We start from the raw sequence: 69,539 nt of genomic DNA, 5'->3' as shown, positions 1-69,539 counted from the left end.
GACGCCCGCCATCCTTGCGCGGGGCCGGGGGCGCCTTCCTAACTGGGCGCAGCAGGTTTCGGGGCCAAGGCGGTGTGGGGACCTGAAGATGGCGTCGGGTCCGGGCTTCCAGGACCGGGAAGGGCTCCTGATAGTGAAACTGGAGGAGGACTGCGCCTGGAGCCAGGAGCTGCCCCCGACAGACCCAGGACCCAGCCCGGAGGCCTCCCATCAGCGCTTCAGACGGTTCCGCTTCCAAGAGGCCGCTGGGCCCCGGGAAGCCCTCAGTCGGCTCCAGGAGCTTTGCCATGGGTGGCTGCGGCCTGAGATGCGTACCAAGGAGCAGATCCTGGAGGTGTTGGTGCTGGAGCAGTTTCTGACCATCCTGCCCCAGGAGATCCAGAGCAGGGTGCAGGAGCTGCATCCGGAGAGCGGCGAGGAAGCGGTGACTCTGGTGGAGGATATGCAGAAAGAGCTTGGGAGACTGAGGCAACAGGTGAGAGAAAGAGCTGTTTTATTTGCGGTTTGTCTGGCCCTGAGGACTGGGACATCGCGTTGGCCCAGTTACCCCTACGAATTTACTTGGTTGCCCTGAGTAGACCTTAGGTGGGCAAGAAGCCTTTTTGTAGTTTAGCGAGGAACTTTCATTCTCCAGATTTTCCCCAGGTGGACAGAGCGAGCAGTGAAGAGTGCCCTGTTTCCACATGGAGGCAGTGTCTCTGCATTAGTGTGAGCCCAGGAGTTAGCTCGCTAGGTTCAAATGCTCACTCTGCTTCGTACTAGCTTTGGGACTTTGGGCAAGTTACTAAATTTCTTTGGGCCTCAGATTTGGTAAAATGAGAATGGTAAAATACCTCTCTCTAGCGTTGCTTTGAGCATTAGAGCAGGATGTAGTTTTGATCACACTACTGGTTTACAGTTCGTGCTTAATAGCTGTTAGCTATTGTTATTTTACAGTCAGCAGTCTAATCTCTACAAAGCTGGGTGGCCGTTAATAGTGGACTTAAAAAACTGGCGCTGAATCTCTGAGGCCACTTGCCCTAGGGCCACCCAAGTTTAATTTACCCAGTAGTCAGGAACGGACGCATCTTGAAAAGGTGGGGGAAAGTGAGAGGGAGTGAGGTGTGTCAGAAGAGCTGTGTGGGGAAGGTGTGCATTGGAAGTGAACTTCCCCCACCCCTCACACACATTTTCTCAGGTGTACACGGGGTCAGAAAAGTTTGGTTTTAGTGTAAACCATTCTTCTCTCTTGGTGGGTCCAAAGGGATTGCCAGTGGTTCTCCGTTGAAGGCTTGCCCTCAGAATTCTGTACTAATTTCCCTTCCTTTTGGGCCCTGTTGTGATGGTGAGTGATGTGGGTTGGTTCTCAGGTGACAAACCATGGGCGGGGAACAGAAGTGCTTTTGGAGGAGCCTTTGCCTCTGGAAACAGCACGAGAGTCACCGAGCTTCAAGCTGGAGCCAATGGAGACTGAGCGAAGCCCTGGCCGCAGGCTGCAGGAGCTGCTAGGCCCCAGCCCCAAAAGGGATCCCCAGACTGTAAAGGAGAGGGGTGAGGAACAGTTCTCTGGGCAAGTGGGAGGGAGGAGGGGCTTTGGGGTTGCCCCTGACACCAGCAGAATGCAGCATGGCTGCCAAGGAGGGGGCATTTCTGACCTGAGTGTTTCCAGATGTGGCGTGCAAGACCTAGAAGTGGTTTGGATTCCTCTTGGGGTGGGTGGAGGGAGGGGGATCTCTTAGTAAGCCCTTTTGTATGCAGAACGGAGACATTTAGAGCTCAGTGAATGGTCGAGGGCTTTAATGCTTGGGCCAGCAGGGAAGACTGCTGGTACTCTGTTGTTTTGAATATTGCTTTTATTATTCCTCGGTTGCCTTCTTTTGTTCAGTGTTGGATCCTCAAAGCAGAGACTGGGTGTTGGGGAATGGATACTGTGTGGTGATAATCCTTGGGTTTCCAAGAATTAGGAATGCCGTTCTCATCATAATTTCTGTCACCTTCAGCATTATCTGCTCCCTGGCTTTCTCTCTTTCCTCCCGAAGGAAACATGGAAGACAAGGAGCTGACTGGGCCCCAGGTGATGTGGAAGTTCCCATTGTCTCCCCGCAGTTGCTCTTGTGGGGGTGGGGTCCTTTTGCCACTTGGAGAGGATCCTTTTTACCTCACCACATGCATCTTCCCCACCTTCTTTATTTGTCCTCCACACCTCACTTGTAGGCCTACCCCTTCTTCCCCATGAAATGTGTCCTCAGCACACCTGGGTTTTGCCCCTTTAACCCATGACTCTGCTTGAATTGTTCTTGGTGCCTCAGGGCCTAAAGGCGATCTTGTGCTGTTTCAGTTGCCTGAGAGCTTAGAGGACGTGGCTATGTACATCTCCCAGGAGGAGTGGGGGCATCAGCATCCTAGTAAGAGGGCCCTCTCCCAGGACACGGTGCAGGAGAGTTATGAGAATGTGGACTCACTGGGTAAGGACTTCTTTTCCAGGGATGAAGGCTGAGCCATTTCTGACCAGGGTCCTGTCCCTTAGGTGCTCACCTCCCGGGTATAAGTTCTGAGTTCAGCCAGACGACCTGCCTTTGTCTAAAGTCCCTTGGACTAAGATCACTTAAATATTTGCCAGGTGCCACAGTTGGCACACTTAAGGGCCCCAGCTGCCAGGGCTGAGGGTGGCGAGTCTGAGCCATAATGAACTTCCTAAGGCAGAACAAGTCAAATCCAATGGTGCCCACCCCCTCCCGCCACCCCAGCCCCACTTCCCACCCCTCACACACAGATCACAGGATGCTTTAGGGCTCTAAGTTCTTGATGCCTTGCAAGTTCAAAATGCTTATTCTTCTGACCTCACTTATGTTTTCTATGCTCCATTAGTATTTCTGGGCTCTTCCCCAGAGGCACAAATTTCAGGGGCACTGGCATCAACATTCCAGCTCAGTGGCTGTCCCAGTCCTTAAGAATTCAGGAAGGGGGAAGGCTTTGTGGAAAGCTGGAAATGATATATATCTAAAACAGAGTCTGAGTAAGTTAGATATAAATTAAGATGCATCTATGTGTTGAACTATTATGCAGAGATTAAAAATGAGGTCTGTGAAATATGACCAAAAACTGATAGTTGGATTTAGGTGGAGAGTGTGTGGTTGTTGTATAATTCCTTCATTTTTCTGCATGTATGAAAATTCTCATAATAAAAAGTTGGGGGGAGTCTTAAAAAACAACATAAAACAGGATTGTGTATGTTACCATTATAGCTATATTGATGCACACCTGGTAGAGTCACACTGCACTTTGTTTTCAAACATGAGGTTTTCGTAAAGAGAAGCACAGCTATCATGTCACTTGCACTAATTTTGCAAGGGGATCACTGCTGGGTTCGGTTGCCTTCACGGGGGCCTTCTCCAGGTTTTCTGTCACTGTGCTGTGGCTTGGTGCCCTAAGTTGAGCACAGCTGTTTCAGTGAGTGCTAAATAGGAAGAGTTCGGATCACAAGTTCTTGAAACTAAACTTTTTAAAGTCCGTGTTTGCTGGAGTTGGAGTGAGCGTAGCACAGGGTGGCACTTTTGGGTTTTAATCTCAGGGTCCTCTCAGAGTCCCAGGTCCTTTTCTGATTGTCCATCATATTACATTTTCTCCTTCTGGAGTTGCCCAGTCAAACTTAGTTCTATTTTATATGTATCCATAAGAGTCAAGGCTCTTTCACAGTATTAAACTGATTCCTCAAGGAACTGACCACCCTGACCATGTTTGTTTGTTTGATTGTTGTTTTAATTACAGAAGTTTTACATTCTCATTGCAAAAAATCCCAAGTACTACAAAAGTGTAAAAAGAAAAAGCCACAGTCTCCTTCCTCCAATTTCTTTCTCTAGGGGTAACCAGTGGGAAGAGTTTAGTGTATGTTCCAAGTAATTGCTGTCAGATTTCTGTATCCATTCACTGAAGGCAGGGAACAAGACTATCTTTGTTTGCCCTGCCTGGTAGAGGAAAATGGTGACATAGAAATCCTTTTCTTTCATTGTGAACAGAGTCTCAGGTTCCCAGTCAGGAGGCCCTGAGCACCCAGGTGGAACAAGAAGGAAAGCCCTGGGATCCCAGTGTCCAGACTTGCAAGGAGGGCCTGAGCCCCAGAAGCCCAGCTCCAGGTAAGAAACGCAGTTGAGCAGCCTGCGCAGCTAGCCTCCTGCTGTTGGGAATGGGGCATTTGAGGGTCTTGGTGTAAGGCTAGCCCATCACCACCGCCAGGGAGGTACATTCTTCCAGTGTCCCCACTGCCCACTTCCATCCCAGTGATGGCATGCGAGGTACCCAGGGTGCAAAGTGTAAGGAGGCATTCACTCCTGGGCTCATTTGCCCACCCTAGTCCCAGTCCTGCTCCGTCTCACCCATTCCCCAAGGGCAGAAGCCAGAGGCTCATTTGGAGAGGGAGGTCGGGGCCCCTACAAGGGAATTCAAGACTGGTTTGAGCTCTGATTCCTGAGTGATGGCCCCACCTCTTATGTGGATGCCTGTCTATGGTGCTTTACCTATATGGGGAAGATGGGAAACTGAGGTAGAGCCAGCCCTTCTGGACTTCTGACCTACAGGCAGTAGCACACATGGGATTTCCTTTTCTCTGGTGTAGAAATAACACGGGTTTGGTTTCTCTCAATCTTCCAGGGGAAGAGAAATTTGACAATCTGGAAGAAAGTGCTCAGTCCGTTTGCCCTGAGAGCATCCACCCTCGGGCGCTGCTGCCTGGCCAGGCCGGAGGGGAGGTACCCTGGAGTCCTGAGCAGGGAAGGCCTCGTGACAGGGCAGAAGAGCATTGGGAGCCTCCCCCAGAGGTTCGGATGGAGCAGTCCTTAGTGGGGGCCACAAGTTGCAGAGAACTGGGGCGGCCAAAGGAACTGCAGCCGAAGAAGCTCCATTTATGTCCCTTGTGTGGCAAAAATTTCTCTAACAATTCGAACCTGATTAGGCACCAGAGAATACATGCAGCAGAAAGACTGTGTATGGGTGTGGAGTGCGCTGAAATCTTTGGCGGGCATCCACACTTTTTGTCACTACACAGAGCACACTTGGGAGAGGAGCCCCATAAGTGCCTCGAGTGTGGAAAAAGCTTCAGTCAGAATACCCACCTGACTCGGCATCAGCGTACCCACACCGGTGAAAAGCCCTATCAATGTAATGAGTGTGGAAAGAGCTTCTCTTGCAACTCCAACCTCCACAGGCACCAGAGAACGCACACAGGTGAAAAGCCCTACAAGTGCCCTGAGTGCGGGGAGATCTTTGCTCACAGTTCCAACCTCCTTAGGCACCAGAGAATTCACACAGGAGAGAGACCTTATAAGTGTTCTGAGTGTGGGAAAAGTTTCTCTCGCAGCTCTCACCTTGCCATTCACGAAAGAACTCACGAGAAAGAGAGGCTGTACCCCTTCTCTGAGTGTGGGGAAGCAGTGAGTGACAGCACCCTCTTTCTTGCCAATCATGGGACCCACAAGGCAGAGAAGAAACTCTTTCAGTGTTTAACTTGTGGGAAGAGCTTCCGGCAGGGCATGCACCTCACCAGACACCAGAGAACACACACAGGAGAGAAACCATATAAATGTACCCTCTGTGGTGAAAACTTCTCTCATAGATCCAACTTAATCAGACACCAGAGAATTCACACGGGAGAGAAACCCTATACCTGTCATGAGTGTGGAGACAGTTTCTCTCACAGCTCCAATCGGATTCGTCATCTGAGAACCCATACAGGAGAGAGACCCTATAAATGTTCTGAATGTGGAGAAAGCTTTTCTCGGAGTTCACGCCTTATGAGTCATCAGAGAACTCACACTGGATAGAAACAATGGGATTTCTTTTGGGCCCAGATAAGGTGGCATATTCAGAGGGGCCTCTTGTTAAGAGCTGGTATTCCTTACCCAGCATGATCTGCATCTTTAAGGTAATTACTCCAAAGAGGAACCAGGGGAGGGTCGTTGTGAGGGAGGTGCAGAGGCAGCAAAGGATTAGCATAAAACTGAAAAGGAATTCTGTTGGAACTAGTGAGGATGGCAAGTCTTTGAAGTGACCCTCTCAGGGTGGAATCCCCTCTGAAGTTCTTCCAGTCTCAGGGCACACCTACCCCCTCAGCATATTTAGCCAACTTGAGACTTGGGTCCCTTACTGTGTCCAGTGTGTATCCCAACAACTTTGGGAATCCACAGACTTCCTGGTATTGCTTCCTCACTTGGGACATTCATCAGGAGCTTTTGGGCTCCTGAGGCCCTGGAGACCAAAGAAGAGGGGCCAGGTCTCCTGGGAGACCAGCTGGAGGCACCGAAAGACTGGTGGTGAGTTGCAGCTCTTCTGAAGGCCTGGCTGAGAAGCCACAAGCAATCCCGGGCAGCCACCACAGTGCCCTCAGTGGCCTGACGGTAGAGCTCATTGGCAGGTCATGCATGTAATTGTCACCTCAAACAAAAAGGAACCAGAGACCTAAGGGAAATAGTAAGATGGAATTTGCAGGTCAGCCCAGGAATTGGCAGAGGAAACTGGGGTCTTAATTAGCTTACCCTTTGCAGAGATCAAGTCCTCAGAGGGTTCCATGAAAGATGGGTTCCCTGGGAGACTTTGAAAACGTGGATCCTGGGGAAATTAGGAATCATGCCTTTCCCCGTTGAAAATATGTTTGGATGGTAATAAATATCTTCAGGAAACATGAGTGTGTGACTCATCATTGAGGGCCTTTGACTTGGCCTCCAGTGTTGATCGGTCTTCCACCTGCTTTGGGTTGAGGACCTGGCTTTCTCTTTGTGGTCTTACTTGGTTGTTAAGGAGGGTTCTGACAAAGGCGACAACAGACAGGCTGAGGGAGGGAGCGTGGCCCTGGCCGGCTCCAGGCTGGGACTGCTATGTGGTAACAAAGGGTCAAGTCCAGTGGCTGCTTGGGGTGATGTCATAAGGGTGTTCTAGAAGGTTTTTTTTTTCCTTCTATGGTGTACAGCTGTGAACATTGTCTTTTTTTTTTAATTTAAAAAATTATTTTTTTTGGCTGCGTTGGGTTTTCATGGCTGCGCACGGGCTTTCTCTAGTTGAGGCAAGCGGGGGCTACCCTTCATTGCAGTGCACTGGCTTCTCACTGCGGTGGCTTCTCTTGTGGAGCATGGGCTCTAGGCGTGCGGGCTTCAGTAGCTGTGGCACGCAGGCTCAGCAGTTGTGGCTTGCAAGCTCTAGAGCGCAGTCTCTGGTTGTGGCACATGGGCTTAGTTGCTCCGCGGCATGTGGGATCTTCCTGGACCAGGGCTGGAACCCGTGTCCCCTGCGTTGGCAGGCGAATTCTTAACCACTGCGCCACCAGGGAAGCCCTGAACATTGTCTTTTGATTGTTTAGAATGTTTACTTTCTTGCAAAGTAGGTAAAGGAAGATCTGGCTCGTCAAAGACAAGTTATTTTGGTCGAGCAAATGATTCCCAGGAAAAGATGGTTCTGATATAACTGTGTTATTGCCCATTAGTGGAGGGAGCTATAGGAGAGGGCAAAATTATTAGGGGACAGCATTACATTTCAGAATGGGGAATCAGGAATAGGAATTCTAGGAGTGTGTTTCTATGGAAAAGAGGTAGAATACCAGGGAGAATTCTAGGAGTGGAAATTCTGATGCTAGGAAAACATCTCAGGATTTGGCCCTGGAGGAAAATATCTAACTAGCTGTTCTTTGGGACAAAAAGATGAAACATTCCATTGGCAACAGGCTATTAAATATAGCACTTTTAAGTAAAGGAAATAACCCTGCGTGCCCCCCACCCTTGCTTATATCTGTTTCTCATTTCTGTACCATTCTCTTACCCTCAAGAGGGCAGTGGTGGTGCGGGGCTTGGGGGTCAGGGAAGGGAGGTGAGGATTTGAAAGAGATTAATGTGGAATGGACAGTGGTAGGAGCAGGACAGGGCCGCTGTGGCTGCCGATGCCATGAAGTGGGTGGGTGGTGTAAAGTTGACGTTAGTAAGCACTCTGGTTAAGATGGCAACTTATGTGGATTGTAAACCTCATGAGAATAGAAAGCACCCCTCTCCTTCAGATCCTTATCCCTCATCCCCCATAATACCATCCATACAGATCTTAGGATGTGGTCTAACTGGCATTGCTCCTACTTGGAGTACTACAGTTTGAGCCAGAGCAAGAGGACCCCCACGTGTTCACTCCTGGCACTAAGAAGGCTTTCCAATAGTAGACTTCACCCAATCCCCAGTCTAACTCCCCTTCTAACAAACTTAACATGCAGAGCTCTTCTTGGCCTTGTTTTCATGAGGTGATGTCACAAAATATTGCATGTAAAACACTTAGCACAGAGCCTGGCACATAGAAAATACCTATTTGTGCCACCTGTGGGTAGATAAAACTGGCAAATTGCCTTTTTTTTTTTTAGTTTTTTGTTTGTTTGATTGTTTATACTGCAGGTTCTTACTAGTCATCAATTTTATACACATCAGTGTATACACGTCAGTCCCAATCGCCCAATTCAGCACACCACCATGCCTTCTTAAGTACCTGGTAGTAAGAGCAATGTAAGACCATGCTGGGGAATTCCCTGGTGGTCCAGTGGTTAGGACTCGGTGCTTTCACTGGCAAGTTGGCCTGGGTTCAGTCCTTGGTTGGGGAACTAAGATCCCACAAGCCATGTGACACAGCCAAAAAGTAAATAAATAAATAAAACCACGCTGGCAGGAATTCTGGGGAGCAGTCTGCTATTGACAGTCAGGATTGATGACTTCATCGTTATAGTCATATTTCAGAAAGTGGGTCAGAGGCCCTTACTAAAGGGTTCCATGAAGGCACTGCAAGGGAGGGCCAAGTATATATACTTTTACACTACACACATACGTTTTACATTATTATTTTTACCCCACTAGTCCTCTTTTTTTAAATTTTTTTTTTTTTTTTTTGCTGTACGCGGGCCTCTCACTGCTGCGGCCTCTCCCGTTGCGGAGCACAGGCTCCGGACACACAGGCTCCGCGGCCATGGCTCGCGGGCCCAGCCGCTCCGCGGCATGTGGGACCTTCCGGGATCGGGGCACGAACCCGTGTCCCCTGCATCGGCAGGCGGACTCTCAACCACTGCGCCACCAGGGAAGCCCAGCCCACTAGTCCTCTTGAAAAAGAAACCAGAACAGATTCCAACAGGCTTTTTCGTCAAAGGGAGACTAATGCTGGGGGCAATAAAGACCCCTGCCCCTTCAGTCCAAATAGGTACAAAGGAGAACTGGGAGATGTGGACTGACCCTGAGCAATAGCCACATACCCTTGTAGCAAAGGTAGCACATGAGACCAGCAGAAAGGCTCCTGGGTGGAGAATCAGTACCACATGTAAGCAGAAGCCTGGCAGAGGCAGACTAAAAGCAGCAGGCCCGACATCAATGGGGACAAAGCCCCCTAACACCAGAGACCAGAGGAAGTGTTAAAACAGTACCAAGTTGTTTAGTTTTTTTCCAGGGAAAGTTATCAGAAAACACTTTAAGAATTTTTACTGCAGTAATGAAAGAACTTACAGGTCTCAATAACGCAGTTAGGAGGCAGAGGTAATGGTCTAGGTGAATTCAACAATGACAAAATGGTTAATGAAAAATGGCACAGCCCCCGCCCCAATTCTGACAAACGTTCCAGTTAATGTCCTCAATTCATCACTGAGACACCTTGAATGTCCCAGAAGCTTCTGTTAAGAAATCAAAACTGGTGACTCACCAGGATCCAAAGCTGCTTCAGGGAGATAGTGAGATTTCTTCAGGCAGAAAGGATGGGAAAAGAAAATACTAAGAAGTTTCTGAAATCCTAGGGTGTGTTTTGGACATAACGAGGAATTGTGTTTGCCTCTCCATCCCCACTTTCCCTCTAGGCAGGAAAACGTTCTAAATCCTGGGTGTGGTTCCCCACTCAGAGGGTGAAGCTGCTCTTGAGGGGATTTCTCGTTCTCTTGGCAGGAGGTCCAGGTTAAGTTTGGGAATCCTGCCCCAGCCACTGGTACAAGAGCGAGGTGCCTGCGTTTCTCCGAGCAGCTCTCATCTTCAGGAATGATTTCCAGAACCCAAAACTTGAGTCCTTTCTCAGGCTTGGGCAAAGCCAACGAGTCTGCGCGTCCCGCAGCTTAGCTTCCGGCGTCATCTAGGACAGGGCGCCGCGCCCCTAGAACCGCCCGCGTGCCCCACCGGCTGGTCCCATGGAGGACGGCTCCCAAGCCGGCCCGGGAGGAGCAACGGCTAGGGGGTGGTGGCGCTCGGCAGCCGCCTCGCCCCGGCCGCACGCACCTGCCGCGTCTCCCTTCAAGGCCGCCCTCCGCCCGCAGTCCCGGGAATCCTCCGCTCGCACCACACCGGGGGGTCCGCGGGCACGCGCTCCCCGGCTGCGCCGGGGCGCGCCCCCTCCTCAGGCCCACCCTCCAAGCAGGCCCCGCCCCTCCCCGGCTAGACCTGGCCTCGCGCCGCCTGCGGGCTACGACTCTGGCGGTTGGGCCGGGCGGCGCGGCGAAGGGTTTCCCTCTCCTTCCGCCCAGGAGGTTACGAGCGGTTACCAGCGGCGCGACAATACTCCCCGAAACTTCCCTGTCCGCAGGTGCGCGCGCTAACCCGGGGCCGACAGCGGGGCCGGGCGTCTAGGCCCGCCCTAGTGTTCCCTCATGCGGCGAGCACAGAGCTGGGCGGGGGTGGGCAAGTGGGAAGGGGCGTCTCACGGTCGGGGAAGGGCGGGCCTAGAAGCCCACGAAAGCTCTTAAGCACGCGAGGCACCTCTTCAATTTTGTGTTAGTTCTGTCTGTCTACAGGGCGGGGAACGGATGGGAGAGGACGAGAAAGCAGAGCGGGAGACTAAGGAGACAGGTGCAGAGAGTGATGCCGCCTGGACCAGGAAACGAGCAGTGAGGAGGGAGAAGTGGACACGAGGTGAGACTTTCAGGACGTAGAGCCGACAGGACTTTACGGGGGTCCAGCCCGAAGTCTAAAATCTTAGGATGACCTCCAGGGGCACTGAAAATCTGGCCCTTATTTGTCTTTGCTCCTCTTCTCTGCTAGCGGCCCGTACAGCAACCATCCAGGGATCTTGCCGCTTCCGAGGGGAGATGCACTCTCACACCGAACAGCCTGTGCAGACGCTCCCCTTTGCCCGGACTGCCCTTCTCCCTCTTTCCCCCACACGGTAAAGGCCAGCTCAGAAGTCACACTTGCCCGGCTCAGATATGTCCCCTACCACCCAAGCACTCGCAAAGCCCTCTCTGTACTCATCTTAGCTCTTACACATCCAACGCTGGTTTGTTACTATTCCTTTTCTTTGTAATTCTAAACGCCCAACACCACACTCTGTGCCTAGCAACATGAAATGTGCAAAATCAATGAATACTTCTTTTTTTTTTTTTTTTGCTGTGCCACGAAGCTTGCGGAATATCAGTTCCCCAACCAGGGATTGAACCCCGGACCGGAAGTGAAAACCTGGAATCCTAACCACTGGGCCACCAGGGAACTCCCTCAATGAATACTTTTGAAAAGGGTATGACTGCCAGTCATTTATTCTGGGACTTTATGACGATTGCGGGGAAAACAGGTGTTTAATGCATTGAAGTAGAGTGCTGTCCAGTATGATCATCTGACATTCCCCCTCAACTTCTTCCATAATCCATTCTACGCTAGGCTTGAAAGGTGTCTCCACAAATGCTATTTTTTTTAAACATCTTTATTGGAGTGTAATTGCTTCACAATGGTGTGTTAATTTCTGCTTTATAACAAAGTGAATCAGCTGTACATATATATCCCCATATCTCCTCCCTTTTATGTCTCCCTCACACCCTCCCTATCCCACCCCTCTAGGTGGTCACAAAGCACGAGCTGATCTCCCTGTGCTATGCAGCTGCTTCCCACTAGCTATCTATTTTACATTTGGTAGTGTATGTATGTCAGTTACTCTCTCACTTCATCCCAGCTTACCCTTCCCCATCCCCGTGTCCTCAAGTCCATCCTCTACGTCTGTGTCTTTATTCCTGTCCTGCCCCTAGGTTCTTCAGAACCTTTTTTTTTTGTTTTTTAGATTCCATATATATGTGTTAGCATGCAGTATTTGTTTTTCTCTTTCTGACTTACTTCACTCTGTATGACAGACTCTAGGTCCATCCACCTCACTACAAATAACTCAATTTGTATGGCTAAGTAATATTCCATAGTACATATGTGCCACATCTTCTTTATCCATTCATCTGTTGATGGACACTTAGGTTGCTTCCATGTCCTGGCTATTGTAAATAGAGCTGCAATGAACATTGTGGTACATGACTCTTTTTGAATTATGGTTTTCTCAGGGTATATGCCCAGTAGTGGGATTGCTGGGTCGTATGGTAGTTCTATTTTTAGTTTTTTAAGGAAACTCCATACTGTTCTCCATAGTGGCTGTATCGATTTACATTCCCACCAACAGTGCAAGAGGGTTCCCTTTTCTCCACACCCTCTCCAGCATTTATTGTTTGTAGATTTTTTGATATTGGCCATTCTGACCAGTGTGAGGTGATACCTCATTGTAGTTCACAAATGCTAATTTTATAAGTAACAAAAATGTTAAGACAATAAGATATAAAATTGTATTTACAATGTAACTTACCTATTTTTAAAAATACATGAAATATACCAAAGTGTTAAGGGAGCCTATCATCAGTTGACAGAATTCGGGTGCTTTTTATCTTTCTTATGTATCTTTTTTATAATCAGCATATGTCACTTCCACAATAAGAAGAAAACAAACACTAAACAGGTGGTAACTCATTTACAAGAGCAGAGTATGTCATACCATTAAATTGAAAACCAAGTCTGCCCTTATCTTCTTAAATAACTAGTCAGCATATATATAGCTTCTTTGTTATATGCTGTGAATACATTTAGACTTTAATGCTTTCCCCACATCCATTTCACCTTAGATAATCTGGGACAATAGTTCCTCATTATTCAAGTCCTTGTCTAAAATAGAAAAAAATATAGATTAATGAACATATTTATACATCAAAAAGCCCCAAATTTATTACTTTCAAATCGTGTGTTTTATAAATAATATAAACGGGCATTGCTGTGCAAAGTGAGGTCAGTTGATAAAAACAATGACAGTTCACAACAAGTCTAATTCATGTATCATTACGTAACTGCAGAAATCTTTAAACACAATATCTAATTACTACAACCAGAAGTTGAAGGCATATTGAAGGAATCCTTAATATTATGAGGCCTACGTTTCGAAAAGCTACCAATTCTAGAATGGATTCTACTCTGGAACTGCTTCTTGATTATGTCTTGTTGCATCTCTTTCAGTGTAAAATGGAACCTTTGAAACTCAGGTGTTGCATCAACAAAGTCAAGAAGGTAGTCCAAACTCTTTCTTACAGCAGATAACTTAAATTCAGCAGTCTGCTCCTCAGCTCCCACTTTTTGAACAACTTCCTTTGTAATTCCACCTTTTGTTTGCGGGGGGCTGCCCTTTTCTTCATCCCCATTTAACCACACCCTGTCGTCATCCAGGTTGGTTTCCAACTCCCCACATTTCTCAAGAATTTCTCTATAATCCCCATCTTCTAAGCCTTGAAGATCATATTCAGGTTCCTTTTTGTGAAGAAGATTTTCCCACGCATTTGCTATGGTTATTTGTTTTACTTCATCCCAACTCTTTGCCCAGTTAAAAATTGCACTTTTTATGTTGTAGATTTTAATCTTGGAAACTCCTTTTTCTCCTTTATCTTGCTCATCATCACTTTCTTCAAAAATTACAAGACTCTCCTCAAGTTGCTTCCACCTGTAAAGTCGTTTGCAGCTCAAGATCACACCCTGATTCATTGGCTGAATCAAGGTTGAAGTGTCATGGGGAAAGAACATGCATTTTATTCGACCATCCTCACTGGTTAGTGATTCAGTGGAAGGGTGAACTGGAGAATTGTCCAGAAGTAACAAGGCCCTGACATCCTCCTCATGGAATCTTAGAACATTAACTTGAAAGTGCTTGACCTCAGGAACAAAGTTTTGAAAAAACCATTCTGAAAACGATTCTCTGGTGAACCAAACATCTTTACTAGGTTTGTATATCACAGGTAATGTACATGTGTCCTCTTTTACACTTCTGGGCAGCTTTGATTTTCCAATAATGATTGACTTTAACTTATGAGTACCATCTGCATTTGCACATAAAAGAGCAGACAATTGTTCTTTGTTTATTTTCCTCCCTGGCAGGCAGATATCTTTTCTGCTTGCCTGAGTATTTTCTGGCATTGACTTCCAAAAGAGGTCAGTCTCATCCCCACTGTACAGCTGAGCAAGACACAGTTTCTCCTCTTTGATAAGCATGGACAGTTTTTGTCGAAACGGCTCAACATTTTCTGAAGCTGAACGTAGGACTTGTTCCCCACATACTTTTCGGTTCCCAATTGCATGCCTATTTCGAAATCTAAAAAGCCAACCCGTGCTAGCTTTGAAGTCTGTTCGCCCAAAACACTGTGCAAATCTCTCGGCAGCAGCCTGAAGCTCCACGCCTCTCACAGGGACACCAGCTGAGCGCTTCTGTTGGTACCACATGTAGACTGCATCATCCACGTCACCATATTTGGCTCCTGTTGTTCTCTTTCTCTTCTCGGCCCCTACTAATGGCATGTCCTGCTTCAGTACAAAGTCCAAAATCAATTTCTTGTTCTTTTTAATGTCATAAAATGTTGATTTACTGATTCCAAATTCATCCATTACACTTTTAAGAGATCGTCCCGCTTCAATCCTACTTAGAACCTTCATTTTCTCCTCCAAATTCAGTGTTGTATATTTCCCTCTCTTATTCATACTGAATTTGGTTTCAGGCAATCAACAGGGGTAAAAAGGAAAAAGCATTACTGAATTGGAAAAAAAAATTAAAAATGAAACAACTCCCCATCCCCCCAATTAGCACAACGCCCCCCAGAAGGCATAGGAATTTATACTGAAGGGTAATGGGCTAAAAAGGATAAGGGCTCATGATTGAAGTGCTAGTCTAGAGGTAAAGGTCTGAAATCAGAAAATTGCCACTGCAAGGTCCGGTCTAGTTGTTGCTCCTGCAAGACACGGATGGTCAGTCTTCAAAAACCCCCTTCTGAACGCTTTTTCTTCTCTCCCTTGACAGATGCAGCAGCACCAGTCAGGAATAACAGGAATACCTGCATACTCTCCCTAACTGAATACAGGAAAAGACACAAAAGGAAGAGAGGAGGTGAGATATGCTCACAAGAGGGACAGACTCAGGTAAGATAAATCTCAATAAAAAGTGGTGCTTCACAAGGGAGTGTGAAAGCCTTAAAGGCAAAGACAGAATAATATTGTGTAACAGAGATGCAGCGTGGCTTCTCCTCTTCCAAAGCAAGCTGATTTTACCTCACTGCCAGAAAGGAAAATGGTGCTCATATTGCTCTGCATGTAGTGTTCACTGGGCAGCAGTCCATCCACTTGGATAAATACTCCAAGCTACCCTGACAGTGGGATGTCTAGAGAGTTGGAATTTGGGAATAGTTGTATCTTTCGGTGAAGAAGAAAGTAGGTTCTGTTGTCCATACGAATGAAATCCAACTTTTACTGCATTCAATACAGCATTCTCAAAGACTAAGCTTTAACTTGAGTGTTTCTTATGTTTACCAAGGTAATCTGTAAGTATATAAATAATGTATTTGTTACTGGTACTTTTCTACTCTCAGGTCTTCTTCCTTGTGTACATCTGGTGTATTCTCAAGTGTTAGTTTCCACTGAACTGTTCCATATTTGGGATATTATCAAGTTTCAGAATCATGGCAATTCTTAGAGATGAGTCCAAAAGTTTTATAAAAATTTTACAGTAGTTAAAAAAGTATTTAAAAGATCTGTCCTTGTGATTGTTTTCCTAAATTTACACTTAGTGTTAAGTAACATACTTTTTATATTTGAGACTTTATCTGATTTCTCTTCATTATAGATTTTACTTAATTTGACCTAAGACTCAATTTTTCCATTGCTTGAAGAAATTTTAAAGGTTTCTCTGTTGGTGATTCTGATCACTTGTTTCCCATAAGTCCTTCTGTTGGCAAACTCTTCTATAGCTCTGCGCCCTCAAATATTCCTTTCAAGTCCTCCTGGTGCCACCCAGTGCCATTCCATGTCTGTAGAAATGTCCTACTCTAGATTAATTTCATGATTCTTATTCCAGATACACAACCTCATGGGAAGTAATAAAAACTGCCACTTTTATCCATTCCAGGTGCTATGAAGAAAGAAAGTATGTCAGAGAAATGAGAAAAATGGTATTTCTGTTATTTTTCCTCTCCTTTAGGGCAGAGCCCAACTGACTTTCATTCATTTCTCAACTACACAGAATTCTCAAAACCCTCTCACCTAGAAACCCAGAAGGGTCCAGACCATTAGTTTTCCTCTAACATTTGTTGTAAGAAATGTCAGCTGCTTTACAGAGTACTAAGAGGATCATGAAAGTACGATAGTTAATAAGGTATGGAGCCAATGACAGCCTAGGATCAAGCAACCTTCTAAAAGAGGCAGCTCTAACTAAGGCAATTACTATTATAAATGGAAAAAGGAAAAAGAAAGTGTTTGTTAGCCAGTAGCAGCACCATTAAAGCAGCCAGTCACCCAGCAAAACCATTCAGCCCACTATGGCAGTTGTGTGGTATCTCAAAATAAACTGCATGTGTTTACTTTCATTGCTTTCCAGCTGGACATTCATTATTTCTCAAACTGTGCCCAGTCAGGGAAAGGTGAAATCAAAAGGAAAGACTCAGGGGACTTTTGTGGGCTCCACAGCAAGGGTAAGGAACTATGGCACCAAACTTTAAATGATGACAATCATCAGTGACCCTCATTCACAATTCACCATTTTGTGCCTTGCTTCCTCTTCTTCCTTTCATAGGGTCTCTTTTCCCACTTTCTTCTCCCCTTGTTCACTAACCAGCTCCCTACCTATGTTATGAATCAGGCCTGCCAATTCAGGGGCACCGCTGGCAGAACTCCATTTATTCAGTTCAAGTTCCAATTATATGCTCAGCCTTGGTCCAGATGATGAGGATCTCAATGCTAAGAGCTTTACTGCCCACTGGTTCTGACTGGAAGCAGTAGTTACTTTTTTTTTTTTTAAATCATATATAATTCTTTATTCCTGCATAGTCTAATTTTATTTTATTTTTATTTATTTTTAACATCTTTATTGGAGTGTAATTGCTTTACAATGGTGTTAGTTTCTGCTTTATAACAAAGTGAATCAGCTATACCTATACATATATCCCCATATCTTGTGTCTCCCTCCCACCCTCCCTATCCCACCCCTCTAGGTGATCACAAAGCACCAAGCTGATCTCCCTTCTCCCTGAGCTATGCGCTGCTTCCCAGTAGCTATCTATTTTACATTTTGCAGTTTATATAAGTCCATGCCACTCTCTCACTTCATCCTGGCTTACCCTTCCCCCTCCTTGTGTCTTCAAGTCCATTCTCTTTGTCTGTGTCTTTATTCCTGTCCTGCAACTAGGTTCTTCATAACTTTTTTTTTTTAGATTCCATATATGTGTTAGCATACGGTATTTATTTTTCTCTTTCTGACTTACTTCACTCTGTATGACAGTCTCTAGGTCCATCCACCTCACTACAAATAAATCAATTTTGTTTCTTTTTATGGCTGAGTGATATTCCATTGTATATATGTGCCACATCTTCTTTATCCATTCATCTGTCGATGGACACTTAGGTTGTGGAAGCAGTTACTTTTGAAGAAACTAAGTCCCAACCTGAGATTCTAAGAAAATGAATCTGCTTTGAAATATATTCAAGCGTCTTAGGCAGATGCTTTTTTTTTTTTTTTTTTTTTTTTGGCTGCGCAGCTTGTGGGATCTTAGTTCCCCAGCCAGGGACAGAACCGGTGCCCCCTGAAGTGGAAGCACAGAGCCCTAATCACTGGACCGCCAGGGAATTCCCGTCAGATGCTTATTATTATCACCTCTGCTTAATCCTTTTCTCCCCCTCAAAAAGGATCAAGATCTATGCCTCAGAGGAGTGTAACACCAGTCTACCTAAAAGCAAAAATAGCATAATGACCTTGTAATGGTCTTCCATTTTTGTTCCCACCTTAAACTCAGCTCCAGATGAACTGCCCTGGAAAGAAGCTCCCTCAAAAACCCTCAAATGATGCTCTTTATTTACTTTATTAAATGCAATCTCTTCACTTCTATTCCAAGCGCTCCATAGTAGATCCACAAGAACTTATTTTCTAACTCTAACTCTTTCTCTAAATGTACCCGAATTACATTTAGTAAAAAAAAAAGTACTACAGATTTTCTCACATGCTCATCTCTGAAGCTTTCAAGGCTTTGCTCTTACCTTACCCTCAGCCTGGAATGTGACCCCACTCCCTGCTGTGGGCAAATCCCTCAAGGATTTTTATAATTTTCCCCAACCCCCAAATCGACTTTCATTTCCTTGTAATTCCCACGGTGTTCAGCTTATGTCTTACCCTTTCCTACCTTGTGTTGCTGGTATTTATGAAATTGCCTCAGTCCTTTTGCCAGATCCCTTGAATCAAAGGCTCTGTCCTATCGACTCTATAACACTGGCTACACATAGTAGACTTAATAAATTATCCCTTGACTAGTATAGGCTGACACTATGAAAACACTGACAACTAGAAATACTGGAAGCCAACAACCAAAATACTCAGATTCTTATAAATATGATTCAGTAAATATTTATGGAATGCCTACCTTACCCAGGCAACTCTACCAGACACTATAGGACAAGATGAAAAGAAGGTTCCCATGCTCCAGGGAGCACGCTGTGGTGGAAAAAGCAGAAGACAGGACAAAGGGGCCCTAAATTCCACTGGAGGACCTGCCACTGGTGAATTATGTGACCTCGATCAAGTCACTCCTTATCTCTCATTTCTCTGTCAAGGAGATCTATAAAAGGAACCTATTTCACAAGTAAAAACCTACCTCACAAGAAAAAACAGAATCGTGTGTGCACGCACTGCCCAGAAATGAGTACACACCCCTCAGGGGCCGTCGATCCTGACCGGGACAAAATGGCCTCGTACTGTAGGAGGCTGCGACAAGGCCCTGGCCGGCAGCTCGGGCACGGCCGGCTGAGCCGCGGTAAGGCAGGGGGCCCAGCGCACGGAAGGGAACGGTGACCCTCAGGGCGGAGCCCGGGTCACCAGGCTCCGCCGGCAGCCCGAACACGACACAGGAACGACCTGGACGCACGCGCCCCACAGAGCTGGGACGCGAGACGGCGACACAAGGGCGCCAAGCCGCGCGCAGGGCCCTCTAGGCTGGGCGGGCCTGGAGACTCGGTGGCCTTAACTCTTTCTTGCCGCCAGGGTTGAACCCGGGGAGGAGGCCGGTCACCCAGCGCGGCCTGGAGCAGCGGCGCTCACGGACCCAGCCGGGGCTGAGCGGGTCCTCCCCGGAAGTGCGTCACTTCTGCCTCCGGTTGGAGAGCGGGTCGCTGCGCAAGGAGGTTTTCAGGTGGGGTAGGGGGGCCAGGTGGGTCTAAATAGTGCCCGGCCTGCTCTCCCAAACCCCGGGGCCTCGGGGGCTCGCCCTTGAGTGGCGCGTGGCGGAGAGCTGTCCTCCTTAGAGCGGTGGCCGGGCTGGCGGCGACTTGTGGTAGAGCCCCGGGAAGAGGGAGCGACCTTCAGGAAGCCAAGTCGTCCGAGGTAACCTAGAAGCGGCTTCCGCTTCGGCGCCGGCCCCGGAGCCCCCGAGAGACGCCGGCCGCTGCTCGGGGCCGCTGCACAGCGGCCGGTGGTGTTTCCGAGCCGGGCGACAGGACTGTCTGGGGCGAGGCCCGCCGTCAGGCTCGTGAGGCCGCTTTCTCTAACGTTTGTGCGGGTGGCGCCCAGGGCCGCGCGGCGGGAGCCGGCTCGGACACTGCCCACAGGTACAGTGCTCGCGGGCGCGCCCGGGCGGTCGTGTTCACTTTCCCGCCTCCGCCGGCGTTTCTTTTACTGGCTGATGTTATTGAGGGAGAAACGGGCGGTCCAGCCTCAGTCAGATCAGCTTCCTCTGATGCAAAAGCCTGGGAAGTGTCCCCAGCACCTCAGAGCCGTCGGGAGCCGGCCGTTTGTGAACACCATGGCTTCCTGGGCAGAATTTCGGTGCCCTTTCTGCTGGATCACCTCAGGGAAAGTGAGCCTCATGAGGCTCTCTTCAGCCTCGCTTAGAGGTCTAAATGAGCCCTGGAGAAATGTAGCAGCTGAATGTAATCGTGACCAACTAACGTGCTGTCCTTTTTTTCCCAACTGACATTTGGATAAACATTGTGAACAAGGATCAGCTGTAATTTTTCCTAGGTCAAGTAACGAGAAATTAAAAATACAGGTATAGGACTTACCTCGTGGCGCAGTGGTTGGGAATCAGCCTGCCAATGCAGGGGACACAGTTCTAGCCCTCGTCCAGGAGGATCCCACGTGCGGTGGAGCAGCTAAGCCCATGGGCCACAACTGCTGAGCCTGCGCTCTGGGGCCCGCGAGCCACAATTACTGAACCCGCGAGCCACAACTACTGAAGCCGGAGCGCCTAGAGCCTGTGCTCCTCAATGGGGCGTGGCCCCAGTCGTTGCAACTAGAGAAAGCCCATGCGCAGTAGCGAAGACCCAACACAGCCATACATACATACATACATACATACATACATAAGTGAATTTGGAAAGGAAAGGAAAAATACACAGGTATACATCTTCTGCATGGTGCTCTTTATATGTCTTGCAAAGAAATGCCAAGATAAATGTAGAGCAACTAGTTACTTAGTTGGGGGATGCTTTTGAGAAGAATAAGGCTCCATTTTTCTGAATTACTTTTCTTCTACTCTGGTCTCATTGTTTCAGCTCTCTTGCCAGTTTTCATACAGTGGAAAGGAGCACCTCAAATGGTCCAGGAAGTGAATGCTTCCATCTTCCCAAAAGGATAAAGGTCATAGAAGTTGTACTCTTTTACTGAAGACAGACTAGGACGATATGTTGAAATTTAAGAGAAACTCAGAATATTCTCCTGATCTTTCCTTTACACGGAGAGGATGGCATAGGAAGTGCATCAATTAAATCTTTGGATAATCCCCAAACTCCTTGGAGCCAGTGGGTCCTAGTTTTTTCACCCACCAACCTTTCCTGATTTTTTTTTTTAAGGCAAAGTGATTTATTGGCATTTGTCTTTAATAAGTTGTGCTGTATTCAGCTGAATAATAGAAAGAAAAGGAGAGAAACAAGGGCCTGGCAGTTGATTTTTAAAGTTCACGTTTCTCTCATAATAGATAACAAGTAGTAAAGTTCATCTGACTTTCTTACTGACATGCACTTTTTTCTGCCCTCAATGCCTTAGGAAGAAGATCCTTTTATTGATTTTGTTCCAGACCAGACTGGGCCTCAGTTGTCAGAGGTAGTGCTGGAGGTGTGTCCAATACAGGAGCAGAATTGTTCCTCGAGAAGAATGATGACCATAGATCTGAAGGTGGCTGAGTACTTGAACCCTCAGATCAGGACTCTGTGGGAGACCAAGGGACCTGTGACAGGGAGCTCCAGTCAGCATAAGAAATATGCCCCCCAAATGGACAGTCTCAGTCCTGAGAGGTCTCACCAGCACTTCCGGAGCTTCCTCTATCATGAAGCAGCTGGACCCCGGGAGGCTGTTGACCAGCTTCTGGAATTATGCCGTCGGTGGCTGAGGCCAGAGATTCATTCAAAAGAGCAGATCTTGGAACTTGTGGTGCTAGAGCAGTTCCTGTCCATTCTGCCCAGGGACACCCAGACCCACATAAAGAAGCACCATCTACAGAGCATTGAGGAGGCTGTGGTCCTGGTAGAACACTTGCAGAGGGAATCTGGTCAAACGAGGAATGGGGTGAGAAGAAAGATTCCTGTTGTGTACAGTGAAATAGGCTGATGGTGGATGTATTGGGACAATTAATTGAGAAATAAAGTGAAATAGGTTACTTCTGTTGTCCCTCTAGGACATGTAAAGCAGGATACGAAAGCACAGATCCACAGCCATAGTCGGTGCATACGATTAAGAAATCCTGAGAGAGGCTTCCCTGGCCTTAGGGAGAGAGTTGGTTTTTGCCCTCTTTGGAGCCAGGGTGTGTTGAGGGTAATGAGCCTAGTCTGGCTTGGCGAAGGAGATGGGCCTCAAGTTCTTCTAAACAAACAAAAGGCAATAAGGAGTTGGAGAGGAAGGAACAGATCCAGGAAAGGAGGAATTCCTAGAGACCAAAGAAGAGTGAAGTTACGAAAGAGAAGGAGAAACCAAACAACTAGAGGAAGACTGCCCAGGAAGAGAAAAAGTAGAAAGGAAACAGGGAAAGAAAGATTTGGAAATCCCAACAGAGTAGCTGAGAGAAGAAAGAGCGTGAGGGATAGTGTCCTCTGTACCATAGACAAGGGCCTCCACTGCCCTCCCTCAGTTGTTGTTCTTTGGCTCTGCTTTGAGCAGGGAACCAGGGCATGCCCTTGGGCAGGTGGCGGCATACCAGCTGGCTTCATAGGCCTACTGAGAATACTGGGAGGGCACACGTTTTGTGTCAAAATCATTTGGGGATAGGTTGGAGCCCTAACCCTCTTTTTTTTTTAATTACTTTTGGCAGCATCGGGTCTTCATTGATGTGTGTGGGCTTTCTCTACTTGTAGCGAGCGGGAGCTACTTTTTGTTGTGGTGCACGGGCTTCTCATTGCGGTGGCTCCTCTTATTGTGGAACACGGGCTTTAGGTGCGTGGGCTTCAGTAGTTGTGGCTCTTGGGCTCTAGAGCCCAGGCTCAGTAGTTGTGGCGCACGGGCTTCGTTGCTCTCTGGCATGTGGGATCTTCCTGGACCAGGGCTCAAATCCATGTCCCCTGCATTGGCAGGCAGATTCTTTTTTTTTTTTTTTTTTTTTTTTTTTTTTGCGGTACGCGGGCCTCTCACTGTTGTGGCCTCTCCCGTTGCGGAACACAGGCTCCGGACGCGCAGGCTCAGCGGCCATGGCTCACGGGCCCAGCTGCTCCACGGCATGTGGGATCCTCCCAGACCGGGGCACGAACCCTCGTCCCCTGCATCAACAGGCGGACTCTCAACCACTGCGCCACCAGGGAAGCCCTGGCAGGCAGATTCTTAACCACTGCGCCATTGGAAGCTCAGAGCCCTGGCTCTTTCCTCCCACATTTTTCTCCATTTCACCCCAATCCCCTGTGAGACTTCCCTGGCCATGTGGAAAATCTGGTTGACAGGACAACTTTTAAATTCAGTTCATTAATCTTTTGAGAGAGAAGACAGAAAACCACCAAGGCAAGAATCTAAGTTGGGAGAGAAAGTCTATCAAGGAAGCATGAGAGCAGATGACGGGTGCAACCCTGTTAGTGGTCTGAGCTGGGCTGGATGCAGAGGGTGGGGGCTGCTGTCTTGGAGCGCTGGCAGTAACCACACCTTTTTTCCTCTTCTGCCAATATTCTTATATTTTGTGTATAGTTCTTGTGGAAAATTGGTGGTCCCATATCTCTTTTAAGTCTTTATGACATTTCCTTTAGTGTCTCCTTCTTCCCACAGTTTGCACTCTGCTTTTTCCTCCCTCTCCCACCAACTCCCAAACCAAAAGTAAGTTCCATGGTAACAAGGATGGGCATTATTTCTAGGTTGCAGACCATGAGCTGGGAAAGGAGGCAGTGCTCTTGGGAGAAACAGCAGAGGCCCCAGGCTTCAAGCGGAAGCCAGCAGAGGCCCAGCAAGTGGGCATGTCCCAGGATGAAGAATTTTGGAATACACACCAGAGTCTACAAGAGCTGCTGATCAGGAATACCCACAAAGAAACTGAGCCCATATGTGAGAGGGGTAAGGAGCTTCATGTTACTTTCCTTCTCTTGGGAGCTGCGATAGTAATTTAAGCCAGAACGCGTGAGCACTTTCTGGTTGCCCTGCCCTGTGGATCTACTAATGCAGCCACGTTAGCAATTAGGATGCCCCCCAGGTTATGGTAGAGCAGACCAGGTGTGGCTGAAGGTGGGGGTTGGCCTAAGATAGAGAAATCTCCAAACCACAGAACCCTGTTAATGACACTGGGAACTCAGTTTTTTAGAAAAGTGGAGAGGGTCGGGCCCACCTTGTCCTCATAAAATACAGAAGGAATTGGGATCAGAAATGGGTTGTCAGTGGTGGAATGTGAAGAAAATTGTGTACCAGGAAAGAAGTAATAAATGATTAAAATCTCCTACTGTATACTGGAGTCCCTGAGTATGTCATTTTCAAATATGTTTAAGCTTTGTCTAACTCTGAACAACTTGTGTCATGAGAGGGAAATAAAAAGGGTTTTTCCTTGTGTTAATTTTGCTCATGAAAAATGGGGAATCTGTTTAGAGGCTGGTAGATACTTGGTTCTCATTAACAAGGAGAAGGCCATTTCTGGGCACCATACACTTGTAAAGGTGTCTCATCAATACTGAAAAACTCAAGGTCTTCTGTATTTTAGAAATGAGCCTAGGATATTCAGAAACAGAAGCGAGAGAGATTTCCTGTGGCTCTCCTTCACCCACAGCGGTGTCTGCTCACCGGATCCTAGCCTTTCCTGAACAGACAAACACCAAAGACTGGCCAGTGACACCTGAGCTCATCTTGCCTGAGTCCCAGGTGAGCTGTGCTTTCCAGCTTCTTAGGGCTGCCTTTCCCTGCTGCCCTTGACCCACGCTCCCCAGCAGGTGTTCAGAGCTGTTAGTCCAGATGTTCCCCACGATTTTGGGCACTTCTTTGTTGATCCCTTGCCTCCTTCCTTTCTGCCTTCTCACTTTTTAAAAATCAAATGCTGTTAGTTCCTTTTGTGACTGGCTTACCATGCAGTTGATGGCTCAGAAGGTTGGACTGCTTTTGAAGTGGCAAGTACTGAGCTAAAGCCCATTTTCTTCTCTAGAGCTTGTTGACATTTGAAGAAGTGGCCATGTATTTTTCCCAAGAAGAATGGGAGTTATTGGATCCTACTCAGAAGGCCCTCTACAATGATGTAATGCAAGAAAACTATGAGACTGTCATCTCTCTAGGTAAAGATTGTCCCTTTCTCTTTGCATAGGAGTGGAGTAATCTGTCCTGTTGTTGGCCTACTGAAATGCACCCCTGTGAGAGAGTTTCTGTTCTAGTAGCTGACTGGTTCTCAACTAAATGGTGTGGGCAGGGAAAAGGTATATCCAGATCACCAGGAAGCTTTTTCCCAGTGCACATGATCATTCCTTATCCTAAATCTTGATCCTTCCTGCTTTCTTTCCCTCCAAATTGCTCTTAACTTTCCCATCTCCACAAAGGACACCACAATTCACCCAATATTTTAGCCCAGAAAACTTGGTCATCCTTTACACCGATCTTATCAAACCGCAGTAGTACAACTGCATCACTAGTCCTCTTGGCTCCACCTTCACCGTGTAGCCTGAGTCCAACCAAGTCTCAGCCTGCTGTGCTTTAGCATCGTGGTGTAAGCCAATGACATCTCTAACAAGGTCCACTTCAGTACTTTCTATCTGGCACCCCCTGCCACCATTCCTCCCCTCCTGCAGGCTGTTTTCCATACAGCACAGCCAGAATCTTTTAAAAACTGGATCATATCAGAACATTTCTCTGCATCAAAACCTTACTGTGACTTTTCACACATTCAGAATGAATCCAAACTCCTTGTAGAGGCACCCAGGACCCCCCAAGTTCTGGCCCCTCCTCACCTTCCTGCCCTCATCTCCCGCCATTCCTGCCCTGCTCAGTCCTCTTTAGCGGCACTGGTCTTGCTGTTTCTTTTTTTTAAATATATAAATTTATTTATTTGTTTGTTTTTGGCTGCGTTGGGTCTTCATTGCTGCATGCGGGCTTTCTCTATTTGCTGCGAGCGGGGGCTACTCTTCGCTGCAGCGCGCGGGCTTCTCATTGCTGTGGCTTCTTGTTGCAGAGCACAGGCTCTAGGCCTGTGGGCTTCAGTAGTTGTGGCACATGGGCTCAGTAGTTGTGGCTCGCAGGCTCTAGAGCACAGGCTCAGTAGTTGTGACGCGTGGGCTTAGTTGCTCCATGGCATGTCAGATCTTCCTGTACCAGGGCTCAAACCCGTCTCCCCTGCATTGGCAGGCGGATTCTTAACCACTGCACTACCAGGGAAACCCTTCTTGCTGTTTCTTGAACTCACCAAGCTCATTTCTACCTTTGCATTTCCTTTACTTGGCACACTGGACTCAGTACTACATTTTCCAACACCTCTAATTTTTGTCCATCTCAGGAGAATTCATGTCATGTAAGGAAAAAAACAAGACTTCCTTTTATTGACTTCACTCATGAAAACTGAAGAGAGTCAACTGGGAAACCCATCTTAGGGGCTAGTAGATGCTTGATTCTTGTTTAAAATGAGATAGCCACTTCTAGGTACCACATAACACTTGTAAGGTGTTCCATTTCTGCTGAAAGATCAGGATCTTCTATATTTCAGAACTGAGCCTAGTATGTTCAAAGACAGAAGGGAGAGAAATTTCCTCTCACTCTTCCACAGCGGTGCCTGCTCACCAGATCCTAGCCTTTCCTGAGCAGACAAATGCCAAAGACTGGACAGTGGCACCTGAGCTCGTGTTGCCTGAATCCCAGGTGAGCTGTGCTTTCCAGCTTCTTAGGGCTACTTCTCCCTGCTGCCCTTGACCCACGCTGCCCAGCAGGTGCACAGAGGTGTTAACCCAGATGATCCCCCTCAGGAACTGGGCACCTCCCAGGCTATTTGCTGATCCCTTGCCTACTTCCTTTCTGCCTTCCCACTTAAAAAAAATTCATGTGCTGTTAGTTCCTTTAGTGACTGGCTTACCATGCAGTTGATGGCTCAGAAGGTTGGGCTACTTCTGTAGTGGCAAGTACTGAGCTAAAGCCCATTCTCTTCTTTAGAGCTTGTTGACATTTGAAGAAGTGGCCATGTATTTTTCCAAGGAAGAATGGGAGTTACTGGATCCCACTCAGAAGGCCCTCTACAATGATGTAATGCAAGAAAACTATGAGACTGTCATCTCTCTAGGTAAAGATTCTCCCCTTCCGTTAGCATAGGAGTGGACTAATCTATCCTGTTGTTGGTGTACTGAGAATGCACCCCTGTGAGGGAGTCTCTGTTGTAGTAGCTGACTGGTTCTCAACTAGATGGTGTAGGCAGGGAAAAGATCACCAGGGAGCTTTTTCCAAGTACACCTTCCTTACACTATTTGGAATTCTTGATCTCTTCTTCCCTCCCAACTTGCCCTTATATCTTGCCCTTATCATCTCCGTAAAAGGAATACCCACTCATCCGCTTGCTCAGAGTAAGAAACATCCAGTCATCCTTTACCTTGATCTTGCCATAATACCCCCCTAAGTCTAATACATCACTCTTGGATCTGCCTTCACAGTGTAGCCTGAGTCTGATCCTGTCTCAGCTTCTTGTGTTAGCATCCTGGTCTTAGCCAGCCACATCTCTATCAAAGTCCACCTCAGTACTTTCTAACTGGCACCAACTGCCACCACTCCTGCCCTCTCAGTCTGTTTTCTACATGGCAGCCAGAGTCTTTTAAAAACCTGATCAGATCATGACATTTTCTGCTTCAAAACCTTGCAATAGGGCTTCCCTGGTGGCGCAGTGGTTGAGAGTCTGCCTGCCGATGCAGGGGACGCGGGTTCGTGGGAAGATCCCACATGCTGCGGAGCGGCTGGGCCCATGAGCCGTGGCTGCTGAGCCTGCACGTCCAGAGCCTGTGCTTCGCAACGGGAAGAGGCCACAACAGTGAGAGGCCCGCATACCGCAAAACAAAACAAAAACAAAAAAAAAACCTTGCAGTAACTTCTCATAAGGTTCAGAATAAATCCAAATTCCTTACCAAGGCTCTCAGGACCCTCCAAAATCTGGCCCCTCTTCAGCAGCCTGCTCTCATCTCCTGCCACTCGTGCCCTTGCTCTGGCCTCTTTGTTCACACTGCTCATCTTGCTGTTTCATGAACTTGATGTGCTCATTTCTTTCCCCTTCCCTTTGCCTGGCCCACGTTTCTGCCGCATGGTAAAATTCTCATTTTAGGGTTCTGCTCAGATATCACTTTCTAAAAGAGGCTTTTCATACAGCCTTATCTAAAATACCTTCACAGAAGCAGAATCTTAAACGTTCTCTTACCCTGCTTTAGTTTTCTTCAAAACATTTATCACTCCCTGACATTTTATTTGCTTGTTTATTAATGTTAGATTGTCTCACTCTGCACTAGAAGATAAGCTCTGTGAGATCAGGGGGCTTGGCTTATTCACCACTGTATCCTTAGCACATAGAGGGTGTCTGGTGCACCATAGCCACTCAGCACATATGTATTGAATGACTGAGTGATGAATACTTTCCATACTTGGCAATATGATTTAGAGAAAGCCCACTAAGTAATTCTCGTCTGTTTCCTCCACCTGGATGTGAACCAGTGAGCTATGGGAATGGTAGAAATCTTTCCTGGTCCAGTGTCTGGTACCTGAGAGCTAAATTGAAAGTTGCTGTAGTATAACAGGAATCACTTGTGTTTATGATACCCAGCCCACTGACCTTCACATTGACTCCCCTAGACCTGGCCTTACCCAGTATGAGTCTTCCTAAAGACTTAATAGGACCAGGTATACTTCCTACAGCCTTTGCAGTTTGGTCCTACCTTAGTAGAATATGGGGTATTCTTGGTAGCAGAAGATGGGGATCATGCACTGGATTCCCATGCCCTATATCCTTTTCATTGGTCCAGCTTAGGTTTATTTCTCAGTCTCTACTTTGCATATCCACCCACAAATGAAGTATGTTATGAACATGATACCAGATATGAGTCTATCCATTTAACCATTTGGCGTTGCAAACTGTTAAAGTATCCTTTGCTCTTCCTGAAATAGTATGGAATTAGTGGACTACTGTTGTTACCAATCCTTGACCTCAGTTTTTCCATTTCACAGCCTTATTTGTGCTCCCCAAACCCAAAGTGATCTCCTGTCTAGAGCAGGGGGAAGAGCCGTGGGTTCAAAGATCCCTGGAGTTCAAGGACAATTCTGGAGAGCTGCCTACAGGTAAGTACACCATGGGAAGAAAGGAAATGTGCCTTAATAGGAACTTTTATAAGGGCTTAACATTTTACACTTCTGCTTATCTGTTTTTTTAAAAAATTAGTGGTCATCCAGTTTTTCTCTTCATTACTGTGGCTTTCTTGCTCTGTCATATGGTTAGCTGTTTCTTATGTTTATTCCAGCAGGGCTAAAGCTCAAAAATGACACTGAAAATCTTCAGCCTCTATGTCTTTGTGACTTAGAAATACAAGCACCAGTAGATATAGCATCAAAAAAGGCCAGATTGAAAGTCCCCCAGAAAACAATGGGCAAAGAAAATCATGGTGATATGCATAGGGTCGGGAAATGGCACCGAGATTTTCCAGTGAAGAAAAAAAAGAAACTTTCAACCTGGAAACAAGAGCTGCTGAAACTTATGGATCTTCACAAAAAAGAACGTGCAGGAGAGAAGCCTTTTAAATGCCAGGAATGTGGGAAAAGCTTCAGAGTGAGCTCTGACCTTATCAAGCACCAAAGAATTCACACTGAAGAGAAACCGTATAAATGTCAGCAGTGTGATAAGAGGTTTAGGTGGAGTTCAGATCTTAATAAGCATTTAACAACACACCAAGGAATAAAACCATATAAATGCTCATGGTGTGGGAAAAGCTTCAGTCAAAATACAAATCTCCACACACACCAAAGAACTCACACTGGAGAGAAGCCCTTTACATGTCATGAATGTGGAAAAAAATTCAGTCAAAATTCCCACCTTATTAAACACCGGAGAACTCACACAGGTGAGCAGCCTTATACCTGTAGCACATGCAGGAGAAACTTCAGCAGACGCTCAAGCCTTCTTAGACACCAGAAACTCCACCAGTAAAGGGAAGCTTGTTCAGTGTCCTAGTCTGAAGAAATTCACCAAGTGGAGCTTGACCTTAAAGTTATGAAAAGTACAAAATTATGAAGCATGAAGAATTTTTCATCAGTGGAATTTTTCATCAGGAAACTTTGGGAAATAAACATGTTTCACAGAAGGAATCAAGGTTGAGTCTGCAGGGAATGTGTTAGTAGTTGTACTACTTGCTGTTTTTACTAAAACTTTCAGGGAATTCCTTAGCAGGAGAGGTGTTCTAAGAACATTCAGAGTAAAGGGAAAAGCTGTTTTGGGACTGTATTTGGCAAAATAGCAAATTCAGCTTCAAATAGTGGATGCAGCCATGAATTCTGTGGTCACAGAGGTGAATATTGTTGGTTTGCATTGATTTCCCCAGCCACTCTTAAACATACATGTTAGAAACATTTGTAGCATGGTCTTCCAAAACAGAAAGCAATAATATGTTTAATTGCATACCATTGTCTTCCAGGTTTACCAATTTCAATAATCTCATGGGCAGAAATGAATTCTAATGTAAAATTTTTGAAGAACCAAATTGGATTTTCTTAACTGTCCCATCATCGGGTACTGTTCACAAATTTGGACATTGTTTGAGTTCGTTTTTTAACTTTTTAGCAAATTCAGCTCTGGAATAAGTACAGTTTTTACTGTGATGAAATCATATTTACTTCACTGATAGGGAGTCTGCCCAGGTGAACTAATCACTATTGTATGCCTCTCTGGTGGTGGATGGAAAAGGGAGAATACCTCTAAGAAGGAGATAATATGGAAACGGGTTGGAATCTTTAGCCATGTAAAGAAGAATTTTCTTGAGTAAAAGAAACTAGACTGTTACTTACGTCACAATATCAATAGGATAAAACAGCCATGAAAATGAGCACTTTTCCAAGGTCTAAATGGAAATTAATGGCAATTCAGGATCACCTTCTCAGGTTTTTATCTGTTTGCATTTTAACTTGGCTTTTGTATGTCATTAAGAACAAGGAGAGGGTTATATTTGTCTGGGAACTGGAGTGTTTACTGCACCAGGATCCTGTGGGTCACAGGGCATGTTACTGTGGGAATCCAGTGAGCAGGATACCAGTTCCCAAAAGCAAAGATTTGGGAGAGGATGCTGAGTGGTAGGCAAGGACGGAAAATACACATCTATGTTGGTTGACTTACACTGTAACTCTTAAACAGGAAGGGTCATCCTTCTGTTTTCTCCATTGTATCATGTAACAGCCTTAGTGTACACATTTGATAGATGGCTGAAAATCTCTGTAGGCTGTGGATTTTCTTGTAGCTCCACCTTTTAGCTACAACAGTGATGCAGGTGTGTTCCTGATAGAGCATCTAGGTGTAATCAGGAAAGGAGTTAAACAAGGAAATAAGAGATCCAGAGGCTTGTTAAGACCCCATAGCTAGTGGGTCTGTTGGCTGTCACTTAGCTGCATCAGTCAGGCCTGAGGGCAAGATTAGCAGGACTCATCTGTATGTTGTCCCTGCCCAGCCAGCCTAGATGACATTGTACTGTATCTATTTCTAGCTTGTAAAACATTCCTGTTTCTTGATTGATTACTGAAACACTCTTAAATCTCCAGTTTCCATATGAAACAGATAACACTCAACTCAAGGTTTTTCTGGGGATTAGAGGGGTTGATGAAGGAAAAGCACCTAACGGCCTGGGAAATAGCAGGGTCTCAGTGTGTGTGTGTGTCCTTCCCTTTCCCCTGGTCCCCAGTGGTATGTTGGGTGGACTGACTACATTAAAGGAGCAGATGCATTTGTGGCTGTTGCAGCTCCTTCCAGGAGCTGAGCACTCGTGTTGGTGGTTTGCTCGGTTGATTTGTTCCTTGGCTTCAGTGCTTTATGGTGTAAGTCACCTGAGGTTTTGGTCTGCTGCTGTCAGCAGGATTTCATTTTCTTCTCTAAGATAACTGTACCAGTATACCAGTGTGCTTCTTTTTTAAGCTCAGCCAGCTCTGCAGCTCTGGTCTGCATAGATCTTACCCAACAGTCTCAGCCTTACACCCCTGGGGCTCTGTTTCTTCTCCCAAGATATACATGTGGATTTCTTGCTGACACTACATTCATTCACTCAATTTAATGAGGGCCTTTTATGTGCCCAGGTAGTCTTCTAAACTAAGGATATAGTAGTGGACAAGGAGACAAAATGCATGTCCTCATGGAGCTTGTGTCCTAGTGAACAGTAAGAAGGGAGTGGCTAGACTTTTTTCTCCTTGCAGTTAGACAGGATCCTGAGATAGTTTTGAGCAGTAGGTTGTGCGCAGAACTCTCACTTCTCAGCTTAAGCATTTATTTTTTGGTGCAGGACTCCCTAGTGTTGTCTTTTCCTGCCTCAGTCATACAAGCACATACAGAGAGAGGGGTCACAATTCAGAACAGTCTGGAATGCCAAGCACCCCACATTGGGGAGGGGTATCTGTTCCAGAGAGTCTCCCAGACCTATAATGGACTTTCTAGGAATAAGAAATAAACTTTTGTTGCGTTAAATCACTGGGATGTTGGTGCTGTGTGTTTCTGCAGCATAACGTGGCCTGTCTTGTTGGAAATGCTAGAACAGATCCAGCACTTGCTGGATGACATATGTAACGCAGTAGATGTTGACAGTCTTCTTGAAATAGGAGAGATGTGAACCTTAGGATGAAACTAACACCATAGAAGGCAGAGCAGAGTGTTAAATACTCAGGTTTTAGAGACACCACTGAGCGGTAGAATCGAGAATCACCTGACACCTAGAACTGCCCAGGACTTTTTAGCGACATAAATCTATACGTTTCCTCTTATTGTTTAAACCAGAGTGATTGGGGTTTCTGTTCATTGTAACAAATCATTCTAATACATAGAACAATACCTGATTTAAGATAATATACGTAGGAGAGGAACAATGTTCTTATATATACCTATTTAAAAGCTTTCATTATGGGGCTTCCCTGGTTGCGCAGTGGTTAAGAATCCAGCTGCCAACACAGGGGACACGGGTTCAAGCCCTGGTTGGGGAAGATCCCACATGCCGCAGATCAGCTAAGCCTGAGCACCACAACTACTGAAGCCAGCTTCCCTACAGCCCATGCTCCACAACAAGAGAAGCTACCGCAATGATAAGCTTGCGCACCAAAACAAAGAGTAGCCCCCGCTCGCCACAGCTAGAGAAAGCCTGCGAGCAGCAATGCAGCCAAAAATTAATGAATTAGTTAATTTAAAAAACTAATTACAGAAATTATCAACATATTTAAAATAGAGAAAGTAATATGACAAGCCCCTATATAGGCTTTAACAATTTTGCCAACTTTTGTCATTTATCCCCTCCAGTTTTTTATTGGTTTTTTTTTGCATCTATTGAGATGATCATATGGTTTTTATTCATCAGTTTGATAATATGGTGTATCACATTGATTTGCGTATATTGAACAATCCTTGCATCCCTGGGATAAATCCCACTTGATCATGTTGTATGACCCTTTCAATGTGTTGTTGGATTCTGTTTGCTAGTATTTTGTTGAGGATTGTTGCATCTATATGCATCAGTGATATGGGTCTGTAATTTTCTTTTTTTGTAGTATTTTTGTCTGGTTTTGGTATCAGGGTGATGGTGGCCTCATAGAATGAGTTTGGGAGTGTTCCTTCCTCTGCAGTTTTTTGGAGGAGTTTGAGAAGGATGGGTGTTAGCTCTTCTCTGAATGTTTGATAGAATTCACCTGTGAAGCCGTCTGGTCCTGGACTTTGGTTTGTTGGAAGATTTTTAATCACAGTTTCAATTTCATTACTTGTGATTGGTCTGTTCATATTTTCTATTTCTTCCTGGTTCAGTCTTGGAAGGTTATACCTTTCTAAGAATTTGTCCATTATTTTCAGGTTGTCCATTTTATTGGCATAGAGTTGCTTGTAGTAGTCTCTTAGGATGCTTTGTATTTCTGCAGTGTCTGTTGTAACTTCTCCTTTTTCATTTCTAATTTTAATTTGAGTCCTCTCCCTCTTTTTCTTGATGAGTCTGGCTAATGGTTTATCAACTTTTTTTATCTTCTCAAAGAACCAGCTTTTAGTTTTATTGATCTTTGCTATTGTTTTCTTTGTTTCTATTTCATTTATTTCTGCTCTGATCTTTATGATTTCTTTCCTTTTGCTAACCTTGGGTTTTGTTTGTTCTTCTTTCTCTAGTTCCTTTAGGTGTAAGGTTAGATTGTTTATTTGAGATTTTTCTTGTTTCTTGAGGTAGGCTTGTATAGCTATAAACTTCCCTCTTAGAACTGCTTATGCTGCATCCCGTAGATTTTGGATCGTCGTGTTTTCATTGTCATTTGTCTCTAGGTATTTTTTGATTTCCTCTTTGATTTCTTCAGTGATCTCTTGGTTATTTAGTAACGTATTGTTTAACCTCCATGTGTTTGTGTTTTTTACGTTTTTTTCCCTGTAATTGATTTCTAATCTCATAGCATTGTGGTCAGAAAAGATGCTTAATATTATTTCAATTTTCTTAAATTTACTGAGGCTTGATTTGTGACCCAAGATGTGATCTATCCTGGAGAATGTTCCGTGTGCACTTGAGAAGAAAGTGTAATCTGCTGTTTTTGGATAGAATGTCCTATAAATATCAAATCTATCTGGTCTATTGTGTCATTTAAAGCTTCTTTTCCGTATTTATTTTCATTTTGGATGATCTGTCCATTGGTGTAAGTGAGGTGTTAAAGTCCCCCACTATTATTATGTTACTGTCGATTTTCTCTTTTATAGCTGTTAGTAGTTGCCTTATGTATTGAGGTGCTCCTATGTTGGGTGCATATATATTTATAATTGTTATATCTTCTTCTTGGGTTGATGTCTTGATCATTATGTAGTGTCCTTCCTTGTCTCTTATAACATTCTTTATTTTAAAGTCTATTTTATCTGATATGAGTAATGCTACTCCAGCTTTCTTTTGATTTCCATTTGCATGGAATATCTTTTTCCATCCCCTCACTTTCAGTCTGTATGTGTCCCTAGGTCTGAAGTGGGTCTCTTGTAGACAGCATATATATGGGTCTTGTTTTTGTATCCATTCAGCAAGCCTGTGTCTTTTGGTTGGAGCATTTAATCCATACATGGTTAAGGTAATTATCGATATGTGTGTTCCTATGACCATTTTCTGAATTGTTTTGGGTTTGTTTTTGTAGGTCCTTTTCTTCTCTTGTGTTTCCCACTTAGAGAATTTCCTTTAGCATTTGTTATACAGCTGGTTTGGTAGTGCTGAATTCTCTTAGCTTTTGGTTGTCTCTAAAGGTTTTGATTTCTCCATTGAGTCTGAATGAGATCCTTGCCGGGTAGAATAATCTTGGTTGTAGGTTTTTCCCTTTCATCACTTTAAGTATATCATGCCACTGCCTTCTGGCTTGTAGAGTTTCTGCTGAGAAATCAGCTGTTAACCTTATGGGAGTCCCCTTGTATGTTATTTGTCATTTTTCCCTTGCTGCTTTCAATAATTTTTCTGTCTTTAATTTTTGCCAATTTGATTACTATGTGTCTCAGCTTTTTTCCCCTTGGATTTATCATTTATGGGACTCGCTGCACTTCCTGGACTTGGGTGGCTATTTCCTTTCCCGTGTTAGGGAAGTTTTCGACTATAATCTCTTCAAATATTTTCTCGGGTCCTTTCTCTCTCTCTTCTCCTTCTGGGATTCCTATAATGTGAATGTTTCTGTGTTTAATGTTGTCCCAGAGGTCTCTTAGGCTGTTTTCATTTCTTTTCATTCTTTTTTCTTTATTCTGTTCGCAGCAGTGAATTCCACCATTCTGTCTTCCAGGTCACTTATCCGTTCTTCTGCCTCAGTTATTCTGCTATTGATTCCTTCTAGTGTAGTTTTCATTTCAGTTATTGTATTGTATTGTTCATCTCTGTTTGTTTGTTCTTTAATTCTTCTAGGTCTTTGTTAAACATTTCTTGCATCTTCTCGACCTTTGCTTCCATTCTTTTTTGAGGTCCTGGATCATCTTCACTATCATTATTCTGAATTCTTTTTCTGGAAGGTTGCCTATCTCCACTTCATTTAGTTGTTTTTCTGGGGTTTTATCTTGTTCCTTCATCTGGTACATAGCCGTCTGCCTTTTCATCTTGTCTTTCTTTCTGTGAATGCGGTTTTTGTTCCACAGGCTGCAGGATTGTAGTTCTTCTTGCTTCTGCTGTCTGCTCTCTGGTGGATGAGACTAACTAAGAGCCTTGCGTAAGTTTCCTGATGGGATGGACTCCAGTTTTTTGGTTTTTATTTTGCTTGGGGAGACTGGGTTGGTTGTTTTGGAATATTTAAAGCCAATCCCAGACATTATGACATTTCATGCATAAATAGTTTCATTTATAAGAGAGAAACAGTTCTTGACAGTCTTTGCCCTAAACCATGTTTGAGAACGAATTTTCAAAGAAGAATTCTCCTTCTTGTGGAAGCCTTCTCTCCACAAGAGGCAATCTTAATTGAGAACGTGGGAACTTCCTTTCCCTCCCTCAGAGGGCAACCAGAACTTGACCAACAACTTCTCAAGGTGACTTTGTAAGAGGACGCTCTTGGTCTCCCCGCTGGGGTATTCATTTATGAGAACAACAGGCAACCCAAATACGTCATAATGAGGGTGGTCCAGAAGGAATACTAGATGCCTGTAATGATCAGACCAACTTAGTAAGCTGAAACTACATGATCAACTGCTAACTTTTAACAAGCATCAGAGTGATTCATGCATTAAGAGTTCAGTGGCAGTAGTTAATTGTTGGTTTTCTGGAAGCCACTGAAGAACAAAATAATAATAGTAAGTACTCTCTAACATGTTCATATAGGACATTTCCCTAGGAGCTCAAAGTGCCCTCATTTACCTACTTTCATTGGTTTTCATCTTTATTTTTCTTGAAATAATGTGTAAATGAATAGTAAAAAATTAGAATTTATTGTAATTCACTTACCTCTAAGCATTCCTGCTTGGTCATATTTCTTTTTGTTAGTATTACCCATCACATTTAACTAACTGCTAAGATGAAAAATGAAGTGGAAATTTAATACACCTTTTCTGTTTCCTTCCTCATTTGGTGCCATACTTCCTCTTCATGAGGAATTTTCTCTTCTTTTTTTTGGTTGGTGTCCACCCCTTACCTTGATCCTCTTCTGGTGTTATTCTAAGGTAATTATTCTGTGCTTCAACATCCAGTGCTCTAATAGTCTAGAAGTGTGGTATAACCTGCTTTGAAAGATCCCTTTATGGCCAATATAACTTACCATACTTTATCATTTATAAATATCGACTTAATCAACAAAGTGTATTTGCAACCAGTATTCTTGGTGCCATAACTAGTGTTTATCACCTGCAGTTCCCAAATTGACATATTAACCTGCTACCAAAACCTGGTTCCATCTTTATCTCTACCTGTGGACGTTTGCTTCCTAAAACTTTTGGAGAGATATGTGCTGGGAATGTTCATTTATTCATTCAACATTGGGCAGATGTTTATTGGGCACTTTCTACGTGCCAGGCATTGTTTTAGGTGCTGAGATTTTCACTTAGCCTTTTTGCTTCTAAAGAATGCTGGGGTGAGGAGGAGGAACCTTCCCTTGTGGTCCAGTGGTTAGGTCGCCACACTTCCACTGAAGGAGGGCACAGGGTTCCATCCCTGGTCGGGGATTCCCGCCAACTGCACAGCACATCCAAACCTAAATAAATAAAAGCTGGACTGAGGATGAAGTGGGCATTCTCTAGGCCCCTATACATCATTTAAACAATTTGTATATTTTTGTTATTCATTTGTTTGGCAGTTTGACTTTCCATGGTCAGTTTCCCACTCCATCTTATCTTTTTTTTTAAAATAAATTTATTGGGCCTCCCTGGTGGCGCAAGTGGTTGAGAGTCCGCCTGCCGATGCAGGGGATACGGGTTCGTGCCCCGGTCTGGGAGGATCCCATATGCCGCGGAGCGGCTGGGCCCGTGAGCCATGGCCGCTGAGCCTGCGCGTCCGGAGCCTGTGCTCCGCAATGGGGGAGGCCACAACAGTGAGAGGCCCGCATACCGCAAAAAAAAAAATAAATAAAATAAATTTATTTTATTTTATATTATTTTTGGCTGCACTGGGTCTTCGTTGCTGCACGCAGGCTTCCTCTGGTGTGGTGAGCGGGGGCTACTCTTCGCTGCTGTGCACGGGCTTCTCATTGGGGTGGCTTCTCTTATTGTGGAGCACAGGCTCTAGGCGCGTGGGCTTCAGTAGTTGTGGCACGTGGGCTCCAGTAGTTGTGGCACGTGGGCTCAGTAGTTGTGGTTTGCAGGCTCTACAGCACAGGCTCAGTAGTTGTGGCGCACGAGCTTAGGTGCTCTGTGGCATATGGGATCTTCCCAGACCAGAGTTTGAACCCGTGTCCTCTGAATTGGCAGGCGGATTCTCAATCACTGCATCCCCAGGTAAGTTCTAGATACATTCTCAATAATACATTGAGACAAAGCAAACTCCTATGAAAATTTAGGCATTTTAGTATATGAGCAATTATATCCTATTTGCCAAAAGAGTTTTGTTTGTTTTTTTGGCTGTGTCACGTGACATGTGGGATCTTAGTTCCCTGAACAGGGATCAAACCTGTGCCTCCTGCAGTGTACGCGTGGAGTCAACCACTGGACCACCAGAGACATTCCAAAAGGTTTTTTTTTTTTTTTTGGTTGCCTTGGGTATTCGTTGCTGTGCGTGGGCTTTCTCTAGGTGCAGTGAGCGAGGGGCTACTCTTCATTGCAGTGCACAGGTTTCTCACTGTGATGGCTTCTCTTGTTGCGGAGCATGGGCTCTAGGCGCATGGGCTTCAGTAGTTGCAGCACATGGGCTCTAGAGCTCAGGCTCAGTAGTTGTGAAACATGGGCTTAGTTGCTCCACAGCATGTGGGATCTTCCTGGACCAGGGCTCGACCCTGTGTCCTCTGCATTGGCAGGCAGATTCTTAACCACTGTGCCACCAGGGAAGTTCCAGCATTTTTTTTTAAGCCTGTTTCAAATTTTTATAACCATCAACCCCAAAACGATCAGCAACTTCATTTCAGCATTACTTGGGGACTTCCCTGGTGGCGCAGTGGTTAAGAATCCACCTGCCAATGCAGGGGACATGGGTTGGATCCGTGGTCTGGGAAGATCCCACATGCCACGGATCAACTAAGCCCATGTGCCACGACTACTGAGCCTGTGCTGTAGAGCCCGCAGGCCACAACTACTGAGCCCACATTCCACAACTACTGAAGCCCGCGTGCCTATAGCCCGTGCTCCACAACAAGAGAAGCCACTGCAATGAGAAGCCTGTGCGCTGCAATGAAGAGTAGCCCCTGTTCGCTGCAACTAGAGAAAGCCCATGCACGACGAAGACCCAACGCAGCCAAAAATTAAAAATTAAAAAAAACAAAAAACCTATTAAAAATTTTTTAAAAAGACATATTACTTAACACTACATGAAAGAAGCTCAATAGTAGAGAATTTAATATTGAAGGATTTGAATAGACATTTCTCACAATAAGATATACAAATGGCCAATCAGCACATAAAAAGGCAATCAACATCATAGGCCATCACAGAAATTCAAATCAAAACCACATTGAGGGAAATGCTCCAGCAAAAGATAGAAGCTCTCTTCATGGATACAAAAACAAGACCCATATATATGCTATCTACAAGAGACCCACTTTAGACACATACAGACTGAAAGTGAGGGGATGGAAAAAGATATTCCATGCAAATGGAAATCAAAAGAAAGCTGGAGTTGCAATACTGATATTAGGTAAAGTAAACTTTAAAATAAAGAATGTTACAGGCTTCCCTGGTGGCGCAGTGGTTGAGAGTCCGCCTGCCGATGCAGGGGGCACGGGTTCGTGCCCCAGTCCAGGAAGATCCCACATGCCACGGAGCAGCTGGGCCCGTGAGCCATGGCTGCTGAGCCTGCGCGTCCAGAGCCTGTGCTCCGCAACGGGAGAGGCCACAACAGTGAGAGGCCCGCGTGCCGCAAAAAAAAAAAAAAAAAAAAAAAAAAAAAAACAATGTTACGAGAGACAAGGAAGGACACTATATAATGATCAAGGGATCAATCCAAGAAGATATAAAAATTATATATGCACCCAACATAGGAGCACCTCAATACATAAGGCAAATGCTTACAGCTATAAAAGAGGAAATCTACAGTAACACAATAATAGTGGAGGACTTTAACACCTCATATACACCAATGGACAGATCATCCAGCTAGAAAATTAATAAGGAAACAAGCTTTAAATGACACAATAGACCAGATAGATTTAATTGATATTTATAGGACATTCCATCCGAAAACAGCAATTACACTTTCTTAAGTACACACAGAACATTTTCCAGGATAGATCACATCTTGGGTCACAAATCAAGCCTTGGTAAATTTAAGAAAATTGAAATCATATTAAGCAACTTTTCCAACCACAATGCTATGAGATTAGAAATCAATTACAGGGAAAAAATATATATAAAACACAAACACGTGGAGGCTAAACAATATGTTACTAAATAACCAAGAGATCACTGAAGAAATCAAAGAGAAAATCAAAAGATACTTAAGAGACAAATGACAATGAGAACACGACGATCCAAAACCTATGGGATGCAGCAAAAGCAGTTCTAAGAGGGAAATTTATAGCAATACAATCCCCTACTTCAAGAAACAAGAATCTCAAACAGCCTAGCCTTACACCTAAAGGAACTAGAGAAAGAAGAGCAAACAAAACCCAAAGTTACGCACCACGATGAAGAGTGGCCCCCACTTGCCACAACTGGAGAAAGCCCTCGCACAGAAACGAAGACCCAACACAGCAAAAATAAATAAATTAATAAACTCCTACTCCCAACATCTAAAAAAAAAGAACCCCCCCCAAAGTTAGTAGAAGGAAAGAAATCATAAAGATCAGAGCAGAAATAAGTGAAATAGAAACAAAGAAAAAAATAGCAAAGATCAATAAAACTAAAAGCTGGTTCCCTGGTGGTCCAGTGGTTAGGATTCTGTGCTGTCACTGCCGAGGGCCTGGGTTTGATCTCTGGTTGGGAAACTAAGACCCTACAAGCCGCCAAGAAAAAACAAAACAAAAAATCAACCAACCAAACAAAGCACATTGAGATACCATTTACCTCCCCTAGCATGGCTATAATCAAAAAGATAATAACATGTTATCAAGGATGTGGAGAAATTAGAACCCTCATACACTGCTGATGGGAATTTAAATTGTTCAGTCACTGTAGAAAACTCTTTGTCAGTAACTGCAAAAGTTAAACATCACCATTTGTCCCAACAATTCCACTGCTAAATATATACCCAAGAGAATAGAAATCTCGTGTCCACAAAAAACCTTACACATGAATGTACATAGCAGCCTTATTCACAATAGCCCCAAAGTAGAAAGAACCCAGATGTCCATCAACTGTTATATGGATGAATAAAAAGTGGTATATCCATACAATGGAATATTATTAGCTATAACAAATGAAATTCTGATATATGCTACAACATGGATGAATGTTGAAACATGCTAAGTGAAAGGAGTTAGACATAAAAGTCACACGTTATATGAAATATCCAGAATAGACAAATCTATAGAGACAGAAAGTGGATTAGTGTTTTCCAGGGACTGGAAGCGTCAGGGGGTGGAGGTTGACTGCTAAAGATACAGGGTTTCTTTTGGGGTGATGAAAATGTTCTGGAATTATATACTGACGATGATATGTAAATATACTAATAAACCACTGAATTAAACACTTTAAAATCGTGAGTTTTATTATATGTGTCTTATATTGCAATTTAAAAATTGGCAGGGACTTAAACAGGTATTTTATTGTGGTTTTTTGGGTTTTTTTGTTGTTGTTTTCTATTGTGGTTTTGATTTGCATTTCCCCAATTACAAGTAGGCTTCCAGGGACTTCTGTGGTGGCACAGTCGTTAAGAACCCGCCAATGCAGGGGACACAGGTTCCAACCCTGGTTGGGGAAGATCCCACATGCCACGGAGCAACGAAGCCCGTGCACCGCAACTACTGAGCCGGTGCTCTAGAGCCCGCGAGCCACAACTACTGAGCCCATGTGACACAACTACCAAAGCCTACATGCCTAGAACCCATGCTCCACAAAAATAGAAGCCACCACAATGAGAAGCTCGTGCATGGGAACGAAGAGTAACCCCTGCTTGCTGCAACTAGAGAAAGCCTGCGGGCGGCAACGAAGACTCAGTGCAACCAAAAATAAATATAAATAAATAATAAAATTAAAAAAAAAGCAAGTAGGCTTCCAGGTAACTAATAGTAGCAGGTGGGACAGGGAAGAAGACTGTGGACAAGAAAAAATGAAAGATTACGTAAAGGCTTTGAAAAGGAGTAAACTAATTTAGGAAGGCTTTTGTGGAGGCAGGGGTTAGGTGGCAGAGTGGAGAACCAGTAATACAGGAAAAGAAAGAAAATGTATAAAGATGGGAAAGGCGAGAGAAAAACTTAGTATTGGGGCTCCAGCTCTGGGTAAGTTGGAATGAGCATGCTTCACCTTTTCTCTCACATAGAAAACAAGTCTAAAACCTGGATAGAATGCATAGAGCAGCTATTTGAGAACTGCAAAGCGTCAATAGCAGCAGGTGATTTGGAGAACAACAGTAGAATTCAAAGTACCACTGAACTGATGCTGAGTTTATATAGGATTTTAAAAAATTAATTAATTATTGTCTGCGTTGGGCCTTTGTTGATGCACGCGGGCTTTTCTCTAGTTGCGGCGAACGGGGGCTACTCTTCGTTGTAGTGTGTGGGCTTCTCATTGCAGTGGCTTCTCCTGTTGCGGAGTACAGGCTCTAGGCGTGCAGGCTTCAGTAGTTGTGGCACATGGGCTTAGTAGTTGTGGCTCGCATAATGGTGAGTTTACAAGTTATATTCTCTGATATTCCTTTACCTCAGCTTAGCACAACTAGAAACCTGGAAGTGAGCACTGTAGCGAAGATGGAGACCAAATACAACATTTATGACAAAAATTCTAAGAAAACTAGGAGTAGAATGGAACTTCTTCAACCTGTAAAAGAGCACCTGTTCTTTTAAGTTTATTTATTTATTTTTATTTTGGTTGCACTGTGTGGCTTGCGGGATCTCAGTTCCCTGACCAGGGATTGAACCCAGGCCATGGCAGTGAAAGCACCAAATCCTAATCACTAGTTCACCAGGGAACTCCGAAAGAGTATCTATATTTTAAAAACCTATAGTTCATATCACATTTAATTGCAAAGACCGAATGCTTTCCCTCTGAGATAAGGAACAAAACAAGAATACCCACTTCTGCCACTCCTGTTTATCATTGTACTGTAAGGTTTGGCCAGTCGAATAATGAAATAAAAGGAAATACAAAACATCCATATTTGAAAGGAAAAACAAAACTGTCTACTCAGATGACATGATTTTTATTGTGGAAAATCCTAAGATGCTACCAAAATTTCTAGAATAAGTAAATTTAGTAAGATCACAGGACACAAAGTCAACAGACAAAACAAATTCCATTTCTATACATTGGAAACAATATAATTTACAATAGCTTCAAAAATGAAATATTTAGTTATAAATCTAACAAAACATGTACAGGATATGTATGCTGAGAACTATAAACCACTGGTGAAATAAGTGAAAGAAGTCCTAAGTAAATGGGAAGACATACCACGTTCATAGTTTGGAAAGACTCAACATAGTAAAGATATCAGTTCCCCAGACTGATCAATAGATTTAATGCAATGTGGAAAGATAAACGAATTAGAATAGCCTAAATAGTTTTGAAAAATAAGAAAAGATTTTGAAGGAATTACAACACTTGATTATAAGACTTTCTCTAAAGCTACATTCATCAAAAGAGTGTGGTCTTGAGGACTTCCCTGGTGTTCCAGTGGCTAAGACTCCACGCTCCCAATGCAGGGGGCCTGGGTTCGATCCCTGGTCAGGAAACTATATCCTGCATGCCTCAGTGAGGATCACATGGCAACGAAAGTCCTGTGTGCCACAACTAAGACCCTGTGCAGCCAAATATATATTTTAAAAAAAGAGTGTGGTCTTGGTAAAGGGATAGACCCACATATCAGTGGCATAGAATAAAGTCCAGAAGTAGACCACATAAATACAGCAAGTTAATTTTTATATGCAATTTTTTTTTTTTTTTTTTTGGCTGCATTTCCCTGCTTGCAGGATCGTAGTTCCCCAAGCATGCATTGAACCTGGGCCCCGGCAGTGAAAGCACAGAGTCCTAACCATTAGATCACCAGGGAATTCCCATCATATGCAATTTAAAAATGAGATGACAATTACATAAAATAAAATTAACCATTTTAAAGTGAACAATTGAGTAACACTGAGTACATTCACAATATTGTACACGTCTATCTAGTTCCAAAATATTTTCATCACACCCCTCCCGAAAAACCCCATATACATTAAGCAGTTACTCCCCATTTCCATTTCCCCACAGTGCCTGGAAAATTACAAACCTGCTTTTTGTCCCTCTGGATTTATCTATTCTGAATATTTAATATAAATGGTGTCATACATTTATTATTGGGCCTGAATTTCTTTCACTAGCATAATGCTTTTGAAGTTCATTCACATTATAGCATGTATCAATCAGCACTTCATTCCTTTTTTTGGCTGAATAATATTCAATAGTATCGATTTATTACAATTTGTTTATCCATTCATCTGTTGATGGACATCTAAGTTGTTTGTAGTTTTTGGGTATTGTGATAGTTCCTCTGTAAACATGTATGTACAAGTATTTTTTGGGGTACCTGTTTCCAGCTTTATTGTGTTTATACCCAGAAGTGTAACTGTACGGTCATGTGGTAATCCTATGTTTAATTTTTGAGGAACAGTCAAACCTTTCTGTAGTTGCTGAACTGTTTTACATTCCCACCAGCCATGTACAGGGTATCCAATAACTCTACATCCTTGACAACACTTGCTATTTTCTGTTTTATTATTATTATTTTTGCCATCTAAATGAGTGTGAAGTGGTATTTTATTGTGGTTTTGATTAGCATTTTCCCAATGACTAATGATGTTGAGCATCTTTTCAGATTCTTCTTGGCCATTTCTCTTCTTTGGAGAAATGCCTATTCAAGCCTTTTGGCCATTTCAAAATTGGGTTGTTTGTCTTTTTGATTTTGAGTTGTAGGAATTCTTTATATATTCTGGATATTAGACCCTCATCCTATGTATGATTTGTAAGTGTTCCCCACCCTTTTACACATTTTCTTTTCACTTTTCTGATAATGTCCTTTGATACACAAAATATTTACATTTTGGTGATGTCCAATTTATCTATTTTTTCTTTTGTTGTTTTTGCTTTTGGTGTCATATATAAAAAGTCATTATCGGACTTCCCTGGTGGTGCAGTGGTTAAGAATCTGTCTGCCAATGCTGGGGACATGTGTTCAAGCCCCGGTCTGGGAAGATCCCACATGCCACGGAGCAACTAAGCCCATGCGCCACAACTACTGAGCCTGTGCTCTAGAGCCTGCAAACCACAACTACTGAGCCCACGTGCCACAACTACTGAAGCCCGCGTTCCTAGAGCCCGTGCTCTGCAGCAAGAGAAGCCACTACAATGAGAAGCCTGTGCACCGCAACGAAGAGTGGCCCCCACTCACTGCAACTAGAGAAAGCCTGCACACAGCAGTGAAGACCCAACACAGCAAAAAATAAAAAATAAAAAATAAAGCCATTATCAAATCCAATTTCATTAAGATTTTCTCATATATTTTCTTTGGAAATTTTATAGTTTTAGCTCTTATATTTAGGTCGTGGATCCATTTTCATGATATATTTTTTGGCCTTGCCACACAGCATGTGGGATCTTAGTTCCCCAAACAGGGATCGAACCCGTGCCCCCTGCAGTGGAAGCACAGAGCCTTACCCACTGAACCTCCAAAGAAGTCCCTCATGAATTCTTGTGTTTGGTGTGAGGTAGAAGTCCAACTTGTTTCTTTTGCATATGGCTATCCACTTGTGCCAGCACCATTTGTTGAGACTATTCTTTCCTGCTTGGAATGTTCTTGTAGCCCATATTGAAAATTGTTTGGCCATAGATATACTGGTTTATTTTTGGAGTTTTAATTCTATTCTGGTTGTCTGTATATCTGTCCTTATGTCAGTGCCACATTATTTTTATTACTATAGATTTGTATTATTTTTTGAAATTGGGTAGTGTTTCTCCTCAAACTTTGTTCTCTTTTTCAAGACTGTTTTGGTTAATCAAGGGTCCCTTGCAATCCCATATTAATTTATATTGTAAAAGATTATTGAAATTTTGATATGGATTGCATTGAATCTGTAGATCACTTTGGGAGAATTGCAATATTAACAATGTTAAGTCTTCCAGTCCTTGAACACGAGGTGTCTTTCCTTTTATATACGTCTTCTTTAATTTATTTTAACAATGTTTTATAGTTTTCAACGTACAAGTCTTTCATTCCCTTGGTTAAATTTGTACCCAGGTACTTTATTCTTTTGGATGCTATTGTAAATGGAATATTTTTATTTCCCTTTCATATTGTTCATTGCTGGTGTACAGAAACACAACTGATTTTCTATATTGATCTTGTCCTGCAACTTACTGAATTTGTTTATTATCTTTAGTAGTTTTTATATGAATTGTTTTTTGTTTTGTTTTGTTTTTTGCCCCACAGCGCAACATGCAGGATCTTAGTTCCCCCACCAGGGATCAAACCCTGACCCTTGACAGTGAGAGCGTGGAGACCTAACCAGTGCATTGCCAGGGAAGTCCCTGGGGTTTTCTATATGTAGGATCATGTCATCTCTGAATAGAGAAAGATTTATTTCTTCCTTTCCTATTTGAAGGCCTTTTATTCTTTTTCTTGTCTACGTACTCTCTATAGAACCTCCAGTATCAGTGATAACACTGAGCAGTTTTCTCTAAGCACTGGCACATACATTATCTATCTTGAGCCTTACAGTGTTCCTGCCAGCTATTATATTTATTTTATAGATGATGTGACGAAGTACTAGAGAGATCCACTGGCTACCACAACTGACTATCTGCAGAGTACACCAGGGTGCTCAAGTCTCTAGGGTCCTAGTGTTATGACCATTCTAAGGTATATGACCGTTCTTGTTGCCTCCCTTTTTAGAAGGCAGGTTAACTGGATGCCTACATTGACAGGAAAGAGAGAGAGGAACATAGCAGAGTCTGATTGTGGGAAGAAGCAAAGGAAGAGCAGTGCTTCTCGGTAGCACTGCTGTCGTTGTCACATCTACAAACAGGGTATGAGCCCATGAGGTGCTGGTGCAAAAACCCTTCGAAAAAAGAGAAGCGGAAGCGCCTGTCAAGCAGAACAGCAGTAACCAATAGGAGGCATCAACAAACGCCCAGATCTAAGGCCCCCTACTCTCGAGCAACTTCAGTGGTCCAGGTTATAACGCAAGGAGGATCCCATCCTCTCATTGGGGAACACTATTGTCGATTAGCGGAACCATGGCGGGGAGGGCTGTCCTGTAGCTCACGGCCTCCGTGTCCGGCGGCGCTGTTTTCCGGCTTAGACCTTGCGCATGCGTCAGGCCTTCTGGAAGTCCCGGCTCGCCCCGCGGCAGCTTCCGGCCGCACGCGCTGGAAAAGACAGCCTGGCGGGTGAGTGGTGTGTTTGAGGTAGGGTTTTCCCGGGGGCGGGCCCTAACTCCGCGGTCCCGCCCTCTTGTCTGAGGTTCTTGTTTTGTCCTGGGTCCCGTGACGGGAAGTCCCTCAGTGGCGGTGAGCCGGGACATCCTTCTTTTGTTTGGAGAGGTGTAGGGGCGATGTACCTGGTGTGCGGGGCCTGTCGCCCTTCACCCTGTCCGCTCAGTGTCCCCGTGAAGTGTGCTTTCAAAGGCCCTGAGCCTCTTACCTTTGTGTTTTACGAGAATAAAACACTGGTTCACGGAGGGCTTATCGCGTCCTTGTGCGCCCTTGTGCTGGGCGGTGGGGACACGAAGACAGCTCAGACATGCTCCTTGCGCTCAGAGAGAGCTCCCAAACTGTGGAGTAGATAAATCTGCAGAAACAAGCTCTGGTGTTAGTTGGGGTAATGTAACTGAGCAAGGGCTGTGTGCTTGCGGCGCAGAAAGCCAAACGCCGATAGCAGGTGTTTGCAGTGTAACAGGGGCGGCGAGGCCTTAGAGGCCCCGCTCCACCAATGGTCAGCGCCGCAGTGGTCCCCGCGGTGGCAGTCTCCCTAGGTCGCAGTCCCCTGGATGTGGCCGACGTTTGCGCTCTCGCCCCCTTCTGGAGCATTCGTGGCGCCAGGCCCGGCAGAGTGGTGCCAGAGGATGGGGACTGAAGGAGAAGGCTGCGGCAGAGTCAGGTGCGCGCACACGTTGCAGCTTCTGGCTTTGGGCGAGTCGGGTGTTTCTGGCCGGGCAGGCGCACTGACAGGTAGACCTGCAGGCTGGGGAGATGGTGACGCTCTGACCGTGAATTAGGGAGATCCTCCACTGGCATGAAAGGCCACTTGAAGATGCTGTGGCTGGAACCTGTGACCTGACCCACGTGGACATTAAGAACAAAGGATTGACACCAAGACGTTGACAACTAACCACGCCCTTCCCTCACCTTTCTTGTTAAAGGGCTTTGCTGAAAGCCTTTGAGGAGTTGGAGGTTTCTCAAGGCATGAGTCACCCGTCTTCTTGCATGACCCTGCAGTAAACCTTTCTCTGCTCCAAACTCGGACATTTTTTAATTGTTTGGCTTCACTAACACTTAACAAATCCCATAAGCAAAGCTAAATCATTACTCCTCATATTACTTGTTTAAGGTCCCAAGGATCAACTTTTGCTTTCTTAAGTCTAGGCCCTGGCTAAGAGGAGAGGGTCCCTGTGCGGGCTGGTTACCCTGCTGGGGAGCATTCATCCAGCACCCAGCCTGTGTCCTCCCGCCAGTGCCCAGGCCCAGCTGAAGAGGCAGATCTCAGCTGGTGGCGCCCTCCAGGCCAGGTCCCCAGACCCTACCCCGCCATCATCACTGAGGGAGCAAGGCACCCAGGACCTAGCTGGCCCTCAGGCTCCTCAGGCCCTGCAAACAGGGGTCAGGTCCTGTGGACTGCAACCCAGGGAGAGTGCCACCACCGGGACTACCATGATGCTGACCATTAGTATAGCAAGGCCACTAACAGCCTTGCACTAATGGCTGTGCTCCCGCCCTGCCCCACCCCTATTACAAACTGAGGTCAGAGGGTACAAGAAAGGTAATAAAAGTTTTGGGTAGAGTGGTTAATCATAAACTCAATAGGGAAACTCAGTTTTAGGGGGACTCATTTTCAGTAAGAGAAGGCACGCTGAGAGAGAGTTAAAGACGGGACTGAGGACTTCAAAGTGTTAGGAGCTTCCAAGAAGGTGATAGTGGTGGTGTTACCAGTCCTCATTCTCTGGGTTTCTTGCCTTCTCTGATGGTGCACTCCTTGAAATTTTTTCCTTATTTCCACATGTCTAGTTTCTAAACAAAGTTGCCCTTTCTCCCTTGATTGGAAGGAATTCAAACTGGTACTGCTAGTGTTCAGTTTCTATGGAAAGGATGAACCAGGCCTTGGGAAAAGGCACTAAGGTTGGAAGGCACAGAGCCTGTTCCAGGATGTGGGACCAGTTCACCTGTGCTGGTTTGTAGACTGTGTATAGGAGAGTGTGCAATGAGGCTGGAGGGGTAGGTTGGGCCTTGAATGCTAGGGAGAGCCTTGCGAGTTAGGAGGTCTTAGCTTATTTCAGTGGCATTAGGAAGTCTTAAAGGCTTTTGAGCAATTAGATTATTAGAAAGTCAAGAAGTACAGATCTGCTCTGTACAAAGACCAGGTGAACAGATGGGAGACTCATCTACCAGACTGGCCTAATGATATGTGCCTAGACCAGGTGTTCTCAATCGGGGCCAATTGCCGCCCAAATACATTTGACAAAGTCTGGAGCCAGTCTTGTTGTCGGGACTGGTGGGTGCTCCTGACCTCTAGTGGGTGGAGGCTAGGGGTACAGCTAAACATCCTACAGTGTATAGGATACCCACCCGTGCACACAGACAACAAAAGACCTGTCCGGCCCCAAATGTCAATAGTTCTGAAGTTCAGAAATCTCACTCTAGAGCCATAGGAGTGGAAACGAAGGGGAGACAGATCTCAGAGACGTCTCAGCCAGAGACCAGTCTTCGTCTCCTTTCATGCTGTTTATAATGCTTAAGTACTGGACACCCAGGCAATTAATGAGGTCTGAAGACCCCACTCTTTCTTGTCTTTTTTCACCCATTCATTTGCCAAATATTTATTTTAGGACCAGACACTTCTCGGGGAGCTGTGATTCAACAATAAAACAAATTACCTGCTCTCCAAGAACCTTACATTTTTGTGGGGGTGACAGACATTAAACAAATTAATATATGTTAAGTAGTGAGATATGCTTGAAATTCCTGTAAGATGGAGCTTCTCTTACACCACCCCAGACCACTTACTCTGCACCTTCTAAATGCAAAGCACTGGGCCAGATGCTATACAAATAGCATTTCTAATCTTTTTCTCTGTGCTGCATGGTAGGTATTGTTATGCTCAGATGAGAAAAAGAGGCTAAGAGAGGTTGAATATTTTGCCTCACATCAGTTAGTGTGGAGTTCAGCTGGGACTGGAAACTGAATCCACCCGATGGTCGCAGTCTGTGCAATTTTCCATTAGGTAACAGGTAACAACTTCCACTTCCTGTCTCATATGCCAGGTTGATTATCCCCACATTGTAGGGATTGAATTTTGGGCCGAAGATCAGCCTCAGTTCGATTTGAATTCCCCTTTATTGCTCACATTCTCTCAGGTGGCTGATGGCAGATTCTGACCTCTCAGAGAGGTTGGCAACTTGGAGATCTCCCACCAGCTCTTCAGACTCTCCCATTATCAGCAACTGCTGGGCCTCACTCACAAGCCTTCAGCCAGCTCTGGGAGCTCTGCTCTTGATCGTTGCAGCCCAAGCTGCATTCAAGTGTAGGATCCTGGAGCTGAAGCAATTCCTGATCATTCTGCACAGGGAGATCCAAGCCTGGGTGAGGGCGCATCATCCAGGAGGCATTGAGAAGGCAGTGACCTTGGTGCAGCATTTAGAGTGAGAACTCAGGAGACGAAGGCAATGATGGGAAGGGGAGTATGGAAAGAGAATGGAAATCAGATTGGCGAGGGCGTGGGTAAGGGGACAGGCAATTGAAACAAGGTGGAGAAAGTTGATTAAATTACTGCTTCTTAAGTACTTGTTTGTTTTTCTCATTGGTGTCCATGGCAACTTTTAAGAAAACATTTTCTTTCCCCACTGAAGGAAGGAGGGTGGGTAGAGAGTTTTCAGTAGGTCTTGTCTGCCAAGAATAAAGGAAGGGAGGTAGTTGTCCCTGTAGAACTCAGGCTTTCTCCTCTGCAGGCTATAATGACCCGAGCCAGCTCTGTAAACGAGAATTTTCTGGTGTTTTTTTTTTTTTTTTTTTTTTTTTGCGGTACACGGGCCTCTCACTGTTGTGGCCTCTCCCATTGCGGAGCACAGGCTCCGGACGCGCAGGCTCAGCGGCCATGGCTCATGGGCCCAGCCGCTCCGTGGCATGTGGGACCCTCCCGGACCGGAGCACGAACCTGTGTCCTGTGCATTGGCAGGCGGACTCTCAACCACTGCGCCAACAGGGAAGCCCTCTAGTTTTTTTTTTTTTTTTTTTTTAATATAATAGTGTTTATTTTTACTTGTTGACAGTTTGCTTTATTAATTTATTTATTTTTGGCTGTGTTGGGTCTTCGTTTCTGTGCGAGGGCTTTCTCTAGTTGTGGAGAGCGGGGGCCACTCTTCATCGCGGTGCGCGGGCCTCTCACTATCGCGGCCTCTCTTGTTGCGGAGCACAGGCTCCAGACGCGCAGGCTCAGTAATTTTGGCTCACGGGCCCAGTTGCTCCGCGGCATGTGGGATCTTCCCAGACCGGGGCACGAACCCGTGTCCCCTGCATCGGCAGGCAGACTCTCAACCACTGCACCACCAGGGAAGACCCTGGTTTTTTTTAATTGGAGTTGATTTACAATCTTGTGCCCATCTGTGCTGCACAGCAAAGTGACTCAGTTATACACATATATACATTCGTTTTTAAAAATATTCTTTTCCATTATGGTTTATCACAGGATATTGAATATAATTCCCTGTGCTATACAGTAGGACCTTGTTACTTATTCATCTTATATATAATAGTTTATACCTGCTAATCCCAAACTCCCAGTCCTTCTCTCCCCCACCCTTCTTCCCCTTGGCACCCACAAGCCTGTACTCTATGTCTGTGAGTCTGTTTCTGTTTTGTAGATAAGTTCATTTATGCCATATTTTGGATTCTACATATAAGTGATATTATATGGTATTTATCTTTCTCTGTCTGACTTCACTTAGTATGATAATGTCTGGTTGTATCCATGTTATTTCATTCTTTTTTATGGTTGAGTAGTATTCCATTGTATATATATAGCACATCTTCTTTATCCATTCATCTGTTGATGGACATTTAGGTTGTTTACATGTGTTGGCTATTGTGAATAGTGCTGCTATGAACAGAGGGGTGCATGTATCTTTTTGAATTATCGTTTTGTCCAGGTATATGTGCAGGAGTGGGATTGCTGGACCATATAGTAATTCTATTTTTAGTTTTCTGAGGAACCTCCACACTGTTTTCCATAGTGGCCGCACTAACTTACATTCCCACCAACAGTGTAGGAGGGTTCTTTTTTCTCCACACCCTCTCCAGTATTTGTTATTTGTAGACTTTTTAATGATGGCCATTCTGACGGTGTGAGGTAGTTTTGATTTGCATTTGCATTTCTCTAATTTCTCTAATTAGTGAGAATCTTCTGGTTGTTGACACGCCTGTTGTAAGACAGAGGGATTGCCGTGCTCAGCCGGCTGTAGGAACTTTGGTTGCATGTGTGTGTCTGGGTCACACCTATCACAAGCCAGATTAGTTAGACGAAACTGCCTTTGTGAAAATTATAAACGGTACCTCATTTAAAATGGAATCAGAGCTCAAAGGGGGAGATGTCACGCCCAACCACTAGACATCAATTGCATTAGCAACAGGTTACTACTTTACTACCCACCAGGAGGAAGATTTTCTCCTGACCCAGCAACAGGTGAGCCAATGAGAGACTGTCAAAATTCAGCCAATGACAAGCCACTACACTCCCATATTCCTCCAGTGGATTATTAGGTTACAACAGTCGCTCCGAACTCCTCAGGTCTCCTGTGTAAAAGAACCATGTTCTCCAGACTTGCTTATGGTTGCCAGGGTTCGCATATTCCAAATTGCAACTCTTTATTGTCCCCAAATTAACTCATTTTGATGGTAAAATAACTGGCTATTTTATTGTTTAAGTCAACACCAGGTACCGAAGGAGGCTGTGAGAAGCGGCGGGAGGACAGCTCGGGCACTGGCAGGGGAGGGGACGTCACCCGGTGGGACTCCGGGTTACCAGTCGCCAGCCACCCACAACGACGAAGGAAGTAATGGCCGCGAGAGGGCACCGACCGTGCAGGGCCCTCAGGCTCCGCGGGCCTGAGACTCCGTGACATCAACTCCCGCCGCCAGGTAAACCCCAGTTCGCAGCGGTGAGGACACATTGACCTGCGAGGAGCCTCTCCCCGGAAGTACGTCACTTCCCCTTCCGGTTGGATGGAGTGAGGGGTGGGGTGGGTAAGCCCGCGGCGCAGGAACTGCTCTGGGCGGGCCGTCTGGGCCAGGCGAACCTAAGTGGTTCCGGGCCTGAGCCTCGGAACCCACCACTGAGTGGCGCGGGGCGGGGAGCTGTCCTCCTTAGAGCGGTGGCCGGACCGGCGGCGACTTGCGGTAGAGCCCCGGGAGGAGGGAGCGGCCTTCACGAAGCCAAGCCATCCGAGGTAACCTAGAAGCGGCTTCCGGTTCGGCGCAGGCTCCGGAGCCCTCGAGAGACGCCGGCCGCTGCAAGGCGGCCGGGGGTGTTTCCGAGCCGGGCGACGGGACTGTCGGGGGCGAGGTCCGCCGTCAGGCTCGTGAGGCCGTTTTCTCCAATGTTTGTGCGGGTGGCGCCAGGGGCCGCGCTCCGGGAGCCCGCTCGGCCACTGCACGCAGGCACAGTGCTCGCGGGCGCGCCCGGGCGATCGTGTCCACTTTCCCGCCTCCGCCGGCGTTTCCTTTACTGGCTGATGTTATTGAGGGAGAAACGGGCGGTCCAGCCTCAGAGAGATCAGCTTCCTCTGATGCGAAAGCCTGGGAAGTGTCCCTGTTCCTCAGAGCCAGGTGGGCATCGGCAGCCGGCCGTTTGTGAACACCGTGGCTTCCTGGGCAGAATTTCGGTGCGCTTTCCGCTGGATCACCTCAGGGAAAGTGAGGCTCACGAGGCACTCCTCCTCAGCCTCGCTTAGAGGTCTAAATGAGCCCTGGAGAAATGTAGCAGCTGAATGTAGTCATGACTAGCTAACATGCTGTCCTTTTTTTTCCCAACTGACATTTGGATAAACATTTTGTGAACAAGGATCAGCTGTAATTTTTCCTAAGTCAAGTAATGAAAATTAAAAATTCAAGTATAAATCTTCTGCATGGTGCTCTATATATATCTTACAAATAAATGCCAAGATGAATGTAGAGCAACTAGTTACTTAATTGGGGGATGCTTTTGAGAAGAATAAGGCTCCATTTATCTGAATTACTGTTCTTCCACTCTGGTCTCATTGTTTCAGCTCTTCTGCCAGTTTTCATACAATGCAAAGGAGCACCTCAAATGGTCCAGGAAGTGAAGTCTTTCATCTTCCCAAAAGAACAAAGGTCATAGAAGTTATACCCTCTTACTGAAGACAGACTAGGACGATATGTTGAAATTTAAGAGAAACTCAGAATATTCTCCTGATCTTTCCTTTACACGGAGAGGATGGCATAGGAAGTGCATCAATTAAATCTTTGAATGATCCTCAAACTCCTTGGAGCCAGTGGGTACTAGTTTTTTCACCCACCAACCTCTCCTGATTATTTAATTAATTTATTTATTTTAAAATTTAATTTATTTATTTATTGGCTGTGTTGGGTCTTCGTTTCTGTGCGAGGGCTTTCTCTAGTTGTGGCCAGTGGGGGCCACTCTTCATCGCGGTGCGCAGGCCCCTCACTGTCGTGGCCTCTCTTTTTTTTTTTTTTTTTTTTTTTTTTTTTTGCGGTGCAGGCCTCTCACTGTTGTGGCCTCTCCCGTTGCGGAGCACAGGCTCCGGACGCGCAGGCTCAGCGGCCATGGCTCACGGGCCTAGCCGCTCCGCGGCATGTGGGATCTTCCCGGACCGGGGCACGAACCCCTGTCCCCTGCATCGGCAGGCGGACTCTCAACCACTGCGCTACCAGGGAAGCCCTGTCGTGGCCTCTCTTGTTGCGGAGCACAGGCTCCGGACACACAGGCTCAGTAGTTGTGGCTCACCGGCCGAGTTGCTCCGCGGCATGTGGGATCTTCCCAGACCAGGGCTCGAACCCGTGTACCCTGCGTTGGCAGGCAGATTCTCAACCACTGCGCCACCAGGGAAGCCCTATTTTTTTTTTTTTAAGGCAAAGTAATTTATTTACATTTGTCTGCAATAAGTCGTGCTGTATTCCGTTGAATAATAGAAAAGGAGAGAAACAAGGGCTTGGCAGTTGATTTTTTTTTCTTTTTTTTTTTCTTTTTTTTTTTTTTTTTCTTTTTTTGCGGTACGCGGCCCTCCCACTGCTGTGGCCTCTCCCGCTGCGGAGCACAGGCTCCGGACGCGCAGGCCCAGCGGCCATGGCTCACAGGCCCAGCCGCTCTGCGGCATGCGGGACCCTCCCGGACCGGGGCACGAACCCGTGTCCCCTGCATCGGCAGGCGGACTCTCAACCACTGCGCCACCAGGCAAGCCCTTGGCAGTTGATTTTTAAAGTTCATTTTTCTCTTATAATAAGTAACAAGTAGTAAAGTTCGTGTGACTTTCTTATTGACATGCACTTTATTTTTTTCTCACTTTAATGCCTTAGAAAGAAGAACTTTCTATTGGTTTTGTTCCAGACCAGACTGGGCCTCAGTTGTCAAAGATGATGCTGGTGGTGTGTCCAACACAGGAGCCAAATTGTTCCTAGATCAGAATGATGACAGTAGATCTGAAGGTGGGTAAGTACTTGAATCCTCAGATCAGGACTCTGTGGGAGACCAAAGGACCTGTGACATAGAGCTCCAGTCAGCATAAGAAATATGCCCCCCAAACGGACAGTCTCAGTCCCGAGAGGTCTCACCAGCACTTCTAGAGCTTCCTCTATCATGATGCAGCTGGACCCAGGGAGGCTGTTGACCAGCTTCAGAAATTAAGCCCATGGTGGCTGAGGCCAGAGATTCGGTCAGAAGTCCAGATCTTGGAACTCGTGGTCCTAGAGCAGTTCCTGACCGTTCTGCCCAGGGACACCCAGACCCACATAAAGAAGCACCATCTACAGAGCTTTGAGGAGGCTCTGGTCCTGGTAGAACACTTACAGAGGGAATCTGGTCAAATGAGGAATGGGGTGAGAAGAAAGATTCTTCATGTGTGCAGTGAAACAGGGTGAAGGTGGATGTATTGCGGCAGTTAATTGGGAAATAGGATGAATTAGGTCTCAGTTCTGTTGTTCCTTTAGGACATGTAAAGCAGAACGTGAAAGCACAGACCCACAGCCATAGTCAGTCCACAGGTTTCAGAGATTCTGGCAGACTTCCCTGGCCTTAGGGAGAGAGTTGCTTTTTGCCCTCTTTGGAGCCAGGGTGTGTTGAGGGTAATGAGTCTAGTCTGGCTTGGCGAAGGAGATGGGCCTCAAGTTCTTCTAAACAAACAAAAGGCAATAAGGAGTTGGAGAGGACGGGACAGATCCAAAAAAGGAGTAATTCTCAGAGACCAAAGGAGAGTGAAGATAGGAAAGAGGAGAAACCAAACAACTAGAGGAAGACTGCCCAGGAAGAGAAAACCTAGAAAGAAAACAGGGAAAGAAAGATTTGGAAATCTCAATAGAGTAGCTGAGAGAAGAAAGAGCGTGAGGGATAGTGTCCTCTGTACCGTAGACAAGGGCCTCCACTGCCTTTCCTCAGTGGTTGTTCCTTGGCTGTGCTGTGAGCGGGGATTCAGGGCATGCCCTTGCGCATACCAGCTGGCTTCACAGGCCTACTGAGAATACTGGGAGGGCACACGTTTTGTGTCAAAATCATTTGGGGATAGGTTGGAGCCCTGACTCTTTCCTCCCACTTCTTTCTCCATTTTATCCCAGTCCTCTGTGAGACTCTTCCCTGGCCATGTGGAAAATCTGGTTGACAGGACAACTTTTAAATTCAATTCCTTAATTTCTTGAGAGAGTTAGAGGACAGGAAACCACTAAGGCAAGAATCTAAGTTGGGAGAGAAAGTCTGTCAAGGCGGCATGAGAACAGGTGGCCTGTGCAGCCCTGTTAGTGGTCTGAGCTGGGCTGGATGCAGAGGGTGGGAGCTGCTGTCTTGGAGCGCTGGCAGTAACCACACCTTTTTTCCTCTTCTGCCAATTTTCCTATATTTTGTGTATAGTTCTTGTGGAAAGTTGGTGGTCTCGTATCTCTTTTAAGTCTTTGTGAAATTTCCTTTAGTGTCTCCTTCTTCCCACAGTTTGCACTCTGCTTTTTCCTCCCTCTCTTACCAACTCCCAAACCAAAAGTAAGTTCCATAGTAACAAGGATGTGCATTATTTCTAGGTTGCAGACCATGAGCTGGGAAAGGAGGCAGTGCTCTTGGGAGAAACAGCAGAGGCTCCAGGCTTCAAGCTGAAGCCAGCAGAGGCCCAGCAAGTGGGCATGTCCCAGGATGAAGAATTTTGGAATACACACCAGAGTCTACAAGAGCTGCTGATCAGGAATACCCACAAAGAAACTGCGCCCGTATGTGAGAGGGGTAAGGAGCTTCACGTTACTTTCCTTCTCCTGGGAGCTGGGATAGTAATTTGTTAAGCCAGAATGTTGTTACCATTTTCTTGCTTGCCCTGTGGATCTACTAATGTAGCCACGTTAGCAATTAGGATGCCCCCCGGGTTACGGTAGAGCAGACCACGTGTGGTTGAAGGTGGGGGTTGGCCTAAGATTCAGAATTCTCCAAACCACAGAACCCTGGTAATAACCTCAGGAATTCTGTTTTTGGAAAAGCAGAGAGGGTCAGTCTCATCTCATGCTGAAAATATGAAAGGAATTGGGATCAGAATGGGTGGTTAGTGGCAGAATGTGAACACTATTTGTACCAGAAAAAAAGTAACAAATGATGAAAAAAAAAAAAAAACTACATCTCTTACTGTACACTGGATTCCCTGAGTATTTTGTTTTCAATTTATGTCACAAGAGGATAATAAAAATTTTTTCCTTTCATTAAGTTGCTCATGAAAACTAGGGAACCTGTTTTAGAGGCTGGTAGTTCCATGGTTTTCATTTATAATGAGAGGCATTTCTGAGCAGTGCACACACTTTTTTTTTTTTAATAAATAAATTTATGTATTTATTTTTGGCTGTGTTGGGTCTTCGTTGCTGCGTTGCTGCGCGTGGGCTTTCTCTAGTTGCGGTGAGCGAGGTGGTGCGCAGGCTTCTCACTGCGGTGGCTTCTCATTGCGGTGGCTTCCTTGCGGTGCATGGGCTTCTCATTGCGGTGGCTTCTCTTATTGGGCTCTAGGCGCGCGGGCTTCAGTAGCTGTGGTTTTTCGGCTGTAGAGCGCAGGCTCAGTAGTTGGGGTGCATGGGCTTAGTTGCTCCACAGCATGTAGGATCTTCCTGGATCAGGGCTCGAACCCATGTCCCTTGCATTGGCAGGCGGATTCTTAATGACTGCGCCACCAGGGAAGTCCAGCACACGTGCTTGTAAAGGTATCTCATCAATACTAAAAAAATCGGGGTCTTCTGTATTTTAGAAAAGAGCCTACCACGTTCAGAAACAGAAGCGAGAGAAATTACCTCTGCTGTCTTTCACCCACAGCGGTGCCTGCTCACCGGATCCTAGCCTTTCCTGAACAGACAAACACCAAAGACTGGCCAGTGGCACCTGAGCTCATCTTGCCTGAGTCCCAGGTGAACTGTGCTTTCCAGCTTCTTAGGGCTGCCTCTCCCTGCTGCCCTTGGCCTACACTGCCCAGCACGTGCTCAGAGGCATATTAACCCAGATGATCCCTCTGGGGAACTGGACACCTCCCAGACTGTTTGCTGATCCCTTGCCTCCTCCATTTCTGCCTTCTCACTTTAAAAAGTATCATGTGCTGTTCCTTTAGTTCCTGGACTAACATACAAATCATGGGTCAGATGGTTGGGCTGCTTTTGAAGTGGCAAATACTGACCTAAAGCCTATTCTCTTTTTAGAGCTTGTTGACATTTGAAGAAGTGGCCATATATTTTTCCCAGGAAGAATGGGAGTTACTGGATCCTGCTCAGAAGGCCCTCTACAATGATGTAATGCAAGAAAACTATGAGACTGTCATCTCTCTAGGTAAAGATTCTCCCCTTCCCTTCATCGAATTTTTTTAAAAATTTTTTTAATTTATCTTTTTGGCTGTGTTGGGTCTTTGTTGCTGCACGCGGGCTTTCTCTAGTTGTGGCGAGCAGGGGCTACTCTTTGTTGTGGTGCATGGGCTTCTCATTGCAGTGGCTTCTCGTTGCAGAGCACAGGCTCTAGGCACTTGGACTTCAGTAGTTGTGGCTCGCGGGCTCTAGAGTTCAGGCTTAGTAGTTGTGGCGCATGGGCTTAGTTGCTCCGTGGCATGTGGGATCTTTCCGGACCAGGGCTCGAACTTGTGTCCCCTGCACTGGCAGGCAGATTCTTAACCACTGCACCACCAGGGAACTCCTGAATCTTTTTTTTTTTTTTAATGATTTATTTATTTGGCTGCATCAGACCTTAGTTGTGGCATGCGAGATCTTCAATGTGGCGTGCGAGATGTTTCGTTGCGGCACGCGGGCTTCTCTGTAGTTGTGACACACAGGCTCTAGAGCGTGTGGGCTCAGCAGTTGTGTCGCGGGCTTCATTGCCCCACGGCATGTGGGATTTTAGTTCCCTGACCAGGGGTTGAACCCCTGTCTGCTGCATTGGAAGGTGGATTCTTGACCACTAAACCACCAGGGATGTCCTTTGCCCTTCCCTTTGCCTAGGAGTTGAGTAATCTGTCATATTCTTGGCTTTCTCTGTGAGAGAGTCTCTTTTCCAGTTGCTTTTTTTTTTTTTATATATACACAGATATATTTACCAGTTGCTTTTTGATTCTCAGATAGTGGTTCAGCAGGGAAAAGGTGTAACCAGTTCACCTGGGAGCTTTTGCCAAGTTCACATGCTCATTCCTTATCCAGAATTTTTGGTCCCTTCCCTCCAAATTGCTTTGCTCTTCTCTTTCCTGTCTCCCTAAAGGACACTACCATTCACCCAGTATTTCAGGCCAGAAAACCTATGGATCATTCTTTACCGTGATCTTGCCATCCTACCCCACTACTAGGCCATCGCTAATCATCTTGGCTCCACCCTCACAGTATAGCTTGAATTGGATCATGTCTCAGCCTCTTGTGCTGTTAGCATCCTCGTCTCAGCCACAAGGTTCTCCTCAATACTTTCTAACTGCCACCCACTGCCACCACTCCTGCCCTCCCACAGTCAGTTTTCCACACAGCAGCCAGAGTCTTTTAAAAACCTAATCATGGGGGCTTCCCTGGTGGCACAGTGGTTAAGAATCCTCCTGCCAGTGCAGGGGTCACGAGTTTGAGCCCTGCTCCAGGAAGATCCCACATGCTGCAGAGCAACTAAGCCCCTGCGCCACAACTACTGAGCCTGCGTGCCACAACTACTGAAGCGCACTCGCCTAGAGCCTGTGCTCTGCAACAAGAGAAGACATCACAATGAGAAGCCCACACACTGCAACAAAGAGTAGCCCCCGCTTGCTGACCGCAACTAGAGAAAGGCCGCGTACAGCAACGGATACCCAACACAGCCAAAAATAAATAAATAAAATAAAGTTATTTAAAAAAAAAAAAACCCTAATCACATGGAATTCCCTGGTGGTCCAGTGGTTAGGACTCTGCACTTTCAGTGCCAAGGATGTGGGTTCAATCCCTGGTTGGGGAAGTAAGATCTTGGAAGCTGCAGGGTGTGGCCAAAAAAAACAATCCTAATCAGATGATGACATTTTCTGCTTAAAAACCTTATGATAACTTCTCATCACATTCAATATAAGAACCAAATTCCTTACCAAGGCTTCCTCCACGATCTGGCCCCTCATCTCCCTGCTGTCGTCTCCTGCCATTCGTGCCCTTGCTCTGGCCTCTTTATTCACACTGCTCATCTTGCTGTTTCATGGGCTTGGTGTGCTCATTTCTTTCCCCTTCCCTGTGCCTGGCACACTTTTCTGCCATATGACAAAACTCTCAGTTTAGGGTTCTGCTCAAAATATCACTTTTTTAAAAATATATATATATTTATGTGGCTGTGCAGGGTCTTAGTTTTGGCACTCTGGATCTTTAGTTGCAGCATGCGGGATTTTTAGTTGCAGCATGCAAACTCTTAGTTGCGGCATCTTAGCTCCCCAACCACGGGTCGAACCCGGACCCACTACATTGGGAGCATGGGTCTTAACCACTGGACCACCAAGGAAGTCCCTCAAATATCACTTTCTAAGAGAGGCTTTTCACATAGCCTTATCTAAAATAGCTTCACAGAAGCAGAATCTTAAATGTTCTCTCACCCTGCTTTAGTTTTCTTCAAAACATTTATCACTTCCTGATATTTTATTTGCGTGTTTATTGACATTAGACTGTCTCGCTCTGCACTAGAAGATAAGCTCTGTGAGATCAGGGGGGCTTGGCTTATTCACCACTGTATTCCTAGCACATAGAGGGTGCCTGGTGCACCACAGCCACTCAGCACATATGTATTGAATGACTGAGTGATGAATGCTTTCCATACTTTTAGAGAAGGTCCACTAAGTAATTCTGGTCTCTTTCCTTCACCTGGATGTGAACCAGTGAGCTATAGGAGTGGTAGAAATCTTTCCTGGTCCAGTGTCTGGTACCTGAGAACTCAATTGAAACTTGCTATACTATTACAGGAATCACTTGTGTTTATGACACCTAGCCCACTGACCTTCACATTGACTCCCCTAGACCTGGCCTTATCCATTATGAGTCTTCCTAAAGAGGTAATAGGACCAGCCTGTATTTCCTGTAGCCTCTGGAGTTTGGTTACAGCTTAGTTGAATATGCAGTATTGGTTTCAGAAGATGGGGAACACGCAATGAATTCGCATACCCTTTTCATAGATCTAGCTTAGGTTTATTTCCCAGTCTTTACATACCCAGTCACAAATGCAGTATAGTGTAAACTTAATATTGGATATGAGACTCTCCATTTAACCATTCAGGATAAGAAACTGTTAAAGTATCTTTTGCTCTTCTTGAAGTAGTCTGGAATTAGTAAACCATTGTTAGTTCCAGTCACTGACCTCAGTTTTTTATTTCACAGCATTATTTGTGCTCCCCAACACTAAAGTGATCTGCTGCTTAGAGCAAGGGGAAGAGCCATGGGTTCAAGGATCCCCAGTGTTCAAAGACAGTCCCGGAGAGCTGTTTTCAGGTAAATATACCATGGGAAGAGGAGAAATGTGCCTTGGTAGGAACCTTTACAAGGGCTTAACATTTAAGATTCTACTTCCCTATTTTTTTAAAATCAGTGAATATTGCGTTTTTTTCTATTCCCATGGTTTTCTTGCTCTGACATACAGTTGGCTGATTCTTATGTTTATTCCAACAGAGATAAAGATGAAAAATGACACTGAAAATCATCAACCTATATGTTTTTCTGACTTAGAAATACAAGCACCAGGAGACATAGTATCAAAAAAAGCCAGTGTGAATGTTCATCAGAAAACAATGGGCAAAGAAAATCATGGTGATATGCATAGGGTGGGGAAATGGCACCAAGATTTTCCAGTGAAGGAAGGAAAGAAATTTTCAAACTGGTGGGAAGAAGAGCTGCTGAAACTTATCGAGCTTCACGAGAAAGAACGTGCAGGAGAGAAGCCTTTTAAATGTCAGGAATGTGGGAAAAGCTTCAGAGTTAGCTCTGATCTTATTAAGCACCAAAGAATTCACACTGAAGAGAAACCATATAAATGTGAACAGTGTGATAAGAGGTTTAGATGGAGGTCAGATCTTAATAAGCACTTAACAACACACCAAGGAGTAAAGCCATATAAATGCTCATGGTGTGGGAAAAGCTTCAGTCAAAATTCACATCTCCACACACACCAAAGAACTCACACTGGAGAGAAGCCCTTTGCATGTCATCAATGTGGAAAAAAATTCAGTCAAAATTCCCACCTTATTAAACACCGGAGAACCCACCTGTAGCACATGCAGGAGAAGCTTCAGTAAGTGCTCAAGACTTTGACACCAGTGAAGGAAAGCTTGTTCAGTGTCCTTAGTCTACAGACATATACCAAGCGGCGCTTGACCCTAAAGTTTATGAAAAAATGCAAAATTAAGAAGCATGAAGAATTTTTCACCAGTGGAAAATTTGGAGATGTAAACGTCATGTTTCACAGAAAGAAATCAGGGTTGACTATGGAGGGGAAACGTTAATAGTTGTACTACTTACTGTTTTTACTTAGAACTTTCACTGAATTCCTTAGCAAAAAAAGTGTTCTACGAATATTCTGAGTAAGGGAAAAAGCTGTTTTGGGATTGTACTTGGCAAAATAGCAAGATCAGCTTCAAAATAGCAGATGCAGTCATGAATCATCAGTCTTCTGTGGTCACAGAGTGGCCTCCCCAGCTACTCTTAAGCACATATGATAGAAACATGTGTAGCATGGTCTTCCAAAACAAAAAGCAGTAATATACCTGTTTCATTGCATACCATTGTCTTCCAGTTAGCAGACTTAACGAATTTCAGTAGTCTCATGAGGTAGAAATGAATTCTAATATAAAGTTTTCCAAGAAACAAATTGGATTTTCTTACTCTGTTTTGTCATTGGACAGTGTTCACAAAGTTGACCTGGTTCTGAGTTCTTTCTTGAACATTTTAGCAACTATCTCTTGAGTCCTGTTAGCACAGTTTTTACTGTGATGAAATCATTTACTTCACTGTTAGAGAATCTGCCAGGTGAACTAATAATGCAGTATCATTGCCTCTCATTTGTGGTGTTCGAAAAAAGGAGAATATCTAATGAGATCATGTGGACATGGGTTGGAATTTTTAGCCATTTGGTATATTTTAGATGAAGACTTTTCTGCAATTAACTGGACTCCTTACCTCACAGTGCCAATAGGATAAAACAGCCATAAACATGAGCACTTTTCTGAAGCTCATGGAAATTAATGGGAATTCAGGATCAACTTCTCAGGTTTTTGTCTGTTTGTATTTTAACGTGGCTTTTGTTTGTTACTAAGAACAACAAGAAAGTTATGTTTGTCTGGGAACTGGAGTGTATGCAGTAGGGAGGATCCTGTGGGTCACTGGGAATGGTGCTCTGGGAATTCAGTGAGCAGGAGACCAAGTTCCCAAAAGGAAAGGTTTGGGAACTGATGCTGAGTGGTAGGCAAGGATAGGTGAACCTGCATCTGTCTTGGTTGACTTAACACTGTAAACTGTTAAACAGGGTCTTCCAGTTTCTGTCTTCTCCAGCATAGCATAGAATGCCAAAAATCTCTATGGGCTGTGGATTTTCTTATAACACCTACAGCAGTGATTCAGATGTGTTCCTGTTAGAGCTTTCAGGTAGTATTAGGAAAGAGGTTAAACGATCTCTTACAAATCTCTTATAAAAAGGGGAGTTAGGTTCAAAGAAATCCAGAGGCTTGTTAAGACCCCATAGCTAGTGGGTCTGTTGGCTGTCACTTAGCTACATCAGTCAGGCCTGAGGGCAGGATTAGTAGGACTGATCTGTATGTTGTCCCTGCCCAGCCATCCTGGATGACATTGTATTGCATCTATTTCTAGCTTGTAAAACATTCCTGTTTCTTGATTGATTACTGAAACACTCTTAAATCTCCAGTTTCCATATGAAATAGTGATAACACTCAACTCAGGGTTTTTTTGGGGGATTAGAGGGGTTGATGAAGGAAAAGCACCTAACAGCCTGGGAAATAGCAGGGTCTCAGTGTGTGTGTCCTTCCCTTTCCCCTGGTCCCCAGTGGTATGTTGGGTGGACTGACTACATTAAAGGAGCAGATGCATTTGTGGCTGTTGCAGCTCCTTCCAGGAGCTGAGCACTCGTGTTGGTGGTTTGCTCGGTTGATTTGTTCCTTGGCTTCAGTGCTTTATGGTGTAAGTCACCTGAGGTTTTGGTCTGCTGCTGTCAGCAGGATTTCATTTTCTTCTCTAAGATAACTGTACCAGTACACCAGTGTGCTTATTTTTTAAGCTCGGCCAGCTCTGCAGCTCTGGTCTGCATAGATCTTACCCAACAGTCTCAGCCTTACACCCCTGGGGCTCTGTTTCTTCTCCCAAGATATACATGTGGATTTCTTGCTGACACTACATTCATTCACTCAATTTAATGAGGGCCTGTTATGTGCCCAGGTAGTCTTTTAAGCTAAGGATATAGTAGTGGACAAGGAGACAAAATGCATATCCTCATGGAGCTTGTATCCTAGTGAACAGTAAGAAGGGAGTGGTTAGACTTTTTTCTCCTTGCAGTTAGCATCCTGAGATAGTTTTGAGCAATGGGTGTGAGCAAAAGTTTCCCTTCTTGGCTGAAGCATTTGTTTATTGCTGCAGGACTCTAGTGCTGTCTTTTTCTGCCTCAGTCGTATAAGCACAGAGAGAGGAGTCACAAGATCAGAACAGTCTGGAATGCCGAGCCCCCCACATTGGGAAGGGGTATCTGTTCTGGAGAGTCCCCCAGACCTATAATGGACTGTAGGAATAAGAAATAAACTTTTGTTGTGTTAAGTCAATGGGATGTTGGTGCTATGTGTTTCTGCAGCATAACCTGTCCTGTCAGTAAGACCGTCTATTCTGCTAGAGCTCAGGAAACTTCTTTGTCATTCCACCTGGTCTTTGGTCCTTGGAAGAGATCTAGTTTCCTCTAGATGCTCCACTGAGCTGGTGTAACACTGATGGGAACACTTAGGAGCTTATAAGACTTATAAGTAGGTGATGGGAAAGACAGACTGCTTGCTTGCTTACCGGGGACAAATCCTGTAGAGGTCAGTTGTAGAAGTGGACAAGGCAACCATCTGTCCCTCTCTCTGGCCTTATTCCATTTCATTGTCTTTGTCCACCCTCTGTTCCACTGCTCCACAGCCCTACGTGCACAAGAAAGGCTTCTGTTGATCAGTGGGCTAGGGAGAGGTTAGGGGTTTCTTTCCATTCCTAAGTGAGTGCAGTAGACTTCAAGGAATGGTTTGGTAAATAGCTCTGTTGTACCTTCTTTGAATTGTGCCTCAGAAAACAGGACGGAGATCACCAAGTTTTCCCAGATTGTTGTAAAGAGGAAGGTGGCTTCTTTTCCTGGACTGAAAGGTAACAGCTGGGAAGAAGCTTGGCCAGGAAAACAGGAGCAGGGCAGGCAGTCCAGCTGGGGAGTGAGAAACTTCCAGTGGGAAAGTTCTAGCTTAGCCACTAATCAGCACAGTGTTTTACTACTACATATGTTTTGGAATTTGGGTTGGATGTATTCAGGTTAGAAGAAGGCATTTCTATACCTCATCACAGCGATGAGAGCCGATTACTAAAACAACAAGGTAAAACTAAAACTGTGAGGCTTCGTTTAAAAATGAAATCAGACACAACCCTAGGTTCAGCCTCAGTGTTAAAGTTCTCACTAATATGACCTGCATAATCAGATGATTTCTAGGACAAACCAGAAGGTGCTTTGTTTTTGTGTGTCCAGTTAACAGCCTTATAGTGGCTCCAAGGTTGGTTCTGAGAATTGAATCACTGACCTAGCCTAGTCCCCAAATCCTCGACCCCTTCTCTGCACGGGTCCTAGTAGCCATGGTCCTGGCACCATTGTATACCCAGAGTTCTCACCATTAAGCTGACCTCAAGCTGATCTTGAGAATCTCAACTATCTTTTAACTGGAGGGGAAGTACAGGAGGAGAGCTTGGATAAAACAAACTGCTAGGGTTTCGATCAGCTTTTGAAACAGAACAGTGTTCAGTTGCGCTGGAGATGTTTAGAGGAAGAACGCTAAGCAGCCTTTTCTATCCAGCTGGACAGTTGGGATAATAAAAAGCTTTGAACACCATAAGGGATTTTCCAGACATTCGTTGAACCACTCCACAGACAAATGTTTACTGGTCATCTTGTGCATTTCCTGGCTCGTTCCCACGCACGTGTAATGGATCAAGGCTGCCCATTACTTTTCTCTCAGGAGCTTTCCCTCTAGTGCTTAGTGGATTATTTGCTGAAGGCCTCCTCACGTTCTTTCTGTGGGTTCTCCTGTACAGTCTCTGAAGTGCCCTGAGTAGGAAGTGCTGAAGCTTTACCCACATTCTGTTTCTAGGGTTCTTTCCAAACAAGTACAGAAGCATTTTGTTGCTGAATCTATTCCACACTTGTCACTTTTATAGTTTCTTCCTTGTGTGGGTTCAGTGGAGAGCAAGGCTGGAGCACTGTTTAAAGCATCTACCGAACCTGATGTATATGTAGGGTTTCTTTGTGTATGAATTCTCCAGTGGACAAGGGTACTGGGCTGTACTGAAGTTCTTTCCGCAGTCAAGCGTCTATAAGGCTTTACTTCTGTATAAATCATCCATATCTGATAATGCCTGCACTTCACTTAAAGCAGTTCTCCCATCTGGCTCTTACGAGAGGAATTATGCAAGCAAGCTCTTGTCTTTCACTCAGTTTCGGATTTAGGAAAACTATCAGAATCGCTTTTCATTTCCACCACAGTAGGATTATGAATCTTGAATTGCACAGATCTAAGCATTAATACAAAAATGAGGTTTATAGTATTTGAATACCCTGAACCTTCAAGGAAAAACTTGGTAAGAAATCTTTCTGTTGAATTTTTTTAACCAATGAATATAATATTTCCAGCATCATGATTTTCACACTAAGCATTTGTCCATGACTTGTACAAACGGAACAGTTTCAAAGCATGTGAAAAAATGAAAAAGTGGAGGGTCTTTAATGTTCACAAAGAGAAGAGTTAGATATTTTAAGCTTATAAAAAACAATCTTTTTTAAAGTGTTAGTAGCTTAAGGAACAATAGTTTCTCACACAGAGGAGTTACGGAAATGTGTTTTAATGTTTCCTTCCTGTAACTTCTGTTGAGTAAGCATTACTCAGCATCAAAGCTATTCATCCTCCTTAAAGGAGGAGCTCATATTTCCAGTCTTACTTTTCTTTGAGTTAAGAGGCGCTTCTACAGTTTTCTCCTCTTGGGTCTCTCCACAGCTCCCACAATTTGAAATCCAAGCTTGCACAAGGGCTCTGTCTTCCCTTGACCTTCACTCTTATACCAGTCAGTCATGTCTGCACTTAACCATTCTGAGCATTGTGTTTATTCCCTTCATAGGAAGTATCACAAGGCAGAGTTATTTGGTTTGTTTGCTTGCTTTTGTCTGTCTTAACCCATTAGAATATAAGCATCAGGAGGGCAGGGGCTTTGTCTGTCTTGTGTAGACTTCCGTGTTGGGCACAAAACTGACAAATATAAGGATGAAAATACAGTTGATTCTTCAACAACGCGCAGGGTAGGTTAGTTGCGCCAACTCCTACACAGTTGAAAATCCGTGTATAACTTTACAGTTGGCCCTCTGCATCTGTGGTTCTGCCATCTGCAGCTTCAACCAACCATGGATCATGTGCTGTGGTACCTATTTATTGAAAAAAGTCCACATGTAAGTGGAGCCTTGCAGTTCAAACCCATGTTCTTCAAGGGTCCACTTATATCAAACAGAAAAATACTGCCACAGCCACCTGAACATTAGCTTTGGTTACTCAGAGCACCCCCGGCCAAGTGTTCTCCTTTCTTCAGGTATTGAGTGCTTGACAAATGTGTGATGGCCATGAGTCCTGGTCTTGTTCTTTATCAGGAGAGATGGAAGAGAAGAGCATGCAGGCCCTCTGAAGGAACACACAGAGGATTCCTGTGTTGGGGACGTAGGAATGTCTAAGGCTATCATTCTATCTGAATGAATGCTCTAGCTTGGAGCTCAGGGAACTTCACCCTGGAATAAGAAGACTGGATTCCATGTGCACCCCAAGGAAAACACCTCCACTCGGGTTGCCTGTCCTCTCAGCACCCACCCCCACCATTTCTGCTCTCCAACACTTGCCATTAGTAAGGGCCTGAATGCCCACACAGACCTAGGGGTCTTGCAGTCACTCAGCACATCTCTTCCCAAGGACTGTCTCAACACCGAGGTGTATAGAAGGACCTGGAAGGGGCCTTGGAAATCTGTTCTGTCAGTGGGTACCAAACATAGGTAGAGAACAATGTGAGATATGCAGAGCTATTCCATGAAAATACTATGCACCCAAGTAAATCTGGGGACAGTGGGTTAAAGTCAATGTTTTGTTATAGGAGGACTTCTCAGTGTTTATGTTTAAATGTACAGTGCAGGGCTTCCATAGTGGCACAGTGGTTAAGAATCCGCCTGCCAATGCAGGGGACACGTGTTTGAGCCCTGGTCCAAGAAGATCCCACATGCCACTGAGCAACTAAGCCTGTGTGCGACAACTACTGAGCCTGCACTCTAGAGCCC

General features: G+C 45.1%; 4 protein-coding genes across 17 annotated transcripts in view; 3 read left to right on the top strand and 1 right to left on the bottom strand.

The window, feature by feature from the left end:
* Positions 1 to 6,653, top strand: part of ZNF263 (zinc finger protein 263) — a 7,003-nt gene extending 350 nt beyond the window's left edge. Inside the window, exons 1-6 of one of the 3 annotated variants that reach the window (XM_060078848.1) lie at positions 1 to 475; positions 1,350 to 1,530; positions 2,019 to 2,053; positions 2,318 to 2,444; positions 3,996 to 4,112; positions 4,627 to 6,653. The exon at positions 1 to 475 is cut by the window's left edge and continues 350 nt beyond it. In XM_060078848.1, the coding sequence (XP_059934831.1) occupies positions 89 to 475; positions 1,350 to 1,530; positions 2,019 to 2,053; positions 2,318 to 2,444; positions 3,996 to 4,112; positions 4,627 to 5,795 (2,016 nt within the window). In that variant the 5' untranslated portion in view covers positions 1 to 88 and the 3' untranslated portion in view covers positions 5,796 to 6,653. Of the gene's footprint in view, positions 476 to 1,349; positions 1,531 to 1,979; positions 2,054 to 2,317; positions 2,445 to 3,995; positions 4,113 to 4,626 lie in introns of all 3 variants that reach the window. The other 2 variants (XM_060078847.1, XM_060078849.1) reach the window with 2 other exon arrangements.
* A 6,342-nt stretch (positions 6,654 to 12,995) lies between these two features.
* Positions 12,996 to 19,164, bottom strand: TIGD7 (tigger transposable element derived 7). The gene is made up of 2 exons (XM_060078869.1): positions 18,914 to 19,164; positions 12,996 to 14,766 (listed from the first exon to the last, which is right to left on the bottom strand). The coding sequence occupies exon 2, from the start codon at positions 14,763 to 14,765 to the stop codon at positions 13,119 to 13,121; it is 1,647 nt and encodes a 548-aa protein (XP_059934852.1). The 5' UTR covers position 14,766; positions 18,914 to 19,164; the 3' UTR covers positions 12,996 to 13,118.
* A 141-nt stretch (positions 19,165 to 19,305) lies between these two features.
* On the top strand, positions 19,306 to 45,455 carry LOC132476718 (zinc finger protein 75A). Of its 11 annotated transcripts, none has more exons than XM_060078855.1 (9): positions 19,306 to 19,447; positions 21,298 to 21,816; positions 23,577 to 23,772; positions 24,407 to 24,564; positions 24,842 to 24,968; positions 26,384 to 26,535; positions 26,824 to 26,950; positions 28,867 to 28,977; positions 29,157 to 33,860. In XM_060078855.1, exons 2-9 carry the CDS (start codon positions 21,406 to 21,408, stop codon positions 29,837 to 29,839), a joined length of 1,965 nt encoding a protein of 654 aa, XP_059934838.1. In that variant the 5' UTR covers positions 19,306 to 19,447; positions 21,298 to 21,405; the 3' UTR covers positions 29,840 to 33,860. The 11 variants fall into 11 exon arrangements, with proteins under 11 accessions (XP_059934838.1, XP_059934843.1, XP_059934840.1 ...); XM_060078860.1 differs by lacking the exon at positions 29,157 to 33,860 and adding an exon at positions 45,210 to 45,455 and having other exon boundaries at positions 19,416 to 19,862; XM_060078857.1 differs by having other exon boundaries at positions 19,416 to 19,862; positions 21,298 to 21,426.
* Positions 45,456 to 53,531: 8,076 nt separating this feature from the next.
* Positions 53,532 to 67,502, top strand: ZNF75A (zinc finger protein 75A). Of its 2 annotated transcripts, none has more exons than XM_060078873.1 (8): positions 53,532 to 53,751; positions 55,859 to 55,987; positions 57,563 to 57,758; positions 58,658 to 58,711; positions 58,821 to 58,912; positions 59,198 to 59,324; positions 62,336 to 62,446; positions 62,624 to 67,502. In XM_060078873.1, the coding sequence occupies exons 2-8, from the start codon at positions 55,967 to 55,969 to the stop codon at positions 63,220 to 63,222; spliced, it is 1,200 nt and encodes a 399-aa protein (XP_059934856.1). In that variant the 5' UTR covers positions 53,532 to 53,751; positions 55,859 to 55,966; the 3' UTR covers positions 63,223 to 67,502. The 2 variants fall into 2 exon arrangements, with proteins under 2 accessions (XP_059934856.1, XP_059934858.1); XM_060078875.1 differs by having other exon boundaries at positions 55,859 to 55,991.
* Positions 67,503 to 69,539: the final 2,037 nt, after the last annotated feature.

Source organism: Mesoplodon densirostris, chromosome 16, assembly GCF_025265405.1.
Source record: "Mesoplodon densirostris isolate mMesDen1 chromosome 16, mMesDen1 primary haplotype, whole genome shotgun sequence".
Classification (NCBI taxonomy): domain Eukaryota; kingdom Metazoa; phylum Chordata; class Mammalia; order Artiodactyla; family Ziphiidae; genus Mesoplodon; species Mesoplodon densirostris.
This window is presented reverse-complemented; position numbering and strand designations above follow the sequence as displayed.

Excerpts from the sequence above, each read along its gene's own strand:
- TIGD7 (XM_060078869.1), bottom strand. The coding sequence starts at position 14,765 with ATGAATAAGAGAGGGAAATATACAACACTGAATTTGGAGGAGAAAATG.
- LOC132476718 (XM_060078855.1), top strand. The coding sequence starts at position 21,406 with ATGATGACCATAGATCTGAAGGTGGCTGAGTACTTGAACCCTCAGATC. Across the intron at positions 23,773-24,406 it reads TGAGCCCATATGTGAGAGGG|AAATGAGCCTAGGATATTCA; the intron begins GTAAGGAGCTTC and ends TCTGTATTTTAG. Across the intron at positions 28,978-29,156 it reads TTCTGGAGAGCTGCCTACAG|CAGGGCTAAAGCTCAAAAAT; the intron begins GTAAGTACACCA and ends TGTTTATTCCAG.
- ZNF75A (XM_060078873.1), top strand. The coding sequence starts at position 55,967 with ATGATGACAGTAGATCTGAAG. Across the intron at positions 57,759-58,657 it reads TGCGCCCGTATGTGAGAGGG|GCGGATTCTTAATGACTGCG; the intron begins GTAAGGAGCTTC and ends TTGCATTGGCAG. Across the intron at positions 58,913-59,197 it reads TCATCTTGCCTGAGTCCCAG|AGCTTGTTGACATTTGAAGA; the intron begins GTGAACTGTGCT and ends TTCTCTTTTTAG.